The sequence below is a fragment of the Excalfactoria chinensis genome, chromosome 6 (assembly GCF_039878825.1).
Source record: "Excalfactoria chinensis isolate bCotChi1 chromosome 6, bCotChi1.hap2, whole genome shotgun sequence".
Lineage (NCBI taxonomy): Eukaryota > Metazoa > Chordata > Aves > Galliformes > Phasianidae > Excalfactoria > Excalfactoria chinensis.
In genome coordinates, this window is record NC_092830.1 from 14,482,021 (window position 1) to 14,542,968 (window position 60,948).

Here is a 60,948-nt window from a genome sequence, read left to right on the forward strand (position 1 = left end):
TCATTATTCAGCCAGGCTGCTGTGAACTGGAAATTAGTGTTTCTTAGTGATGATGCTTTCTCTCACACTGCTGTAAACATTGTGAAGGGGAAATGCCTTGAAGGTAAATGTGGGTTGATTGAGTACCTACAACAAGCAAACAACAGGCAACTCAATAAATACAACTACAACTTGATTGTTTTTATGACAAGAGAAAGAAGAATTTAGCTACTGAGCGCATCAAAAGTATGCAATGGGTGTGACTGATTATGAAATCCCTCCCCATCCTGGAGGATTTAAATCTGAACATGGACTAATATAGAACAGTATTTAATGAAGAAATAGGTAAGGAAGGGAAAACAAGCAGAGAACTTCCCAGGAGAGTTGGTGCTCTGAGTGACTTCAGACAGCACTGCTAGACCTGGGCAATGAGATTAGAGCACAACTGAAATAGCTGCAAGTCATCAGGTGTCTGCTGAGCCTCTGGTCATTTGTCTCAGGCACATTGGGCTGCAAAAATAGCCTGCAGGATGCCTGGCGGCACCCATTAGGGGCTGCTAATTAATTGGCTGCTGAATGGACCTCTTGTAGTAAAGCAGAAGGAGAGCACAGGGCTGTGTGGTGAGGAGGTGCAGGAGGCTGGTGGAGGCCCTGGCACACAGAGCTGCTGAAGGTTCTGCGTGGCTCCTGTGGGGTACCCAGCAGCAGCACCTGCATATCAGGCTGTGCAGAGGGCTGCCATGCATGTAGGCATGCTGAGCAGCCCTTCTAGCTGCCAGGTGGGAGGAAAGCTCCTTCATCCAGCAGTGCTTGCAGCATGAAATCTGGTCACACGCTGCAAGGAGCAGTGTGGAGATACAGAATATTTAAACAGAGCATTCGCTTTGCTTCTGATGGGCTGTTAATTTTTCTGTAACAGCTTCTGGGGTGCAGAGTTCTTGCTGAGTGCCATGCTCAGCAACTGAAGGCAATCCAAAGCCACCTGCTGCTTAAACATATTTACTGTACTTTGGGGTTTGTAGTATATATGCGTTTCACTGTCACTATGCAGAACTCAGAGATCTTTAGAGTAGTGAGGTTGTGAATTTATTTATTGCTTATGGTAAACATGAAGCAGCTGCACCCAGTGAGCGTTGAAATATGCTCCAGTACAAATGGTCAGCAGAGGCAAAAGATGATTTGTGAAAGCTGTGATTTCAGTTCGCTTTGGAGTCAGAATTTTGGCAGGTGAAGAAATTAAACAACAACTCCTTTTGGTCATTCAGACCATCGTTACACACAGCCAGTTTGGATACTGTGGGCTGCTTGGTGTGAGCTGGCTGGTTTAAGTTCCTTGTGGGGGAATCTCTGTGTCCCAGTTAACCCCAGAGCCTCAGGTGTTGTGCTCCCAGTTGGGAAGGGGTTGGTGCTGTATTTCCAGTTTGAGCCATGCATGTTGGCAGAGGGGCTTCAGCCCTTTCTGAAACAGCTCACCTTACTTCAGCTGGCATGTTTAATAGAAACAGATTTGGGTTGCAGCACACACGGGGAAAGGGCTGCTAATCCAGCTTGGTCTTTTCTTTCTGGCAAAGGAAATGAAAAAAGGGCCGGCTCTGTCATACTTAGTGCCAGTAAAGCTAAGGAGGGTCCAGTTACCTTCCTATGTATTTATAGCCAGTGAACAACAGGAGTTCAGAGAGTGAGCTGAGCTGAGAGGCCAAGGTTAGGAGATGACAGACAGACTGAAAGCAGGAGCAGGCCCAGGCTGAGAATTAAGGTACTTTCTAACCAGCAGCAAAGGAGAGGCCCAGCAGAGAGCTGCACCCAAGTGAGCTGGAGGGGGCTGAGGGGGTATCACTGGGCGTAGCTGGAAGCTGCTGCCCTGCTCCAGGCTGCTGTGTCTTTAGGCACCCGCAGCTCATGCTGGGAGTGTGGTGTGTTCACTTGTTGGCTCACCAAAACCAAGCACTGCATACAGAACAGCAGAACACTTGATGAGAATCTCAGGGAAAGAGCTGAAGCCAACTTGCTGAGGTAGAGGAAATCCTGCCTGCCCTGCTGCAGTGACTGGGGCAGCGTAGAGGAGGATGGCTGCCAAAGAACTTGTGGCGTTCACCGATGTGGCCATTTAATTGAAGTAGCACTGAAAAGGAAGCCGGAAACTCGAGAACCAGGTTTTTTATCACTTGGACTTCGGCAGACAATGCCTATGCAAATCATGCCTCCAAGCATCAGTGCTGTATGCATGGCTGTGCATTCCTGTTCTGGGAAAGAATAGGGTGTGGGTGCAACACGTGTCACCTCGGCATCTGCCTTCATTCTTCTGCTCCTAGGGGGAAGCTTCGTCCTTGCTTACGTGGATGTGGGCTTTGCAGTGGCTGGCACATTCTTTGGGGTGATGATAGGGAATGCAGCGACAGAGAGGTGGCAGCACGCTTTGGGATGGGGTAGCGTTGGTCTGGGGATTGCACTGGTGAAGGAAGGACCGACATGATGTCCGGGGTCAAGGCCGTGTCCTGCTCCTTCGGTGCCACCGCACATCGGGGAGAGGGGCGAGGGGGGATGCTCGGAGCTGCCCCAGCATCAGTGTGTAGCGGGGGGCCGTTCCCACCGCTGTTTTCTCCAGTGCTTCTGAATGGAGCGGCTCTTCTGAAAACAGCCACAGAGCAGAATTTCCGAAGTTTTTGTTTGTTTGTTTGCATTTGCTTTTCCCGTTCCACAGTAATGCAAGCCCCAGCAGCCTGCATTGTCCTTCCTATTGCTGGAAACGACCATTTCTGCAGCGCTCTTCCCCCTCCTCGTTCGCGCTGCCTCCTTCCCCCCGCGGGGCCGAGGGCTCCGTGCCGCACGAGCTCCGGGAGCGGGCGGGGCCGGGGCGACAGCAGAGGAGGAGGAGGACGAGGAGGAGGAGTGGAGGAAGGGGAGGCGCCGCGGCCATCCCGGGGCGCCGCATCGTTGCGTGCGCGGAGCCGCCCGCTGCAGCCGGCAGGATGATCGCCGCCCAGCTTCTGGCCTACTACTTCACCGAGCTCAAGGAGGACCAGGTCAAAAAGGTAGGGTTCAGCCTCGAGGAGGACGGGCTGCACCCCCGCAGCAGCCCAAGTGGCTGCTTTTATTTTTTGCTTTTTTTTTTTTTCTTTTTTTTTCCTAAATCATTTATTTTGCTGCCGTCTTTGCTTTGTCCCCATGGCCAACCCCCCGCTATGGGCGGCACAGCCGTGAGCCTCACCCAGCCCGAGCAAGGCACGACCGGGTTGCCCTGGTGCTGATGGGTGCAGGGGCCGTTCCGGGCACCAGCATCCTTGAGCAGGGGGCTGCTCCTCTCCTGGCCACCGTGGGCATCCATCGTTCAGCAGTCGCTTGTAGATCCTTTTTGACTTCTGAATGTATAGGCGGCGATGCTTGGAAGGGAGAAGTTGCTCTGTGGGTATTTTTGTTTCTCCTCCTGCGTTAAGCAGCATGGTTGGCGTAGCCCTGTGGTGTGATGCACAGCATAGGGTAGGTACAAACATGGCAGGGAGGTCCCGGCCGAGCACCCTGCAGGGCTGGGGGAGCAGGGAGCCCAGGGCTGGGGATGTGGGGATGCAAATCAGGAAAATAATTGCAAATGTCACCAGGCCCCGCTGTGCTACCGGGCTGACGTCACGGAGCGGAGGCTTCCCTTCCCTTCTCTTCTGCCACCTCCTCCAGCGCTGCTACGTGACCCGCTCGGCATGGCCCAGTGCCCGCCAAAGGCATCCATCCCTACAGTACTTTGGGGAATCCTTGGCCATGGCATCGGCAGGGCTGCTCCGTGGGGCTCACCCTGCAGCAGGGGGTACCTCCTTGCTTGGGCCCCTGCCTGTGCCCGGGGGGATTGCCCTGCCTGCTTGCCTTGCCTGCCTGCGGCCCCTTCTTCCCTTGCATCAACCCCAAGCACCACTTGTGCTCCCCGTCTCCTTCCGCCGTTTTGCTTTTCGGCTCTTCCGTTCTGCAGCTCTCGTAAGGAGCTGGAAGGCCTTCAGCCCCTGCAGTAGCAGCTCCTTGCTCCCAAGGGCTTTTCTTTCCCTTTCCCACAGGAATTGTGCACTCTGCAGCTGGTGCTGGGCTTGCGTGCCTGGGTGAGGCCTCTCCTGCCTGGCTGTGCTGTTATATTTAGCAACCCCAGATAAGCGTAGGGTTGCATGCTGCGGTGCTGCGTGGGGAAGGCCGAGAGAGGGGGTATGTAGGCCTCCACGGTGCTCCCTGGGGTTATTTGTTGCAGGCTGGTTTGGCACCATGAGCTGCTGTTGGCTGATGGCGTGGCAAATCATTTGGCTGGGGAGCTGTGAGGCATTCTTAGGTTCGAAAACTAAAATGAAATGCAGTGAGAGAAAAGCGGGCTGCCCATTCTAGAGGCCTTCAGACATCTGCTCTTGTCTACATCACTTGGGGCAGGTTTTGAGCCCCAGGCTGGTTCCAGGTTCTTGGCATGCCCTCAGCCTGAGGAGCAATGCCTGCTGTTTGTGTGTTGCTGGATGTTAGGCACTCTCTTATATTTGAGAGGAATTTTGGCCCCACCTTGCAGGTTTTGGAGCATTGTACTGGGCGAGTCACGGCAGGCAGGAGGAGCAAGGCAGTGTGTACAGTGCTGAAGGACACACAAAGCCATAAATCCTTGCACTTGCCCATGAGCCTGCTGCGCAGAAGCAAGCAGGTGACGTGCAATGCGATGTACTACCCAAATGGAGTGGTTTGACTGAGTAGCATCCTGCCCTTAGAGTGCTTTGGTCCCAGCAGGTTTGTGCCTGCTGAGCTGGCTCTGGAGTGGGGAGCACTAGGTGTTACCTGATTGCCCTGTCAGGGGAACAATGCCTTTTCATCGTGTTGCCTGACACGAGAAGAAAAATGAATCTTTTGAGAGTGACACCAAGATTATAAACCTTGAAAAGAACGTGATGGAACAGGGCATAACATGCAGGTATCAGGAAAATCCCTGGAGCTCTGTCCCATCGTGTAAAGGCTTTTCAGAAACCAATCCGATAAACAGTAAGGTTGGGATGGCCGAGCTGCCTGTTGTAACGTGCTGCAGCTTGTGGTGAATCTTCCCGATGCTGAAGAGCACAGATCTGCAGGAAGGTGTTGGCATGGTGAAGGGCTTTACATGAAGGCTGCGCTGGTACAAAAGGTGTTAATGATTTCTGAAGTTATGGGAGTGCCCTGCTCTAGGATGCTTCTGGCAGTGTCTGGGTAATTGGCTGTGTGTTTTATAGACTCATGGAGCCACAGAATGGTTCGGGTTGGAAGGAACCTCAAAGCCCACCCAGCCCCAAACTCTGCCATGGGCTGGCTGCCTCCCAGCAGCTCAGGCTGCCCAGGGCCCCATGCATGGCACTGGGCACCTCCGGAGATGGGACACCCACAGCTCTGGGCAGCAGTGCCAGTGCCTCGCCACCCTCTGCGTGAAGAATTTCCTTCTAACATCTAACCTCAATCTCAGGTCTTTTAGTTTACATCCTTTCCCCCTTGTAGGACACTGTCACTTTCGGTCCATGTAAAAGGTTGCTCCACTTCCTGCTTCTGAGTTCCTTCCAGGTACTGAGAGACTGCTATCAGGTGTCCATGGAGCCTTCCTTCTCTTCTGCAGTGTGTGAGGATGGGCCCTCAGTGCTGTCTGTTGCATTACCCACTCACGACAGTCCACACCTTCCCATGTTGCTCCTGCAATATTCTGAATTTCAAACAGCCCTTTTCCCCCAGTACAAATGGTCTTGTGTGAGCAAGAAAAATTACCTGTGTGTGATTTGGATGATGAAATCCTATTAAAAACAAACAAAAAAAAACACAAAGAAAAAACAAACAACTAAAAAAAACCCAAACATTTGCAAGGTTTGTCTGGCTATTAAAAAACATACAATAATAATAATAATAATTTAAAAAAAAAGGAAATGATGGAGCTCCCGGAGGCTTGTACAGCAGCACCCAGGGAGGATGCCCATCTTGGAGGCAGCTACATAAAGCAGTGTTTTCTGCTCCTTGCTGTGTGCACTGTGTGCAGGGCCATGCCTGGTCCCCAGGAGTCTCACTGTCCCTGCCTGCCACCCTGCTGCCGCATTCGTTTGGATAAGGCTGGGATTTGCTCTCTGATCAGCTTTGGCCACGGACAGAGTGAGGTGTTATTAAACATCCCTCCCATAATCCAGCCCCCATCTCCCCGCCTAGTTATTCACTGCTGTTTGCTGGGAGTTTTCCCTCAGAGGAGTGCTGCTTTTCCCTCCGACTGTCCTGCTGAAATGACTAACCCTTTTCTTGCCTGGGAGAGAACAGCTATTTTTTCCCCCTCAAACTTATACACAGGAGCTATTTTGTTTTGAAGTGTGGTTCTGTCCTCGCCTCCCCTCCTCCCTGCCCCATGAGTCTCAGCGGTGAAGATGGCCTCGGCGCGATGCTCCCAGCCCCATGAGGCCGATGGCTCTCACTGGCTTTTCAAGGGGAAAGCAGAGCCCTGCCTCCCATTTACCCCACTGCAGAAGGGCAGCTCTAGGAGCGTAGGCTTGCACAGTCCTGACTGTGCAAACACCAAAAGCTGCACTCACAGCTGGACGAGGTGGAACTCAGGGCCTCAGCTCTGTTTTCAGAAAGGTGGTATAGTGTTGTAAGGGGGTATTTTCATGGCGTGATGCATTAGTGTAGCTGTCACTGGGGGATTTGGGTGCTGGGACCTCTGAGCGGCAGCGTGGGCTGCTGACAGCCATGAGAGCTCCAGTCCCCTCCCTCCTTTAAAAGGGAATAACCTCGGGCTCTGACATCACTGCCGAGCAGGCTCAGCTAAAAAAAGCTCTGGCGGCATTTACAGTGGCAGAGAGAGACCTTCCTGCAGCCCGGCACCAGCCTCAGCACCCGTCTGTCTGCATGCTGCTTGGTGATGCGGAGGGTCTGCTCTGCCTGGGTTTGCAGCCCCACGTTTCAGCCCCCAGCCCTGCTGTTCAGGATCTGGCTGGTGCCATCTGTGCCCCCTTTCTTGGCTGCACGAGTGCTGCTCAGTGGAGCACATCTGGTTTGGAGTGATACACTATCTGGTACTGCAGAAGTGCTTTTTGCAGAGCAATCCAAATGGCACCGGGTTTATGACCAGCTTAGGGTCTAATCACATTTTGACTGTCTGTGTTTCCTTCATGTCTGGCGTCATCCATCGTTTCCTGTATCAAAGTCCCAGGTTTATGGAGTGTTTACATACACACACTTTTCAAGGGGTCTTTTGTTGTTACTCCTGCATCAGCAGGGAGATGAGTGCTCTTGAGTCTTCCACAGCAGCAGAGGAGGTACAGAGCCTGGGCACAGAGGTGTGGCTTTGGATCAGGTTGTTCTTCCAGTTTTGCTGAGGACAGAAAACATGAGCAGGGCTTTATTTCCTCGATCCTGCTAAGCTATGAGCAAAAGCAATCTCAAAGGTGTGGATCTGGTTTGAACCTTTTGTGCACTATTTGCAGAATCAAGTTTCTAAGGCAGATAATAAATGAAGGCATGAATAGACTGGCATCTGAGTTGTATGCAGTGGCACATATGTTTGGCAAGAACCCATTAGGCTGAATTGTACTTCTGAGGTGCAAAGCATCTCTTACTTTTCATGGTGTTGAAGATGGGTGTAACGTTATGGAAAGCAATGTTACTGGGAATCTGGAAGCATCTCCTTCTTCCAGGGTGATGAAGTTCCTGTCCTGGGAAGCCAGAAGGGAGAAGTCAACCACTTTTAATTTAACATTTCATGTTCATGAGGAAGACTCAACCTGCCCACAGCAAAGTTCTGCCTCTCCCCAGCCTCTGGATGAGATGGTTCTGCAGCAGGATAGGAAAGGTGCTCTGGTACTCGGGAATCATTTCTTAGCTGTTAACATAGTGCTGAAATTGCTGCAGCGGGTCCTTTGCAATGGAAGATTTCAACACAAGGACACCTTGGTGGGTTGCAGCATCTGCCCATGTAGCACAAGGTGCCTCAAGAGAAATGTTTAACTTTGATTTTTCAGCTTGTGGATGGTCAGGAGAGATGAGAGGTGGGGGAAGGCTGGCAGTAAAGGTGTGAGGCTGTGGGTAAGCTTTTTTTTGTGGAAAGGAGAGCACAGAGTGATGTGGGGCTGGGCATTGCCTTGGGAAGGCAGTAGTATGGGTTGGCTTCAACTTATGTAAGTCATGGCACTCATACTGCTTCCTTGATTTTGTATCAATAGACAGTGAAGTGCTCCACTGTCTTGCTGGCTTGAGCAGAGCACCAGTGCTAAGGACTATCCTTATATTTTCCTTGTAATTCAGAAGTAGTACATGGTATAGCTCTGCTTGGGCACTTTGGGACATCCATGCTCGTGTTCATCTCTCTCCCCAGATTGATAAATACCTTTACGCCATGCGGCTCTCCGATGAAACTCTGATAGACATCATGGCTCGCTTCCGGAGAGAAATGAAGAACGGCCTCTCCAGGGATTTCAACCCAACTGCTACAGTGAAAATGCTTCCTACCTTTGTGAGGTCCATTCCTGATGGCTCAGGTAAGGATCTGAGAATTTTCTCTATTGAAGATGGCGTGCTTCGTGAGAGACCTGTTAGAAATGGTCCAAAGCACTACTGAGAGCAGTAGTTGGAATTGTGTGGCAGGTGGAGGTCTTTGATAGCTCTGCTGTTGTGTTTCTGTCACCTTGTGCTTTTTTAATTTCAATGCAATTTTCTGTTGAAAAAATAAAGATAGAACCAGCTCAATTCCTGCTTCTCCCTTAATTTAGCACCGCTAGCTGTTATGTTGCAATGTTGTGTTGAAATCTGAAGCCTATTGAGAAAGGTAGCCATGAAGCTGCTGTATGCAGCTGGGTCACAGGCAGGGCTGACTCTGAGGGACTGCAGGAGAGGCAACCACATGTGAGTGCTGCCATAGTTTTGCATATTGTTGCATGGTGTGGACTGGGGATGTGATGTGATATGGGGAAAAGGGTCTGTGCCTGGTCCCTCCTGCTCCTCTGACTCTGGCGTCTTTGTGGTATGAAGTGTAGATTCAATGCTGCTAGTTGAGTTTCTTTTCCTGAAATAGTCCGAGACAAAACTGTCACTTAGCATACAGAAAGCTTTAGGTTTTGTTCAGAGCAGTTCTATCTTTTTAATGCGGAAGGATAGTTCTTACCAAATGCTACCTTGCTATGAGCCTGGCTGGAAATCAGCAGCACTGATCTGTCAGTTTGCTGCCAGGGAAGCTGTTTCTGAAGTGCAGGATTTGTTTGAAGTATGTACTGAGGTGCATTTAGGCTTGAAATAGGGCCATCTGGCCCAGTGTTGATTTTTCATTTATTTATTGAAGGTAATGGTTTACATTCAAGAAATGATACCCTGTTACAATAAAGCTTATTCAGGTATTTGGTTTAATGAGATGCTTGTGGTAAATGTTTCCTTCCAGTCTTGTCCTGATGAAGGTGAGGGACTGAATTTGTGATGCAAACCCCAACAGGAGAACTGAGCGTGCAATTTGGTTGTGTTCACATTTTCAATGACATCTTCAGTGGTGCAAAGCAATATTCAAAGCCTCGGTGTTCAGAAACGGGCAAGGAGGCACTGCATGGACTTTATCTCAGCAAACTCTGAGTTTGCCCATGTCTTAAGCAGCGTGAAGGGAAGGCTGCATTCCAGTGCAGTGCAATTCTAAGGGCTGGTAAGAGTCATGGGCTCCCACTGTCTTTTTATTACATATTCTAAAAGCAGACTCTTTGTAATTTTTCTTATGGTGGAGCTTTGTTTGCTTCAGTAGACCACAATATTGCAAAACCATAAAGGCTTCTGCAGTGTGTTTGCCTCTTTTGGCTGTTGGAGGGCTTTGCTGAGCAGAGCAGGGCTCCTGGGGTGTGTGGGGCAATGAGGAGGAGCTGTGAGACTTGAGGGGCTGTGGTCTGAAGTTGGACAGTTATCTCAGAAGTGAATCTGAGTCTGCTAATCCTCACGGTGCATTGCATGCCCTGTGTTTTGGCAGCAGTGTGGAGTCAGAAGGCTCTGAGAGCAGAGCTGAGGTTTGGAGTGACACGGCACATCAGTAGATATTGATCTTCCCAGCTGCTAGAGCTCTTTCCATGTAGAATTTAGTTAAAAGTAGAGAAATGATGATGTTGGGAATGGCCTTCCAATAGGCATAGGATAAAGTTGGACAGCCTTAGGTGCAAGCCTGAAGAGTGCCATGGGATGGAACTGGCAATATGGAAGGCAGCTGGCGGATGCAGCTCATCCCACTTGCAGTTCAGAGTACTTCTGGAACTGTCAAAAAGTACAAACCAATAAAAAAACAAGGGTGAGAAAGCACTGCGTGCCTGTTATGCTTCCCTCTGAGCAGCGTGGGTAAGCCTGTGTACACATGCAGGTGCTTGCAAGTAACCTCAGTGATTAGCTGCAGCCTGGGCACACATGGCTGTTTGTTAAGGTGTGCTCGCTGCTTCCCAAATGCTATCTTTTCACAGACTTCAGTGATAGCTGTCTTTGTTTGCTCCCTCTTTGATAAGACAAGATAGCAGGAGCGGTTCAGTCAGATGTATTTGCTTTGCTCTCCAGGGGCTACTGACAGTGTCATTTCCCAGATAGCTAGAACTCGGTCGTGTATTTGGCTTCAGACCTCTGAAATCCTTCCCAGTGCAGAGTGGGGGATGGTGGCACCCTCACTTCTGCCCTGGCTCCTGGTGAGGTGCTTAGGAGCTCTGTGCAAGGGATTGCAGGTTCTGAGTAACTCCTGCGGCAGCACTGGGCTCTGCATGGTGTTTCAGGTTGTTGTTTCTCTGACTTTTGTAACCTGACTGCAGATTGCAGTGAATCTCCGCTTCTAGGGGTGAAACAAGTGGCTCCTGCTTAACTACATTTCCCTGTAATCTATTGATTTCAGAGCACAGCACAAACCAGCCACTATTTGCTGCTACTTGCCAAAGCGACACAGGCTTGCTTACAACACGAGGCGGCTCATCAGTGCTCTGGCATCCCTTCATTTCCTCTCCTTTTTCCAACATCCTTTCAGATTTCTCCTGAGATCCTTGTTGTGCCAGCTTAGTCATGAGATCTGGATACAAACTGCCTGCTCTTGGTTCATTCTTTCTGGATAAGCTCTCATTGCAGTTACCCATGCATCAATGGCAGCCGTCCTTGCCTTTGCACCATTTTTATCTTCAGCTGGAGGGAACTGAGCTGATGCTTTGCATGGATGCCCTACAGCTTAAGACTCGCTTGCCATAAGCACTGTGCATTTCTCTGTGCATTATAATTAATAGAGCTTATTTTTACCCAAATGCATGTTGCATGCAGCTTTTAATCACCCATGTCTTGTTTTCCACGTAGAGAAAGGAGATTTCATCGCTCTGGATCTCGGCGGTTCTTACTTTCGAATTCTGCGAGTGAAAGTATCGCATGAAAAAAAGCAGACAGTACAAATGGAAAGTGAAATTTATAATACACCTGAAGATATCATTCATGGCAGTGGGACACGGGTAAGTGCCTCTTCCTTATGACTATTCCCTAAAGATTTGCTGCTTTCACCCCGTGCTTTTTGGAAAAGAGCTTAAGAATGACCGCAGCATCTTAATAGTTCCACCTATGGAACACATAGATGCCCTACAGCTCTTTGTCTATACTGAGAATAAGTAAGATGTAGTGAGTAACAGAGAATTCGTGCCTGCTACTGCTCTGCTGTCATTGCGTGGGAGACTTTTGGCTGAATTAAGGAGAAAATTGTCCCAGAAATAAGAATTCCTGCATTTGTAGTAAACTTAACTTCCAGAGATAGGAATGGAGAGCAGGAAGATGACTTAGTATTGTAGGCAAATGACAAGACCAACCCTGCAATTGTAACACAGTTGAGACTGGATGGAGGAGCAAGAGGGACACTAAGGAGAAGCTGGGAGATGTCAGCTCTGCGTCCTTTCCTGGGCTTTGTTGTGTTTGTGTTTTGGTTTTTAAATATCCCAAGGCCGTTGAGCTGTTGGGAGCCAGCAGCATAGAGTTCAGGCTGATAGGTTCTCTCATGGCTTTTTAATTGGGAGGGGGAGCAAGAATGGCTTCCAGTGACTCATGGTGGGCAGTCCTCCTGGTATTTAAGTAATAGGAAAAAGAGGGGTGACCATCACAGTAATTGCATCCAGGTTGGAATTGTCTCGTGACAGTATGCGACCACGACTGAAATGGTTGTTGTGAGACTTGACAGGAAAACATGGCAGATGCCTGGGAGGCACAGAGGCAGGAGATGATTTGGAACTTACGAGTGTTGCACGTGGCTGAGGTTTGTGAGATCTCTGAGCCAGATTAGTGGACTACTCTGACTGAAATGCCTGCGCAGGGTAGGCTATGAGTATGTTTTTTAGCAGACTGTGTCATTAACTTTGGTGAGTTATACTCTTTAAGCCTAATATGTAATCACCTTATTGAAGGGATTGCAATTTATGGCTTCGTGCCTTGCTGGCAGCACAGTTTGTTTTGATATTTCCTACTTCATTGCATTTGAAGTTCTACTTTTCCCCATCTGTCAGGTGCAGCCTGACTGCTTTGACAGTTGGAGACAGTTCCCTATCAAAGTCAAGGGCAAAACTCTCATTGACTCCTACAATGTAATAGCAGGTCTAAAATTTGCAAGAAGTCTGTGTTCTGTGTCAGCACTACAAATGGGAGCACCTGTGATGCTTGATTTTAGTGTTGCGTTCTGTGTTGGAGGTAGGTTTTGGGCTTGTGGCTGTTCTCCAGGTGTGAAGGGTTCCTTGCTCTTTTGAAGTCCTCCCTGTTCAGGAGTCTGAGCCTGAGCTCAGGTCTGCATCTGCCTGCCAAAGCCTGCTGGCTGCCCGCTGACTGCATCCTTGAGGAAACCTCTCAGGGCTCAACTGGAGGAGGCAATATCATGGCCAGAGTCGTGGCCTGGTTGCTTGATTGTGGTGAGGTGTGGGGGTCAGCTTCTGCTCCCAGAGGTGATGGCCTCACATTGTGCCAGGGGGAGGTTCAGGTTGGGTATTAGGACACATTTATCCTCAGAAAGAGCAGTGATGCAGTGGCACAGGCTGATCAGGGAGGTGATGGGGTCACCTGGAGGTGTTGCCGAGTCGTGAAGATGTGGCACTGACACACTGGCCATATATATGGGTGGGTGGGGGTGGACTGGGGTCAGACTGGGTAGGCTGAGAGGGCTTTTCCAACCTGAATAATTCTGTGATCCTATCTATGATACTGCTGGGCTTCCAGCACTGCATACCTGTGCATGAGCAGTGATTTGGACTTTTCCTCCATCTGCCTGTCTCACTTGTATAAAATCCTCAGGAATTCACGATGTTGCCTCTATCATCCTGGCAGAGCAGGTTATTTTAAGATGTGGATGTTAGTGTGGATATGGGAGCACACAGATGCATCCTTGAGTCTTCTTAGGAAACAATGTACTGCGTTTAATGGCAGAAAAATCAATAAATACCTCCCTTTTTTCCCCTTCTTTTGAGCAATGCCTTTATTCTGTGCTTTACTGAAAACAGTAGCACACCTAGAGCATGCATTATTGAGCAGACACAGCTACTGTAACGTGAAGAATGTAGCTAATAGTTAACTGGATTTGCCCATGCATGTTTTGGGTCAGAGTGGTGCGCGTGCCTTGCTGTGTGCCTCCCTGAGTCACGGTGTGCTGCCTGCAGCCTGCTCGCCTGCTGACCTGCAGAAGGGCATCACAGTGGGCTGCTAGGACCTGCATGGCCAGCTGCACTGGGAGCGCTGAGGGATCTTGTGTGGTCAGACTTATGAAGCATGCCCTGTCTCCTCTTGATGTGGTCGTGATTTGTTGCATAAGAGGGGGATTTTACAGCAATGTCATCAGTCAATCTCTCTATTTCCTGCTCTCAAAACTCCTGTGGGTTTACACTTGGCCCCTGGCTGTTGTCTGTAATCCTGCTAGCAGCTGGAGCTTTTGAGTATGTAGCAAGATACTTTCAGATGAAAAACATAATAGAGATGTAGGCTGGTGTTATTACTGTGTGCCTACCGGAGTAGCCATCATGTTTTATTACTTCACTGTAGTTGTTCTTTTCATGTTCCTTTCTCCCTCATCTGGACAGGAGTGCAGTGTGCCCCGTGCCGTATCACTGTTCACCCAGCAAAGTGTCTTTGATCTGCCCCAGACAGCAAAGGGCAGCCTCCTCCCTCGGAAACCACCATCTCTGGGCTTAATCATATTAGATCTCATTTTAGGAACGAGTTAAAGGTGTTCTGTTAAATCGTAACGTTGCACACACCACTCATTGACCCACTTCAAACAGTCAGACATTCCTCTTGGTGTTCATGATCGTCTGTAGTGCTCTGCTGTCTCTCTGAGACTGTGAATTGTTCTCAGCGAAGCTGTGAGAGCTAATTGCACCCAGCAGATAGACTTCTGTACTCCCTTCCAGTTATCCCCCTCAGCATTTTAAGTAACACAGGATATGCAGACGGCTGGGGAGTATTTCTGTAGTTCTGTCAATAACATCTCTAAAAATCTGGAGTAGATCTGTTCCCCTTCTCCTCGCATGCGGTTGGAAGTGTGCTCTCCCTCAACCTGTACCTCTAATCCTGGTGCTTTTCTGGTCTTCTTGCAGCTTTTTGATCATGTTGCTGAATGCCTGGGAGACTTTATGGAGAAACAACAAATCAAAGACAAGAAATTACCTGTTGGGTTTACCTTTTCTTTCCCATGCCGACAATCGAAGCTGGATGAGGTAAGAAGATTGCACGCCTTTCTTAACATGCAGAAGAGCATGTTATTCGAACAATGCTATGAAAGCAGAATCCCAGACAGGTCATATGTTTTTGGAGTAAGTGAGTGCTGTGCTTCACAAACAGATTGGTATTTGTACTTCTGTGTGAAGGAGCCGGTTAGCAGATGACAAAGAAGTATCTGATGTTTTATACTGCCTCTGCAGGAGCTCCTCAGGGTTGTGGTTTGCTGTGTAAACACAGCGCTGGTTTGAAGCCTTTCACCTCTGTGTGGGGGAGAACTGGGAAGGGCCCATCCCACTGCATTCTCTCAGTCTGCTGAACTTCCCAAGCGCACACACTGATCCAGCTGAGGGTCTTCCTCACAAACAGTGGTGCTGAGCCATGTCCCCCTTGAGTGCAGTTGGATATGCCACCTGGGAGCAACGTGCTTTTGCATGCAAAAAAAACAGCCTTGCACAGAGTTTCTGGTGTGATTCCCATGACAAGCGTGCTATAATATTTTCCTTCTTTTGCTCTTTATAGCACAAGTGACTCAGCAGCCTCCTGGTGCAGTGTTGCTATGGCAATGGTGTAGCAAATAAATATAGGGAAGTCAACCCCATGCTGCACCTTTAGTAAGAGGTTATGCTGTTAGAGGCTGACCTGTTTGCTAGCTTGCAGGGCTGCAGGCAGCCTTGTGCACAGCTCCCAGTGTTGGCACTGAGCAGGGCCAGGTAAGGCAGTGCTGCTTATATTTCACACTGCTTGAGCAGTGCAATGTATTTGAACCATGATGTACATCAGGATTTTTAATGGAATTTATCATATTATATATGCTTTTTGCTGAGGTTCGTCTTTGTTTAACTTTTAAATCTTGTTCTCTCGCCTCATTTGTACTTATTTTCATCCTTTTCATCATAGAAATTATTTTCATGCTTAGACTTTGTGTTTAAGCCTTGGCTGTGATGACTTTTTATATGTGTACATATGTTAAGTATACACCTAATCCCAGTACTTACCTTGGAGCACAGGTACATACACAGGTGTTTAAGCATTTTAACCCTTGCTACATTTCCAATATTTTCAGTTAGGAACAGAGACCTGAAGATGCTGTTGAAGAACAAAATCTTGTTCTTAAAGGGAAAAAGATAAAATTGACTTTCTTTTCTGGTTGCACTGTCCTGAGGACTGCTGTCTTGTTTTATCAGGGCATTCTGATAACCTGGACAAAGCGCTTCAAAGCGAGCGGAGTGGAGGGAGCAGACGTTGTGAAGTTGCTTAACAAGGCCATCAAGAAACGTGGGGTAAATTGGGCTTCGTTTTCTTTTTTTTCATTTTAAACTCTGCATCAAAGCAAACTGGTGTTTCTGTGTCAGAGACGTCTGTTCACACCACTGACTTGAGCATGTGGTGTGAGTGATGGTGCACTTGCATGTAGATGAGCTGTTTGCTGGGAAAAAGGAGTGATCTCACAATTACTGTGTGGAAGCTGTGATGCTCCTCATAGCACAAAACTCAGCTACTATGTTATGGCTTGTTGCTGGCAATCTTCAGCAATTCTATCACCCTCTAAAAACTGAGGAAGCGCTGCCCTTTGGTGCCGCAGTATTTCAGCAATACCCACACATTCCATTCCTGAGAAACTGCATGTCATGCCTGGGGCTCCTCTGCAGCAGCTCAGCAAAGTTGTGCAGTGGGCTGACAAGGGTGAGGAGCAGAAGAGAAGGGGATTTTTATGCTCGGGTTGCTGATTTTAGACAAAAAGGCCTTAAACATGAGATGGGATGAATTTGGGCTCATATAGTGAGATGGGGGTCAGCCTCTGCTCCCAGGTAATAGCAATAGGGCAAGAGGTGTTGGCCTCAGGTTGTGCCAGGGGGATGTCAGGTTGGGCATTAGGACATATTTCTTCTCAGAAAGCGTGGTAATGCATTGGCACAAGCTGCCCAGGGAGGTGGAGGAGTCACTGTCTCTGGAGGTACTGCCAAGCTGTGGAGATGTGGCATTGAAGGACATGGGCACTGGTGGTGGGCTGGGTGAGCTGACAGGGCTTTTCCAATGCTAATGATTCTGTGATTATATGATTTTCCCCTCTTCCTGGTGGTGTTACTTATGAGCAAACCAGTGACAAACACAAGCAATGTTTTCCAGAGAAACCATATGGTACAAGTACTGTTTTTCCTCCATCAGGACTACGATGCAGACATCATGGCTGTTGTGAACGATACCGTTGGGACTATGATGACCTGTGGTTTTGATGACCAGCGTTGTGAAGTTGGCTTGATCATTGGTGAGGCACATTTCTGCTGCAGAATTTATGTGGCTTTTTTTCCCTTTGCCTGGCCTGTTTAGTTAGTACTTTCATGTCCTTTCCCTAAAGGCACTGGCACCAATGCCTGCTACATGGAGGAGATGCGGCACATTGACCTGGTGGAAGGGGATGAGGGAAGGATGTGCATAAACACAGAGTGGGGGGCCTTTGGAGATGACGGCTCACTAGAAGACATCAGGACTGAGTTTGATAGAGAGATCGACCGTGGATCCCTAAATCCTGGCAAGCAACTGTGAGTGGGGAGGTTACTTATGAACTTTTTGGCTTTATTTAACATGTGGTATGATTCTGGAAAAATATTTGCTCTCACCAGCAACAGGAGAAGGTGGCATGGGCCAGGCATGATCACATTTTGCCTGCAGTGCCTCATTTTGTCTTTGCTTCAAAATTACTCCTTTAGCAGCCCTGATGCAGACAGGACCGTTCCAGGAGGAAGGATATGATCAGAGTTACCAAAGTCTTGATTAGGGCTATTGATTTTTACTGTGTTAGCTTCAGTTCACAGCTTATCAGCACAGCCCTTCCTGGAGCCAGACAATTAAAGTTAACTCTTGCTGCTTTTGTTTGCTGCATGACACTCTCTTTTCCACTCATGTTGTGAATTCAGCAGTTTAATAAAGCTTGACTGCCTGTGCCAGTGCAAACCACTGGCTGGTGCATGTGGTGCAGGTGCACAGCTGGTCTGTGCCTCTTGGTGTTGTCTGTGAACCCATGGGTGATTGCTGCTGCCTTCTCCTGCAGGTTTGAGAAGATGGTCAGTGGGATGTACATGGGGGAACTGGTGAGGCTTATCCTGGTGAAGATGGCCAAGGAGGGACTGCTCTTTGAAGGGAGAATCACCCCTGAGCTTCTCACCAAAGGGAAGTTTGAGACAAAGCATGTTTCTGCCATTGAAAAGTGAGTGCTCCCTTCTGCTCTGGTTTCCAAATGACTCTAAATATTAATTTTCTGATCTCTCTTTTATCTTTGTTGGGGAATGAGCTGCACTGGAGATGGCAGCCATCCTCCAACATGGGTGCATATTGAACATGTGAGGATCCACAGGAAGCAGTCAGCATCCTTTTCCCAAAGCCACCAGCCCCTCTGACCTGAGAGGTGGCAGATTTCTCCCTCCATATAGTTTGGGAGGCATGATGAAAGCCTGACCATCCACACTGCTACAGCGTATGTGCTGTGCTCTACCACTCACCCAGCTTGCCAAGACCTAAAAGTTGCTACCCTGCAGCTAAATGTGGGAATAAATTGGCTTAGTGCCTCCTCCCAAATACTTGTGTTGCTTCTTGCTGTATCCACGGGATCGCTGGGCAGCAAGAAAGCAAGTGTGACAAGGCAGAGCATTCAGTCCCGTAGGCAGTGCTGGGTGACCTCTCAGCTATGTGCCAGTTGGTTTCTTATAGTGTCATCACCCTTTCGGTCAGTGCTTACTGGCTCTGATCCCTGCTTTCTTAAAATTCACATCACTGGGGTAATTGTGCTGTAGTGACTGGGCCAGCTTTTCTCTTTGAAAAGCTTCCGATTTTGGTGCCCATGTACGAAGGTACTGTTGATTGTGAGTGCAGTGCCAAGGGGACAGGCTATGACTTCAATCCCTGCAGACTGTCTTATCTGAATAGCTTTCCACTGAATGTGTGGGTCCATTTGTCCTGGCCTCAGACCCAGGTGGAGCCAGTGTAGTGATGAACAACAGTGAGAAAAAACAGTAGGTATTGAGGAACTTAGTTATCTAGAGCAAAATTAGACCTGAAATTCCACCTCACCTCCCAAAGAGCACTTTGGTTATAAGTGGGAGGCACATTCCTGTGCAGCTTCAAATTTCTAGCTGGTGCCTAGCTATGTGCAAGAGTCCTTAAAAAGATGTATGGCAGTGCAGTGATGGCAGCAAGATATACAGCTCCTGTTTTTGTTGTGGAAGTGACTGAGTTGCACATGGGTGAGTTTTGCCAGAAACTTTGCTTTCAGGCTGGGTTCTAGCATGGGAAAATTGAGTGTGGGAGGCAGAAATTCAGTGAGGTTGTAAAAGTCTGAAAAGAGAGCCTTTAGGATGGAATCACTTAGGCAACCTTCGCTCAGGGTTTTGTTTTCCATGCTGAGCTTGATTTACTGAGACATAGGAGTGAATGGATGCTGTATTAGCTGTACACTCAGACCTGTGCTGAGTGGTGGGACTGGTGCTTCCAGCTCCAGAGAAGCTGGTTTGCGTCTAAAGAGTTGGACTTTCCCATCCCCTTTCTCATATGCTGTGCAGCAAGACATGTAGTTGAATGTGTCTCAGTCCTGTATTTTATAGTCTAACTAAGGAATACCCATTACTACCCTTTCTTTGTAGGAGCAAAGAAGGTTTGAACAAAGCCAAAGAAATCTTAACCCGCCTGGGGGTGGAGCCGTCCCACGAGGACTGCATCGCGGTCCAGCATGTCTGCACCATTGTGTCCTTCCGCTCAGCCAACCTGGTGGCCTCCACGCTGGGTGCCATCCTCAACCAGCTGCGGGACAACAAAGGGGTTGGCCGCCTCCGCACCACCGTGGGGGTTGATGGCTCTCTCTACAAGATGCATCCACAGTGAGTTCCCCTGCTCGGCTCCAGCCACATCTTCTGTTTTGCAAAGAGTTGGGTGTGTAACCCCAAGATGTCACTCAGATTGGATCTGAGATGACAAGGTGCCCATAACATGGGTGTGGGGTGTTCAGTCTGAGATGGGGAGCTTGGTGGGAAGGAAAGATGTCTTTAACTGAAGAGTGAGGTTAAAAACACAAACCAAACAAATAATAATAATAAAAAAACAACAAAAAACAGCACCCAAAGACAACAGAGCAGCTAAAATCCAGAAGTAATTGGATACTCTGGTATCAATGAAAGCTATGGTAGTCTCCAAGTACATATTCTCTCAGCGGGTCTCAGTAGATGTCTTGGAAGGAGACTTCCTTTACACAGAGTATAAAACTGTGCATATGGGTATGGCTCTGAGGAGGACCTATGTTAATGCACTCAGGAATTCAGGAGAAAAGGGGCAGGGAGGAAGAGCTGCTCTTCCCTGGCCATTTACCTACTTAAAAGACTGTAGCTCAGGATTCTGGGGCCCGCTGGGGAGGCAGCACAGAGTATGAACTCACAGCCTCTCCCCACAGGTACGCTCGGCGCTTGCACAAAACCACCCGGCGCCTGGTGCCTGACTCGGATGTGCGGTTCCTGCTGTCGGAGAGTGGCAGTGGGAAAGGGGCAGCGATGGTGACGGCGGTGGCGTACCGGCTGTCGGAGCAGCACCGGCTCATTGACGAGACGCTGGCTGAGTTCAAGCTCACCCATGAGCAGCTGCTGCAGGTGAAGAAGAGGATGAGAACAGAGATGGAAGCAGGCCTGAAGAAGAAGAGTCACGAGACTGCCAAAGTGAAAATGCTGCCCACCTTTGTCCGCAGCACGCCAGATGGCACAGGTATGGGAGCACCCTAGCTGGAGGGGGGGATGCAGCTTGGCTGTGGGGCATCCAATGTGAACTCCCTGCAATGAGATTTGAGTTTGGTCAAGCAGATCTGTTGTAATGAAACAAGACTCAAAAGAGAAAATCCCTGTGTTACTCTTGTACTGCAGGCAGCCCAACCCCATGTCTTTGCTTCTTGAAATGCACACACGCACATATTCTTTTACAGAGAATGGAGACTTTCTGGCACTTGACCTTGGAGGGACAAACTTCAGAGTGTTGCTGGTGAAAATTCGCAGTGGTAAGAGGAGAACGGTTGAAATGCACAACAAGATCTATGCAATTCCTATAGAGGTGATGCAGGGAACGGGAGAAGAGGTGAGTATCTGTGTTTCTCTCCCACAGTACTGCTGCTTTTTAAATAGCTTTTTGGAGAGCAGTAGTGTGATGTACAACTTCAAACGCTTGACTGTTCTCTTTAAAGCTATTTGACCACATTGTTACCTGCATTTCGGACTTCCTGGATTATATGGGAATAAAAGGTGCACGACTTCCTCTTGGCTTCACATTCTCCTTCCCTTGCAAGCAGACCAGTCTGGATGCTGTAAGTTCCTTAATTTTTTTGAATCTGCTTTTGTGCTTATGCTAGGCCTCATTTCTCTGTTGCATCACCCATTGGGCACTTACAGGGAGGTCGTAAGAGGGGGAGGGTTCATGCTCTGACTGTGACCAGTGTACTGGTCTTCTCCTATAAGTAGTTTTTTTTTAAGGCAGTTTTGCAAATGCTGGTTAGCCCATGGCTGTGACAGATGAACGTGTTTATATTTTCCATGGTAGCAGTATGCCTTTTTTTAATACAACATGTTCTTTTCCAACCATATAAACGCACTGAACTGTGGTACCTCCCTGGTTGTGTGTGCGGTAAGCAGTGCTGGCTCTGTCCCTCCCTGCTGCCAGAGCCCTTCCCAGGCTGAGCTGGTTCTGCCAGATGAGCCAGAGACTGCTGCAGCCTACAGCTTGTGTTTAACCCCTCTGCTGCCACATATCACCACCAATTCCACCTATGCAGCTGTTAATAACTTTGTCTGCTTGGTACTTTTGTGGGTTTTTTTTGGAAGGAAGATACGTCTTCTGTTGCGTTCTTTATTTTTTGAGTTTGTTGCATTGCTGCAGGTTGGGCAATAGCTCTGTCCCCTGCTGTGATGCTTTGTAGCAAGCTGTGTTTTCAAAAATAAGTAGTTTCTGTCTCAAACCGAGATGTCTGATGTTTTGCTTTTTCATTTTAACTGTCATCTTCTGTCTTTGGGCATGATGCAGAATGATTCACTCATTAGCAAATGTTTCTGTCCTGGAAATCTTGAGACCGAGCATGGTCAGTAGTGTTAGATGCAAATTCCAGACATAACAGAGCCTTCTGTATAACCACACACTAAAGCACTTCAAATTTTGAGTTTACATGCAGGGAAATTATTAGATAGAAGTACTCAGTGATGTTCCCTTAGAGGTATACAGGATTTGGGGCACTCCACAATGCATCAGGAAAAGCGATAACCTGTTTGCTTTCTTTGTAGGGTATCCTTCTCAACTGGACAAAAGGATTCAAAGCTACAGACTGTGAGGGAGAAGACGTGGTGTATTTGCTAAGAGAAGGAATTAAAAGAAGAGAGGTGATTTTTACTTTTCCTTCCTCCTAACTCTCCCTCCCCTGCAGGGCCTACAGAGCTCCTGGTTAGGGTGGCTCCCTCTGGTGGGGTTAGTGTGCCTCGAGGAAACAGGCTGTGCCTCCTGCCATGCATGGAAGGTCCAGACGCAGCAGCTTTGGTGGCTTGTGGCTCTGCTGGCCACACGTCTGGGTCACCATATAGGGCAGTGTAGGGAAAATGTGAGAGTTCAGCCAGCAAAGTGCAACTGCTGCTCAAAATAAGCCATGCTGGGGAATTTCTTTGCTTAGTTGATGGGGTTTTTTTGTTGTTGTTATTTTTTTTTTCCACAGAGGCTTCTGACTTTGCTAAATTGAACAGAATTTTCAAATCAGTTTTCATACCCTGTGGTGATTGACACTGCATCAGAGCATTGAGAAAGCAGGAATGTTCAATGTAGTGGCTGCAGGAATGGTTCTCAATGCACCCTAAATGACAGGTTTTGCCCCCGTAACACTTGTTCTTTAAAAAAGTCTTGAGCGGCTTAACTGATGTTTTCTAGTAGGGGAAGACAATAACCAGAGGACAGCATGGAATTTAACAGAGTTTTATCAGCAAGTGCTGCTGGATTTGCTACTGCACTGCTGAAATACAGAATGCCAGTAGGTCTCTGCCGTGTGCCTGTATACAAGATCTGTACTCAACTATGCATAAGCCAAAGGGAACAGCTGGGAAAATACTTCCTTCAATTGCTATAGTCTTTAGTAGGTAGAGCATGCAAGGTGCCATGGCTGCTTGCTGGTACATTAACTTCTGACTTCTGCACATGTGTATAGTACTCCCAGTTGTTTCTTTTGGTAGTGTCCACTTTGGTGTAACCTTTGGTGTGAGGGGTTTTTCCAAACCCAGAGTTCTTACTGCGATTTTTTTCTTTTCCCAAGGAGTTTGACTTGGATGTGGTAGCTGTAGTGAATGATACGGTGGGCACGATGATGACTTGTGCTTATGAAGACCCAAACTGTGAAATTGGACTCATTGTGGGTATGTGTTTGAGATACTTCTGTCTATATTCTCATGGGGACATCCCTGTGCTTTCCTGAAAATGTTCCATCGGTGCGCATGAAGGAAGGTTTTGATTGACAAAGTGCATTGACTACCAGCTCCCTTCCTAGCAGCGGAACAGCTGGAATAACTTCACATGTGACTGCCGATGCCTTTGCACATGTCATGCCTCAGCTTTGGCAATCCCTGTGGCACGGATGGTGTGAATTCCCAAAGTTCTCCAGAGAAATAAGTTCTCTGGGCCTTGCCTAGTGAGAGAAAGGGAAGGAAAGGATCAAAGCATCTGTGAGCTTAAACAGTGCTTTCAAAGTGGCTTGGAGGAAGATAAAATATTACCAATTACTCCTTCAGACAGCTGGAGAATGTCCAGGATGAGTCAGCACAGAGCAGTGGGGGTAGGAAGCCTTGTCTCTGCTGTTCCATTGCTGACACGTTTACAGGGGGAGTTCCCTGCAGGAAGGGCAGCACGTCCTTGGGATGCTGTGAGCATCCTCTGTCTGTGCTGCAGCCCTTCCAGACATGCTCTGCAACTGCTGTCTGTGTGCGGAGCAGGGACTTCGTAGGTGGCCTGGGTGCCTCTGGGATAATGAGACCAAAAGCCACAGGGCTTTAACAGCCCCCTGTCCCCTGCTTGGATTGCTTTGACTACTGAATACTTTGGAAACTGCCACATGTGAGACTGGGTCTCTGCTTCTGCTGGCAACAAGAGATCACCTATATCACCTGCGTCAGAAAAAGAAACATCCAACAAAAGAAGCAAAAACCTAAACAATACCCTGCCACTAGCCACTAAAATCCCTGGGGCTTTCTTTGCCTGATGCCTCAGAACTTCCTGAGGTTTTCCCTTTGCCATATTTTCCCCCAGATTTCATAGGTCCGTAGGCTTTGTGGAAGGTGACTGCCAGGAGTTTCAATATTCTTTCAATGTTTTCTCTCCTCAGGAACTGGCAGCAATGCCTGCTACATGGAGGAGATGAGAAACATAGAGATGGTGGATGGTGAGCAAGGACGGATGTGTGTGAACATGGAGTGGGGAGCGTTCGGGGATAATGGATGCCTGGACGATATCAGGACAATATATGACAAAGCAGTTGATGACTATTCACTAAATGCTGGAAAGCAAAGGTACTGTGGGATAAATGCTGTGCTGAGAATAAGCCAGGCTGCCTCAAATGCTTTTAAGAGAGAACTGGATTTCTCCCAGGTCTCAGAAAGGAGAGGTTAAGAATAGAGAATAACTGCAGCTCATCTGTCCTGTGTGATTTCCCCCTTCTCTGCTTCTCTTTTTCTAGCCTCCAAGAGGGCAAACGTCCCTCATCTTCTCTTCCTACTGTCTTCTATATTGGCAGTCGAGGTCCTAATCATTGCCACACTGTTCTGCAGCAGCATCTCTGTGTTTTCTTTACAAAATCCTAAGTTCATTTAACTACTATCAAATTCCTTCGGGTGGATGGAGCCATTATGTCCACTGAGCATCTTCACAGAGCTTGTTTGCTGCCATGGAACTGTGGTGTGGGGTTTTTGGTGAGAGCCTCAGGAGTCTTCTGATTACTGAGACACCCTATTTCTCATCCCATGTTGTATGCAGGGGTTTAGGATGGCTTGTTATTCTGGTGCTCTTGGTCTCAGTTTAATCTCTTTTAGCTGAACTCTCCCTGTAGAGAGCTCCGTCTCTTGGAATTGATTCCAAAAAGAGTTGGGCACTCAGGAGGAGGACGCTTACTGGGTACGAGCCTGGGAGAGCTACTGGTATTAAATGGACTACATGGCCTGCTTCCAGGTGGCTGCTCTGCTGGGCTCAGTATCCTCCAGGGCAGGAACCCTGCTTAGAGCTTCGGGAGATGAAATAAAGGATGCATCACTGAAAGCACTTTTCACTAAATGAAAAAGTGTTCAGTTCTCATTGCTAAGGGCACAGCTCGGTTACAGAGCACAGAATGCTCCTTTCACACCAGAATGATGCTGGAAAGGAAGGAGAGCCAAGCAGTCTCCCGTCCTCATCACAGGGCTGTCCATGGCTGCACAGAGCACTGCTACTTGGTGTGTGCCAGGAGGAAGTCTGTGGGTGGAAAACATTCCCTCTCTGCAGCCTGGGGCAGGCCTGCTGCTGGGAAACTTGGGTTCTGTGTGCTGAGTGAGAGGTTTGGGACAGCTTGGTTCCTCCCACTGGCTTTTGAACTACTGGTTCCCTACTGGAAATCAGGTGCTGGAATTAATTGAAAAGCCCAAACCATCCCTGGTCCCCTGGCTTGCTAGCATACAGGTCAGCAACCCTGGGAATGTGCTGCCCATACCTCTTCACATTTTTATTTTTAACTTTCAAGGGGTGTTTTGCAGCACTCCCTTAAAAATGCTGCACTCAGAGAGCCCATACGATGTAACTTTGCCGTGCTTTTCTGCACGGAGCCTCTGAGCTTTTTCTATTCAAGGTCCCATCCATGCTTTGAGAGGACTCCCCAAACTCTGGACAGTGGCTATAGGCTTTCCCTGGGTTCTGCTCAAGGCTTTGCTAAGGAATGCACAGCAAACATGGCTTCCATCCAGGCACCATTTGGCTCTCTGGCAATAATTTTTCATTTCTTCTGTCTGGGAGAAACATTAGCTGTCATTAACAACTGTCTGGCTGGGGGAAAATGCACATGAAGAATATGTGTGGTACTTTTAGATGGACTCACAAGGTTTCCAACTGAGCTTTTGTGCTTTTTCTTGCCATAATAAATGACTGCTCTTTTTCAATTGGTTTGCATGTTTCATGCCCTGCCTGCACGTGTCCCTCTATCAGGTGTCCCCCTGAGCTGTGCTGTTGTCTTTCCTTGCAGGTATGAGAAGATGATCAGTGGGATGTACCTGGGAGAAATAGTCCGCAATATTTTGATTGACTTCACCAAACGAGGGTTCCTGTTCAGAGGGCAGATCTCAGAGACGCTGAAGACCAGGCATATCTTTGAAACCAAGTTCCTTTCACAGATTGAGAGGTAAGGGGATCACGTGGGAGGCTGTGTGGAGTGAAGCAGTGTGGTAACACTTTGTGGTGCTGCTGGTGGGGCCTGACAGCTGGAGAGTTGGGCTTAGTTTCCCAGGGATGATTTTGGTTTCACCAAGAACCTGTACGTGTGCAGAAGGGCTCCTTGAGACATCTGCACTTCTAGCAGTGCCCACAGCTACGTCATAGGAATGGCTGTCAAAGGTTCCCTTACTGTATCACTGGACATCATTTTTCTGTGCCTGTTTGTGCATAGCTCTAAGTGTTGAACTGAACGTACATCAGCTGAAGAATACTTCTTTAGTGGATGTTTTCATGTCTTTATTGCTCAGACACCGTATCTGAAATTCTGTTGGCCTTCAATGCTGTGTTCTTCTGCTCCCACAGTGACAGGCTAGCCTTGCTTCAGGTGCGAACCATTCTCCAGCAGCTGGGGCTCAACAGCACGTGCGACGACAGTATCATTGTCAAGACAGTGTGCGGAGCGGTGTCAAAGCGAGCAGCTCAGTTGTGTGGTGCTGGAATGGCTGCAGTTGTAGATAAAATTAGGGAGAACAGAGGCTTAGAGCACCTGGAGATAACGGTTGGTGTGGATGGGACTCTGTACAAACTACACCCACAGTGAGTATTCTCCTCTGTGTTTGTTTGCCTGTGACCTGTAGCATGTTGCTGTGTGTCCTTTCCCCAAGTGGTTTCACTTGTTTGCTAAGACGAGAGCCAGGGAAAACAGATCTTAGTCAGGGCTGGCTGGAGCCTTCTAGAGGGTAATGAGAGGATCAAGAAGGACTTGTGAAGGACTCAGGGGGCTGTGCCAAGCTGAAGGCGAGACAGCTTGCTGAACAAGTTTGAGGCCACATAGCAAGGGAATGATCTGTTGGCTATGTACAGGCAATGACAGAGCAACTTGAGGGCCTGATGCCTCTCTGGGAAATGGTTCTCCTCAGCAGGCAAAGGGGATGGACCACTAGGAGGCAGCAACAGGTGAAGGCAGGGGTCTAGCACAGCTAAGCCCACTGGGAGGACAGGAGTAGTGCCTGTCTCCTGTGTAAGGAGGTAGGTGAGAAGAAGAGCATGCAATATTGTTTTTTCCACTTTGCTGTGGTTCTAGTGATCCAAGTAGCTCCAACTGAAGAGAGAGAGAGAGAAAAGACCTCTGCTCCCGGTCTTCTCACCCACTATAGTTTCCAGCATTCATTTCCCTCTGCTGTGATGTGGGGAGCACTGCAAAAGCCTGCAGCAGTGCTGTGCTCTGCAGGTGCTGCAAGACCTCCCTTGCCCATTGCCATTCTTTCCCTTTGCAGCTTTTCGAGGATTATGCACCAAACAGTCAAAGATCTGGCACCCAAGTGTGATGTGACCTTCCTGCTCTCGGAGGACGGCAGCGGGAAAGGGGCAGCGCTCATCACAGCAGTGGGATGCAGGCTTCGCGATGCTGAGCAGAACTGAACTCCACAACCCTGGCCCCAAGTCTGTCTTGTGAGCACCTTCTCCTAAAGCAGCCGACTGCGTAGTCTGAACTGGTTAAAAATAAAAAGAAAAGAAAGAAAAGAAAGGAAACAACAGAACTCACTGCTTTATCGGGAAAAAGAAATACAACTAATGACATAAAAAGAATAGGATACGAGATAGAATGTGTGCTGTTAATAATATCTCCTGTTTATGGACCCCAATCTGCATGTTTCTTATTCACCTTGTTGATACCTTCCCCATCTGTAGGTCATGGAAAAAAACGGTCTATAATTTCTGCAGTTACAAATCAATTGGTTGTTGTCCAAGATGAAACTTCCCCCAGTTGATGTGTGTTGAGACCTGCCATTGCGTCGTACCGAGTGTGACCTTTGCAGCATCCCTGTGAAGTGCACCGCCAGCAAGCTGATCACCACGCCTGGGCCCCAGTGCTTTTGGTGAAAGGGAAACAGTTCCCTCCCACAGATCTACCTGCTGTTGTTTTGTTTAAGGCCACTGTGGAAGAATTGCAGTGTGTTGGCGCTATGCACGCAAGTAACTCTATAGTGGGATTTGACAACGTGATTTACTTGCTTTCTTGATGCCTGTTTTGTCATGGTAAAATTAAAGTAAACACCCTTGTCCCACTGATCTGGTTCCACTGGTATTTCCCCTTGCTTTTGTGAACAATGTTGTGTTACTGAGCAAAATCTGTAACATTTCAGCACGAAATCCCTACGGAGTCCAACAAAGTGGCTGGTGATTGGGGTAATCCAAATCTTCAGACCTGGGAAATTGGCAGACCTGTGGTCCCTGGGCTCTGCTGCATTCATCTGTTTAAAGAGTTCTTAGGAAAGTTACTTCTTATCTCTTCTCTTTAGTTTAGCTCAGGGCATGTGGCTGCCCTCCTAGGAATCTGCAGCTCAGTAATATTGCTCGGATGTGTACTTCTGTCTCTCGCCTTAAATGGGTATTTGCTTCCACACAAAGCTTTAATCCATAGTACTGTTAAGCAGGCACTCAGAACATGAGCACTCAGCTAGAGTTAATGACCAGAAAGGGCTTCATTTTGAGCTTGACATGGAGGACCTGGCTGCATAACCTAAATAAACCACAAAGACAACATCAGGCCCAGCTTATTCCAAGGACTAAAGCAACAACTACGACCGCGTACACTTGGTGCATCCTGCCCTCTGTCGAGTCAATGCCATTATTGTATTTGCACAGCAGTTGCATTACTTGCATCAAGAAGCAGTTAGGAAAGTAAAAGCTAAATAACACTTGCCAGTCGCTCTGCTTTCTGCAAAGAGGGAGACCACGCAGCAGTGCTGGATTCCCACTCTTCCACCAAAATACATGTGAGGACTCTGCATGGTTCTCCCCACTCTTTTCTCCTGCAGAAAGTAACTGTCAGCGTGCGAGCTGCTCCTCTTCGTCCTCTTTCCACCCCTAAGATTTGGATTGCCCTACCTATCGATAACATTTCAATATGCGTTATGGTGCACTGTGAGTGAATGTTGTAAAGTAACATGTGAGTCACAAACAGTCATTGCAGCTTTAAGTGTGTGTCTACCTGAAAAATTGCATGCCTGACTGGTTTTGCAAAGGTAGAGAGTCTTTTTACTTTGCACACTAGTAGCTCCGATACTAGTGTTACGTGGTATTTGTGACAATATTAAACTTTTTGATGTGTGTTACCTGGTGTTTAGTGGTTCTTTCTGGAAGAGGTGCTGTTGGCTGCCAGCTTTGGGAAGAGTTATTGTGCAGGGAGAGCCTAATCCTGGTGGTGCCTGGGTTTTGTGCATGTGTGTTTATTCCAACAGGGTGCTTGTGCAGGCCTCTGTGCCTGGTGCTCCCTCTTGTAGCTGAGCAGAGGCACAGAGCTGACAGCAACCTGATCTTAGGGTGACTGAGTTTTGGAGGTGTGGGCACCGGTTTGTTGTTCATTGGATGCAGCTCATAGCAAGCAGAGAGGGAGTCTGTGTTTCTGACCATGTGACTTTCTACCTTAGTGGACTATAGGCGATTTACTCCATGAGAAGCATGGATTCTGGTGGGGATTCCCTTTCCAAACTGCTTCTTACCCCTAGAGAATAGAAGTCCTCAGGGACTGCTGCATGTGAGAGAGGTTTGGCTTTTGTGAATAAAATAGTGAGCTCATTGTGGAGGTGTTCTTTGCTTCTCTGCAGCGAGAGTCTGCGCAACCTCTAGACCCTGCATTTGAAATAATTGGATCTTGTTGAATTGTAGGATCTTCCTGCATGCCAAGGTATGGCACTGTAATGCTACATGCAAACCTGTCATGAAAGGTGAAGGGGATTGCAAGGTGCTACTTATCAATCTGGTATAAAATACTGTGTTACAGGATGTATCACTTTTGTATTTCAGATTCTCCTGTTTTGCATACGTGCGCGTGTCTCAGGCTTTGAAGATGACACATTTCAGCCTTTATTTTAGTATCTGAGGAGGGAAGAATGGTGATGACAGAAACAGGTAAGTCTAGAAGGGGACAACAAAGGGGCTACTGTGATGGGGACCTTGCAGGGCTGCTGAGGTTGTGGTACAGGCAGCTTCAGAGTACAAAGCTCAGAAATGCCATGGCTATTGCACACCCATGTGTCACACCATGTGCTGCAAACCTGGCTGCTCAGAGTGGGGGCTAAGGAGCTGCCTGTGACTCTTCAGAGTGTCCCCAGCTGGATGCCACAAGGAAGGAGGTGAAGGTGGAGGAGTCACCTGAGCACAGTTTAACAGGAAAATTACGTCATATTTTGGTACAAGCATATAAAAATCCATGCAAAGATAACTCTTTAGGGAACCATTTCTCACTTCTAAGTGGTGAGGGAGGAAGTGGCAGGCCTGAGAACCTCAGAATTCGGCACAGTTTCAGGGCAGGCTTTTCAGAAGAAATCAAAGGGTTTGCTGGGCGAGGGTAAGTGATGTCTTCTCTTTCTCGTTGAATTGAGTTTCTGTGTTGGAATTTGATCTTTTTGCCTTTCTGCGGGTTGACTGACAGAGAGATGGGGCTGTGAGTTTAAGCTTGTCTATCTCAGTTGCTTTTATGCATGGACACCACCGGAAGGCTAATTTGAAACCAGAACGAAACCTGTAGGCATAAGAGAAGAAAATAAATACAGAGATCTTCAATCGCACAAAGAAAGAGCAAATGTGCATCTTGATTCCACCCCTGAATCACCATGGAAATATAGGGTGCCACTTCATGGTCAGGCATTTTGTTGGTGGTGTCCCAGTGAAACTGGGGTGATACTGCTGGAGGTGTGCAGACCCACATGAGCTTCATGCCCATGCTGGGGGTTCAGAGAGGAGCAAGCAGCTGAATCAGCCTGGTGCTGGGCCAGCAGATGCATTGAGGGGACTGCGGATTCTTCCCTCCTTCCTTGTATTAAAGCATGTTACTCACCTTTGGTTGAGACAACAGTAGATGATGGGATTGTACATTGTTGAGCTCATGGCAAGAAGAAAGATGGTGAGATAAACCTGCTGAATGTACTTCTGCTGATAGATGTCTTCCTTGAAGCTCCCCAGGATGAAGTATATGTGATAGGGCAGCCAGCAGACAGCAAAAATGATCACGACCACCACCATGGTCTTCACAAACTGGGGAAAACAAACAAGAAGTGTGCATTATACCTGGGCCTCTGGCTGAGCCTGCTGAGATATACAGAACTCTGCTACTGTTCTGGGCCTCTTTTGTCCCCCTGAAGTGCTGTGTGTGGGCTGTTCGGGCAAGGAAACCAGTCCTGGTGGTGGAAATGAGGGGCAGGAGGGCATGTGGCTTCACCAGGCATGATGTTCTGCTCTCAGGACTTCCAGGCAGCCCAGCCTGATGCCACTGATGTGAGCTGTCTTCCTTGGAGCCTGGCTGGGATGTGGAGAACACCGCTTTTTATTGTGCTCACTGGGTGATGCCCTTTGTCCCTTGGCCTAAGATACAGTCCATCAACCTTTGATGCCCAAACCTACAGGATCTGATATTCAATGCAGGTTCTAACTGGAACAGGAGCTAGAGGGGATGACTGTGCTGAGGTTGCTCATTTTTTATTCACACTTCTGACCTTTTTTTTGGCGTTAACTTGATGTTTGTAGCGGACTCGATTAACGTGGTTGCCTGGAACCGTGCTGCTCCACAGAGTAATTCCTATAATGCTGTATGTAACAAACATCACCATTAAAGGCAGTAAATAAATCAACACGATCACGGCAATGTGATACCTGAAAAAGAAAAACAAGCACATTTCCATATCAGTGTGTCTCCTGAAGGGATCTCCAGAAATTGTCTGGCTCCCATCAACTTCAGCTCCAAAGCATCATCTAGAAATTTTGCCTACCAACATCATTACAGGGGCTTCTGTGAACAGAATCATGGCATCACGAGGTTGGAAAAGCCCTCTCTGCTCACCCAGACCAATTCCACCTGCCTGCTGCCCACGTCCCTCAGTGCCACATCTCCATGGCTCTGCAACACCTCCAGGGATGGTGACTCCAGCAAAGACTCATCTCTCTTGTGGTGGGATGGTTGACTGCTGCTGGGCTATAGCAGGTGAGTGGTATATTGCGGCTGTTCTTGTTTGAGAGCACACACACTGTGAAAGCATTTGTCACCACCATGCAACTTTGCTTCTGCTCCAGATGGAAGTGCTGCCATGGGCCTCGGCTGCATGAGAGCTCTGGCCTTCCCTGTTACCCCACAGCTCCTCTGCTTGGGTTTGACTATTTTAAGCAAGCACCATTTATGGGGTGGGAACAACCTGCTCACTCAATTACAGTGGCTGTCAAATTAGCATAAACAGTGTGAAAACTAGGATTAGGCAGGAAGGCCCTGGCACACGCTGCTGGCACTGCCCACACAAGGCTGGGTACGCATGCTTTTTCTCTGCATGACAACGCTGTATAGCTCCTCATTGCATTAGGAACCAGGCTCAGCTGTTCTGCAGAGCACCACAGGGATCGGTGTCAGGCTGCTTGCTGTTGTTTGCTCCTTGGGGTGGCTGCTCTCTTGCCTTCCCAGCACAGATCCCAGCCTACCTCCTATAGCTCTGCCTCCCCATCCTGCAGGTCTGAGGCTGCGCAGGGGCAGTGAGCTGGTGAACACACAGAGATTTATGATGCTGGACTGTCTGCATATCAGCCAGGCTCACACAGAGCTCCTGGCACTTGGCACATAGTTGTGTGACAACCAGTTACAGCAGCAGCAAGCAACCACAGGAGGAGCCTAGAGTTCCTAGCTCCTACAGCCACTTTGCAAAGCAGGGTAGGATGGTGTTTCACCCTTCCTTACTATGAACGTGATCACGTGGTAGCTGTTCCCCCAGCTGACTAAAAGTGAGCTTGGATGAGCTGCCCCAAACCTATTTTCCCCTGCTATGTGGTTCTCCCAAATCTCCCCCTTCCTCAGCCCTCTCCCCCAGTATTGTCTTCAGCCAACAGCTCAGACATGAAATTAGTTTGGTAACTTTTTGCGGAAATGGTGAGTTTCCTCCCCTCTCTCACGTGAGCTGGTGCTTCGACCCAATGTCATCTGGCCAGACAACGATGCACTTTGTTGTCCCGTTGTCCATCATGATCTCAGCATAGAAGCACTGCGGGAAGGCAAGCCCAAAAGCCACCAACCAGATTATTCCAATGATGACCCTGGTGTTTCCAGCAGAAAGCCTGGGCTTGAAGGGATGAATTATCGCCACATACCTGCAAGAAAAGTGAGTAATACATTTATGGTCGTGTTGGTAAACTGTGCAACAAATACAGCAAATGTAAAAACTCACCCAACAATACGGTGGGCCTTATTTTCAGAGCTATTCTATATGTAAGTCCATTCTGAAGGGGTTGACTACAAGTCTTAAAGTAGGGTATGCTAGTCCCATGTGGGTGGATGGATGGATGAATGGATCTCTGATGCAAGGAGGAAGCACCACCTATGCTGCCTGCACACAGTCCTCCACAAGTGTTTCCCTTGCTTTGAATTCTGGGGTTGTTGGGTTTTTTTTTTTGCTTCTTTTTAAAATGCTTTGCACTTTTAGTCTAAAATTTGGTTCCTGTAATCTGTTTGTGTTTGTTTGGAGTTACGTGCTGCTTTTCTTCCCTCCTTGCTGTGTCAATCTCATTTGATACTTGGTATTACGAAGGCAGCAGATTGGAGCCACAATACTCAATATCCTTTAATTTTTCCCTGTTGATTCTTAGCAGTGGGAAACTGTTGTGCTACCCACCTCTGTCTGCCAAAGCCAGAGCCCTTGTGATTTAAGGGATGGGCTGTCTGTTCCACCCCACACCTGCTCAGAGCCCTCACGCCACATCTGACTATTGGGTTACTTCTCTGCCTGGTTTTAAGTTCCCTGAGCAGAAATGCCTGGGATCATAATGAGTACATAATCAATTATGCATTTCTTGTCGTGCTGTCCATGGTCTTTGTCATAGCTGTTACAAAGGCAAAATAGAGTGGAAAATGCCAATGGCCTCTGGCCAGAAATCTGTGGATCCTGTGCTGTCTGCTGGCTGAGCTGCTGGGAGGGAGCTCTGCCGACATTGCTGCGGGACGGAAAGTGGCTGCCCACACGGGCAGTGCAGTCAGTAAGTCAGAGCTGCACACGGCAGAGCCTTTTTTAGCTATAAAGTTCTCCTGTCACCTTGCATTTCCTTAGCTCATTGCAGGTGGTATTACACAATGCTTGAACCTGCTCAGGAAAGCATCACGTGGCAAATATTCTCCCGAGTGCTTCCCAAACCCATGATCTGCAGCTCTAGTGACCAGTGGGTGCCAGGTATGGCCGCTGGAGCAGCCTGACTAGCAGCCTGTACAGCAGGAACCTGAAGTATCACCATGCTGTGAGGTGATTTCCTTCCTCCTCTTACTGTGCAGATCTGCCTTTGCCCCCTGCTTGTACCCCTGCTCCACCCTGGAGCATCCCAGGATGTGGGATGTGAGCAATTGAGGCCACGACTGTCCATGCAGGCAGCGATGATGAATGGATTGATCACTTCTTGTCCCCCTTCCTTACAATAAACAGGTTCAAAAGACAGTGTTTTGTTAAACCTAAACAATGGAGCCAAAGAGGACGTGAGTTCTCATAACAATAAATGGAAGCTGTGAGTTTCCAGGAGACCGTGTCAGGATCTATTTTAAGGGTAAGCGAGAATAGCTAAATATGGTTTGTGGGGAGATGCAAAGTTTTCTCTGATCCTTGCCATGTGACTGGGGAGATTTTGGCTGTATAGGTACTTCCAGTGAATGTCCCTAGGGAATGAGAGCAGGGAGTCATAGGGACAGGCTGAAATGGGATTATTTCAAAGATCTTTGGCAGACTGCATGTATGAAACAGCTGTTACCAACAGCCCTTGATTTCTAGCCAGGAAAAGCAAAAGTGTATCGGAGTCTCAGATGGAGCTGCTGTTGCATCTAAATACAGCCTTGCTTTCATTTGCAGGGCGATCAACACATCACTCATCCCTGCACTTATTACCAACCCTTCCAGCCATGGCAGCGGCCCCTGCCCCATACTTGGCAAGCTGCAGGGCCAGTTTCTGGGTGTCACGCATGCAGGGCAGAGCCTTCTCTCGTCAGCTGGTTTGTTTATCTGCTGCGATGCGCCCGTCTCCTGCTTCCTGCTACTGGGTGCGTAGGGTGAGCCCAGCCCCAAGTGGGGCGGGAGTGGTGGACTCACCCCAATGAGTCACTGTGCAAGGCTTCCTGGGGGGGCTCCAGAGGGACTGTCTCCCTGGAAGAGCCCTTTGCAGATATGCACGCTTGATAAGAAACAGGAAATTGGAGGGAAACTGAGGAGTCAACAGGAGGGCTCAATAAGGAAGCAGCAGTATTTCTGGATGCACAAGGGAAGGCCTCTGCCGGAAAGGTTCCCAGAGTCAGGCAAACAGCAGAATGAACAGAGGGAGGGCAGAAGGATGGGAGGAAGGAGCGCAGAGTCCCAAAGGTCACTCAGCTCCTCCGTGCCCTCACTCACTGCCTGCAGGGCAGGAAATTCCCATGGACTTCTGACCACTTAATAGTAAAAAGAAAAACAGCATCACGCTGCTTACCAATGAGGTGTAAACACAGTGAGTGCCCGAAGTTAAGCTCGAGTAAAGAGGCTTGGAAGATGTAAAGAGTATTGCGAAAATGCTGATTACCTCAGAAGTCAAACAAAATCGCTGTGATTACTTCCCTCTCTTGGAACGTGTCATTCTTGTGAACCACTGCAACCGACTGCTGTTCCTGATCCACTTCCCACTGTTGCTGGGGGTTTTCCAGCACACCGGGCTCTCAAGTGGGACTGTGGTTTATAATGCTTTCAGCATCCCAGAGTGTGTGCCTATTGCTGCAGCTCCATCCCAAGGATGGCTTGGGATGGCTCCTCATGGTTTGAAAAGAAAGAATGAGATAGTATGATGGAAGGGGAACATTCTATGGTAAGTAACACAGGAACAATGAAATTTCAGCTGATTCTACTTGTTATAGATTCAGGGTGGAGATAAGCAGATAAGCCAGAAGAGCACACTTTCCTGCCAGGACTAGCCTGTAACCCATAGCCTACTTGCCTAGTGCTCACCCCACTCTTCTGACATGGTAGGTGGGGGCCAATCACACAAAGCATTACAGTCATGGTTTATAACCCAGGGAAGGCTTTTCAGATCTTATCTTCCCCCTTCACCTCTTACCTCTCCGCCGCCACGGCTGTCATGGAGTAAATGCTCACGAACATTGCGGTGATGGGGAACCAGTTCTGAAACCTGCAGAATTCCTCACCGAAATACCAGACGTTGTGGCTGGCATAGATAAAATTGAAGATGGTATTGAAAGCAGACATCAATAAATCCGAAAGGGCCAAATTAACGATGAAGTAGTTGGTGGCGGTCCTCATTCTCCTGTGAGCCAGGATAATCCAGATGACAGTGACATTGCCAACGATGGAGGCGATAACGATGAAAGAATAGGTGATGGCCCACAGAGCGATCTGCCATCCCGGCTGGGTGAACTGGGTGACCGCCGTCCAGTTGTCGTCCTCGAGGTAGTCAGCCTGTGAAATGTTGCTTGTGTTTGAAATGGGAAAGGTGCTCATTTTTCTCTCCGGCTAGGCACAGAACAAAATCATCTGGCATCTGCGTGCTTTCTTGCAGTCAGTACTGATGTTATGAATCCTCAATCCAGTGGTTCAACGGCCGTTAAAAACACGCTGGGATGAAGTGTCTTGTGTCCTTTCCTCCTCTTGTTTTCCAAGTGAAGCAGCGAAGTGCCAGGAGGAGATGATCGATAGTGAGGGCCTCCTCCCTGCCTGGCATTGTAAGCTGTGTGTGGAGAGAGTGGAACCAAGAGAAGAACTCTTCCCACTCGTGTTCCTTTTTCCCTTAAAAAAGAACAAGATAGGAAGAGGGATATTTCCCAAATCGGTGCCAGGCAATCGCTTCCTTTAGTTTACTCGGAGAGCCAAGAAGATGTTGGTAGAGGAATCAAGCCACAAATCCTTCCAATCCAATGGGAATCTCGTTGTGTGGTGGTGGTTTGTGGAGGCATCAGGTGCCCAACCTCTCCTCAGCACTGTGGGGACGCGGCTCTCTGCTGGTGTGCTGGGCAGGAGCCGCGCTGGGATAGATGTTGTACGTGGTTTAAGGGGACTCAGAAAGGAGGTGGAGTCTCACAGGCAAAAGCTAAACAACCAAGTTGGCATCAAATGAAAAGCAGCAAAGTGGTGCTTAAAGCTCTTTTCCTCCCCCCGTTTGTTTGGGAATAATCTCTGAAATGGACGTGCTGCTGTATCAGCATTTGGAGGCTGAGACCAAGGGTGGCTGCATTGCTGTGGTCCCTGTGTATCCAGGGCCTTCATGGGAGCTCCTGCAGCAAAAAGGAAATGATACTCAAGGAGATTTGAGCAAGTTGCCCTCTGCAGCTATCTGTCAGCTTATCAGCATTTTGATACGTTTCACTGAATGGTGACTGTGCAGCACAACGTGACTCAGCCGTCAATGTTTAATAGAGGGAGTATGATTTAATTTATGCAAATAGAAGCAGCAAGTCCTGTTGGTGCATGAAGGATTGCCAGTGCCTATTGCCACAGCCAGACCTGAGCAGTGACTTCTGGTACGACTTCGGAGGGATGCTGGCAACCAGGGTCCATCTGGAGCCCCAGAAATCCCCCTTCAGCTACTGGAAATTCAGCCCTACCTCCAGCTGGTGCAGAAAAGTGTGTGAGCAGCCTGGTCTGAGTGAGCACAGGTCTGTTCACTGTCAGAGCTGGAGCAAACTACATAAATACAAGCAGCACAGCAAGGCTGAGGTTTAAAAGGCTGTTTGGCAGCAGCTTATGCCTGCTCTGTTGGAAGCAGGATGTGTTTCGCGTGTGCCATGCCGTCACCAGGGATTTGCACTCACTTCCACCCACTGCCTTAACCTTCTGGCTGGTATTGCTGTGACAAGGCTATCGACCTGGCACCTGGCCAGCTGGGAGCGTGCACTCTTGGCCTTTTTGCTTCCAAACTGGAGTGATTTTTGCAAAGGCAGCTCCAAGTTCCTCGAGAATTCATACTTGCCTGTGGCCGTGAGCAAAATCTGTTCCTGCAGTGTTCCTGGGGACATAGCAGGGAAAGGGACAACCTAAGGCAGGGACTGGGTTTGGCTGCTGTCATTGTTGCTTTTACTACCGGCACGATAGAGGCCTGAGCAAAGGGTGAGAGATGCAAACAAAAGATGTGGGGCTGGAAGGTCGAGGAGCATGAACAAGGTACATTCTGTCATTTGGAGTGATAGCACAGAGTGGTAGTGGAGGCTTTCACCGTATTGCATGTTGGCCTCAGCTTTGAGCGGAAGGCCATTCACTGCTGTCCTCTATTAGTTGTGTTCAGAAGGGTGTTTTGGTATCGAGTCAAAGCCTGGGATTTAGACAAAAGAGGGTTATTCAACTATTTTCATATGGCTTCCTTATAGAAATCCCAGAGCAGTGCCAGTGGGCAAATGGATGATGCTATCACGCAGTGTCCCCATCCAGCATGTCCTGCTCTGAGGTCATGTTTGCTAAAATTGGAGCATGAAAACAAGGGAATGTGTTGGGAAAGGACAACCGAAGCCACAAGTTGTTAACCAGGGGTGATGCTCAGGGACATCACCTGTGGGTGACACCAAAGGGACGAGGTGTTAGATGTCAGAGGCATTCGAAATTGGCGACAACTTTGGTAAGGAGTTCTCGGAATGATTGCTCTGTATTTACTGGTGTTACACAGGCTGCTCCGCCGCTGCCTGCACCCAGCAGCCGGGCTGACCGCTAAACCAAGCAGCACCGCACCGCCACTTTCCGCAGCGCCCCGCGGCTCTGTGACGGTGTCGCCGCTCCCGGCCGAGCCCTTTCCCCGCAGCGCGCAGCCGCGGCGCTCGGCTTCGGGGACGCGCTCAGCGCCGGGGACGCGTCCCCGCTGCCCTCGCCCTCCGCGGGCGGAAGCGGCGGAGCGGAGCGGAGCGGCAGGTGCTACCGGGAGGCGGCGGCGGGATGGCGACGGGGGACGCGGAGCAGGCGCGGTACTGCGCGCGGCTCTCCTACCTCTGCCTTAAGTTCAGCCTCATCACCTACTGCACCGCCTTCTGGGTGAGCTGAGCGGCCGGGGGCAGCGGTGGGGCGGGGGCTGCTTTGTCCCTGCGCGGTTGCGGAGATGAAGCCCGCCTGCTTTTTCTAGCTGCGGTGTTTGGGAAAGGAGGACTGGCCGCTAGGTTGCTCCTGAGACCCGCTTTATCGCGGCATCGGGGGCGCGGGGTCCCTCCGGCCGCACGGTGCTGCCCGGGGCGGGGCTCCTTGCGGGACCCGGGCACCTGCAGCCGCGCCTGGGCCGCCTCCTGCGAGCGGCACCGCCTGTGTCCGTCGCCCTATGGAACCCTACGGAGCCGAACCCCCGCGCTGTGATCGGGAGGCGCTGCGGCGAGCGAGCGCTTTAAGAAGCGCTACCCGTGCGGGGCTGAGCGGGTTGTGCTGCAAAGTCGCTCCTCTTCTCCGTGGGAAAGCCCCAGAGGAAGCCTCCGGGGTTTACTAGGAGAAGCGAGCCGAGGCCGGCTGCTGGCTTCCCTGCGGGCCGGAGGGATGCGGGATGTAAGCGGGCGTGTGCCTGCGGAAAGGCTGCGTTTCCCCTCCGCTCGCAGGGACGAGATCATCCTCACAGCGGTGTGCGGTGCCGAGCTGCTGCCGCCTGGTGAACGGGCGGAGGGTCTGTAAGAGAGCCGGAGCGCAGCGGGCGGTGACGGCTGGGATTCTGCTGGTTGCGCTTGGAGAAGGGCGGAGGAAAGGTGCGCGTCTCCCCCTATCCCTCCCGGGTTGCAGCCTGGTCTCGAGGTTGGCAGCGCTGCCCGCGGCACAGAATGGGGACTGGGTGGTCTCGAGGGTCCCCTCCGCCCTGAGCCGACCTGTTATGCTCTGGGCCGACTGCTCCCTGCCGTCGGCGTGGTACGGGTTGTCCTGGGGGTGCGCATACAGTCCCGCAGCCTCGAGGCGCTCACGTTTCCCAGAACACTGCTAAGGCTGCGCTGTGCTTTAAAACGAAGAGAATTCACGTGGGTTTATCCGGGTGGCAGCAGGACGCAGGTCCACCTGACCGTGGATCTGGTACAGTGGGAGTAGAAAAGAAGCATTATTTCCACGTTTTGTTTTTGTTCCAGGTGATTGGGGGCCTTGTTCTTGCTGTCGGGATCTATGCAGAAGTCGAAAGACAGAAGTACAAGACTCTGGAAAGTGCCTTCCTAGCCCCAGCCATCATTTTAATCCTTCTGGGCATTATCATGTTCTTTGTGTCTTTTATGGGCGTGCTGGCTTCATTGAGGGACAACCTCCGCCTTCTTCAAGCAGTAAGTTCTGTTTGTTTCTTCTTCACGATAGTTAGAGCTTATTGCTTTGTAGCATTGCATGCGTTCAGAGCTGGAGCCCTTTCTAGGTCTATACTGAAAAATATATATCATGTGCTCTGTGACTTTGTGGCGGGTGGCTTGCTGCACCATGGGCATGGAGATGCTGATGAGAAATGGAAGTCTGGAACTGGCTGTGCTCCAGAGAGCTGGGGAGCAGCTGTGCTATGGAAACATCTCCTGTGTGTCCTGTTGGGTGGTAAAACCCAAATCCTGAGGTCATCTGTTTTGCATGGAGGGAGCCAGGCTGCTTTTTTTAGGAAAGCTGCTGTCAAAAATGCGAAAATTGACCTAAAAACTTGATGTATTCAGAAGGAGTAGATTCCAGGTGATGGCAGCTGCTTCCCTGCTACCCTGAGGGGTTGGCCTGGCACTGTGGCATGTGCCCATTTCCCTGTACTGTGGTTATGTTCAGGGAGATGAATGATTGGAGTGCTGCCCCTGAAGTATGGCTGCAGCTTCTCAGGGGGTTCTTGCAGGCTGCTGGCTGAGGGACTGAGGAACAGGGGTTAGTTCTGGGCATGGTGGTTCCTCTAACAAGTTCTTGTTTCAACCAGAGGCAGTTGTGAGAGCAAGAACCAGCCTTGATCATGTTGTGTGGAGATGGCTGGGGCCCAGCTACCCCCAGCTTGGGGAAGAGGTAGGGGAGGATTTTACATAGACCAAAGCAAGAGGTCATTGTGAACTTTGAAACTATTTGCTGGAACTTGACTGAAAAGTGGTGTGCTCTCCTCATCAAATGGCTGAGAACCCATCCAGTGGTTGTGCTTCCCTATCTGGCACAGAGCATGCTTTCTGCTCATGCTGTGGGGGTGAGCCTGGAAGTCCCTCAGTCTATTTCTTGGACTGATTCCCCATTTAGTAGCAGCAAAGACATCTGTCTGTCCAGCAACTTGCAACACTGGTATTGGTGTGGGTGACACAGAGTTGAAAGCAGCACGGCATGGGAGGAGCTGAAGGGAGAAGTCCAGGGTGAATGCAGAAGAAATCTGCCTTGGTTAAAGCACTCATTAATGATGGAAGAGCAGGGACACCTGAGGTGGTGCTGCATGTACCCCATCCATCCAAAACAGATGAACTCAGAGTCTGGGTTTTGTCACCCAGCGGGTTGTGTCCAAATTACACTGATTGGAAAAAGCCTCCTCCAGAAATCAGCCCTGGGTTTGTTCTGAGACTGCTGGAGATTGTGAAGCTTCCATGGTGAATTTTGTTGTAATGAAGGAACCAGACATACACAAGTAGATGGATTGAGAGCTACACGCTAAAATGTACCAAGGCCAGAGCTTGGCTCCGATTTAACACTGGCAAACTGATAGAAAACGGCTTGGGTTAACTTAAAGCACCACTTAACCAAAGAAATGAAAGCTAACAGGTATTTTGCTGTCTTTGGAACATAAAAGTGTAACGTTCTGCATGTAGCTGAGTATTTATGTGCTTCGCTATGAAGTGGGATGCTCTTGTAGGTAAAAATATCTCAGCATGTTAAATGCACCTCTTAGTTTTGTTTCCATTCAAAGCAGAAGGTTATAGATTTGCTGACTGGGGGAAAAAATATCAAAGCGAGGGAAGAAATCTTGCCTGTGGCATGAGCAATTTTTACAAGACCAAAACAAAGTCTATTTTTTCTTTGAACATATCTCATATTCGGAATGTTGGCAGTGTTACAGACTTGATCACAGTCATTGAAGGAGCAATTCTGGTTTTGTTGTAAGGTCTCACTTGTTGTTTCTTTCCAGTTCATGTACGTTCTGGGTCTGTGCCTGATGATCGAGCTGGCCGGTGCTGTCGTGGCCTTGATCTTCAGAAACCAGGTGAGCTGGGGTTGTGAGTGTGGAGTTATGGCTGTGCTGCTGAGCAAAGAAAGGTGTTCAGTTTGTCAGCGGAGCTGAAGGAAGCCTGAAGATGAGCACAGGCTCCTCAAGGCTGTTCGGGTTAGGGAAGAGTGGAACTGGTCATCAGTTCTGGAAATGGACTCCAGGATGGAGAATTTGGGGAATATCTGTCTGTGGTTTGGTACCAGCAAAACAGGTTTTCAGCTCTTAATGTATTGCATGTTCTTATTTTCCTTCTGTCTCTCAGGTTGCTGGTTCAGATTTGCATTTGGGGACCAAGTTATTGTTTACTGGCCAACATGCTTGACCTGAGTGGCATCTCATCCCTGCCCACATCCATAAGCAAAAGAGCTCAGTTCTATAGCAGACATCAACATTTACAAGTTTACTGCACCTTCATTAAAAAAAAACAAAAACAAAAACCTCAGATATATTCTTCCAGGTGAAAAACAATAGATTATTTCTTTGAGTTTAATAGTAAGAACGTGCACCCTGTGCACGGTGCTCTCATGAGCCATGGTGGGAGCACTGCAGCCCATTCAGTGTAGGAGGGGACACCGTGGGTCAGAAAGTGAAGTAAACACGGAATGGTATTTGCTGAGAGGGTGAGGAGCAGTAGTGATTGGGTTTTGTACATAGAAAGCACATTGTTGGATTTGCTTGCACTAAGCAGTTTCCCTACATGTTCGTTGGCGGCAGCGCCCTGGGCCAGGGCTTTGTGTTTGTGCTGTGAGATGAATGGATGTGTTGGGGTGAGGATGGGGAGGAGAAGGAAGCATTTAATAGAAGCGCAGGCTAAGAGACTCTGTGTAAATGCTGATTGTTGTACATGTCCCAGAGCTTTTTTTTTCCCCTTCCATTTCTTTCCCTGTTCCCTTCTCAGATATGAAGCATTCTATTCCTTTTCTTCGTGCTGCGCTTATTGTAAGAAATACCTTTCAGTGGTGTGTACTTACAAAGAGAGCATTGCCTGTATCTGTGAGCGCATGTCCATCATGCCTGTTTGCCCTGCTGTAGGACAACTGGTTGTCATGGGCTCCTGCTTGTCCTTATTGCTCATATCTGTTTGGTGCTCTTGAAAGACAGAGCGTGTCCCAGCATCCCAAGGGCAAGTATCGAGCCTCAGGGCATCTTAAACGGAGGTGGCATTTCTAATTGCATTTTAATTGCCACATTCTAATTTCTAAGAATGTGATAACTGTTCTTGTTTTAAGAAAATAAATAATAAAATGGGCTGTCCTTTTGTGCTCACCACCCACAGCTGGCACTTACCAAATCACAGAATCCTTAGTGTTGGAGGAGACCCTTGAAGGCCATTTGTTCCAGCTCCCCTGCTACGAACAGGGATGCCTACAGCTCAGAGCCTGACAACTTTGACCTTTAACTTTCAGCTTTTGTAACTGATGAGTCTTTTTGCTTTTGCCTTCTAGACGATCAAGTTTCTGAATGATAACATTAGAAGAGGAATTGAGAATTACTATGATGATTTAGACTTCAAGAACATCATGGATTCTGTTCAAAAGCGGGTTAGTTCATTATTTCCTTATCTGAAGACTAGTTCAGTTCCAAGCAATGCTAAGATGTAGTGGGTCCTTGGTGATCTAGGGATGTGGTAATCAGATTCTCAATGGACCCTCAAATGTTTGATTTTTCTATGGGCCCCACAGCCAGGTTTGGACAAACTCAGCTTCAATTTCATCCAAGTTCCTCTTTTTGTTTCTATTGGTTTGTCCAAGACATCCAAAACCAATGGTTAACCATCAGAAGTGCTGGAAGTGAAGAAGAGGGGTGGCAGTGGGGCTTTTTGAACCTGGCTGGTTGCATTTACATTCAAAGGCGTGTAGCAAACCCTTTAATAGGGTGGTTATTCAAATGAAATCCCTGTGGAGGTGTATATACCTGCAATTAAAATTCAGAAATTGCGGTGAGCACAGCTGAGCATTACTTAATAGCACGTGCAGTTGACTCACAGCCCTATATTTTTTTTAACACTGCCGTGTTGAGATGTTTCTTGGCTCGGGGATGAGTACTGCCATGCATTTCGGGGATGACAGGAAAAGCAGAAAGCGTTCAGAAATGTGCTTGCAGAGCCCACGTGGTGGCTGCGGCCGTGCCAAATAAAAAACACTGAAAAAGTTAGCTTAGTAAATGCTATGGATGTTTTATGACCTTGCTATGGTAAGGGCAGCCTGCTTTGAAAAACAGAGTCAGCACGGAAAGTCTGTCAAAACCAAACTGTCCTGAGGAAGTTTTGTCATAATACTTCATAATGCTTTAAAGTTTCCATGCACTGCCCCACATTTTGTATATATGCAGTAAGATAAATGGTAGCGATGAAGTAAACTGCTGCTTCTCCCTTCCTATAAAACAGAGGGAATATTTGTATTAAGTGAGCGTAACCTTACAGTATTTTATTTTTGCCAGATCTCAGTTCTACCAACTCAATCACACCTGGAATATTTTGATGGATTTTTTTTTATTGCCTTAGATCAACACTGTTTTCTTTTAGATGTGGTCAGAAATACTGTCAGTTGAATTGATATCCCATTGCTGATCTATGCTGGCTTAGCTATGCCACTCTCAAATATTTGAAATGCCAGTTGGGTCTCTTTCTGCACTTTCTGTTTGTCCTGAGCATGAAAGCATTCCGTTGTTGATCCTTCACACGTTGGATATGACTTTATATAAGATATATTATTAAACAACTTTTCTACTTGCAATCAGAGAGTCTTTTTTTTCCCAATTTTTGTACTGATCTTCATAGCTTGGCTAATTCTGAAAGCATTCAGGAGGTGTAAATATTTGTCGCTCCATCTAACCAGAATTTTTTCCCCTTTTTAATGTATTTTGCTTGTGTATATAACTGTACTTCTCTAATACATTTGTCTTCCTGGGGAGCTGCCCAGTCCCTCAGTGCTCTTAAAACTGCTTTACTCCTACTTTTCTCTCCAGTTGTTAGAAGAGTTTTCGCAACAATCTGCCATTTGCCTTTACCTTCTGTGTTGTGTTTGCAGTTTAAGTGTTGTGGTGGGGAAGACTATACAGATTGGTCAAAGAATGTGTACCACGACTGTGCTGCTCCGGGACCGCTGGCCTGCGGAGTGCCTTACACGTGTTGTGTCCGGAACAAGGTGAGCCTGCTGTCTCATTAGCTGAGCCACCCTCTGTCCTCACAGATGGAGAAATCCTAGAATCATTAGGGTTGGAAAAGGCCTCCAAGTTCATCAAGTCCAACCATCAGCCTATCACCACTCAGTCATAGAAAGATAGAAGCGTGAACATTGGAAAAGCCCTCTCATATCCACCCCCTGCTGCCCATGTCCCTCAGTGCCACATCTTCACACCTCCAGGGATGGTGACTTCCCCACCTCCCTGGGTAGCCTGTGCCACTGCATCACTGCTCTTTCATAGGATAAATGTGTCATAATACCCAGCCTGAACCTCCCCTGGCACAACCTGAGGCCATCACTTCTCATCCTATCTCTGTGCCAGTGGAGGTGAGCCACTGCCACCACTGCTGAAACACGGCACCCACCACCTCGCTGTGCTCACATCCCTTGGGCCAGTGGTGGGCGATGATGCCCACTTGGTGCTAGCCCTGCCACTTGTGTCAGCACCTCGAGGCTTCTTTCCTGAAGCCCTTCCAACAGACACCTGTGATGGATAGCCCACCGGTGCCTGCAAGACGCTGCCCTTTCCTTGTCAGACGTGGGTGTTTGATTAATGAAGGGAAGAGAAACGCAATAGTAATCTCAGTAATCCAGCTGGATATTGCTGAGAAGTGTGTATAGTACAAAGGTGCCTACTGCTTACACTTACACATTCTTGTGTGTCAGAAGTGTGTTTAGATCTGTGCAGAGCTGAGATTTACTCTCAGAAACCAAAGCTAAACAGCTATGTTTTAAGCCTGAGGTGTTTGAGAAGTCGTGTATCTGAAAGTGATGTATGCTGATCCACAACTGTGTGGAGCTGGCAGAAGAGCCCGGGCTTCTGCCTTCAGCTGGTGATGAAGGGAGGCAGAGGTGGCTCAGAGAGAGCAGTTTGGCTGCTCAGAGTGGTTTCAATGGAGTGCTTGTTTCTCTGAGTCTCGCCCTACTCAATCAGAGCCTTATTTTAAAAGCTTAGTTCATGTGTGTAGAAATGCAACAGCACTGTGAGGGGAAACGCTGTAACAAGCAGTGGCTGTTGGTGCTATGCAGACGTTTCCTTTAGAATTATTAGGTCCTGTGTTTGGTGCGTGTTCCTTATTTTACATAGAGTTTGCAGTGATGGATTTTGTAACTGAGCGAGTGTTTGGGATTCATCTGTGACAAATGGGCTGTTTCTGTGAGGAAATGAGATAATGCCACATGCCATGGGACAGGTAATCACATAGACTGTGTATTTCAAGAGCAACCCAAAGTCAGGAAAGTATTAAAACCAAGGAATTCTCTGAGGAATGCAAGGAGTTCCATATTCCTGGGTTTTGCTGACATCTGGGGAGGAGGGATAGGGTTTCCTGCAGAGGAGATGGTTTGAGCACGTGGTTTGTTAATTCAGTGTAGTTAGTTGAGAAGTATGGAGAAACCCCCAGATGATGGATACCCTGTTATTTAAGGCTGGAGTGCTCAGCAAGATGCTGCAAAGCATAAGGGCTGGTATCTGTGCTGTGGTTGCAGAGCTGTGTATTGGGCAGGGCAGTGTTAGCAGTGCGTCTGTACAGCCCGCTGCCTTTGGAAAACACTGGAAGATGCATCAATCTTGGCTGTCTGACAAATGCTTCCAAATACAGGCTGGTTTCTGTCCTGGAAAGCCACAGATACAGTTTGCAATTACTCAGTGACTCTGTAGTCATGGAAAACTTCTGTTCGTGTAGGAGGGTCGGCTTCAGATCTGTTTTGAAAGCCTTGTGCAGGGTGAGCCAGGCCCTGGTTGTGCTGCTGTTGGGGCAATCTGAAGGAATTATTGTCTGGTCAAAGTCTTTATTAAAGACTTACACAAATGTAACAGAGATAACAATCCATCCCCAGAAATATGCAAACTTTGGTTCTGAATGCATTTATCTCCATTGAGCACAGTTTCTTGTGCCATGATGTCTTGTTAGCAAATGTTGTGTTTAAAATTCAGCGGTGATGTCATGAAGTTCCCTGGTGTCCAATATTTTGCTGGTGGCCTTGTGTTTATATCAGGCTCAAGTGCTGTGAGAATGGTGGTCCCCTTGCAATTGTGCCCCAGTACTGCAGCTGGGACCTCCCCTTGTGCCTTCAGCACAGACTGGGAGAGCTTCTAAGGACTGCCCCAAACCTGGTTTGTCTATGTATGTCACATGGTCAAGGGAGAGCCCAGCTTCTGGGGTGCTTAAAAAATGTGCTCCTGGCCACCAGCACTTAGAAATCTCAGTTCTGTGTCTTTCTGTGCCAGAGTAGAGTTTGCTTTGCTTTATTTTCCTCTTTTGCTTCTTCTCATTTTTCTCTGTCACCGGCTTTGTGCATTACTTTGATCCCAATGTGCTTTATGTTTGCTTTGTAAGTCGAGGGCAGTACTTTCCTATAAGTCTTGTCAGGCTAGTTGAGCTTCACAGCTTGAGCAAAGCATGAAATGGCTGCAGAAAGTGTTTTGGTAATCCTCTGTGAATGCAAACACTCAGGCTTTGGGCTTGTAATGTATTCATGTAAGCGTTTGTAGTATTGGAAATTATTTAGGTTTCAGGTATTTCCAAGTTGAAAGTTGTCATCATGATGGAACGACGGCCATAATCCCTGGCTTTCTTAATGTGATGAGTTAAGCCATTAAAGCCTTAAAATTAGAACTGGCTGTTGTATGGAAACAGCCATAGCTTAGAGGACTGTCATGGCCAGCTTCGGTTTGTGGCACCGCACTCCTTGCTGGATGGATAGGGGTCAGCTGCCTTGTGGAGGTCTGACTGTGGGGGTCCTGGGAGAAGCTCTTGGTTCTCCCTGCTGAAATCATCATTCTGCTTTCCCTGGGGCTGAGCTGGGCACAGGTATCACTGCTGTGGGCTGTCCCTCCTTACTTCCTGGCTGTGTAGTGACCGGGAGAAGCAGTGTGGTGTGGCTGTCCCTGGCCCATGACCCGGGGTAGTGGCACCTCTTGGTTTGTGCTTGACTCTACATTTTATTTCTCTTTTTCTTTTTAGACAGACATTATCAACACCATGTGTGGATACAAGACCATTGACAAAGAGGTAAAGTAGTCAGCACCCACCTTGTGATGGTAAAAGGTTCTGACTCTGGGAGCTTATCCTTGTCAGTAACAAAAGGTCTTCTACATGCTCAAATCTACTGAAAAGTTAAAGCAACCATTAAACTGATTGTAGTTGATTGTGCATCTTCTGTTTTTCCGTGTTTGACACATGTGCGAAACGTTTCCTTCCAGAAATAACCTCCCACTTACAGTAACTGCACAGCAAAGAAGGACACGTTAATATTCAGAGTAGTGGCTTGACTACAGTCAGTTTCTGTATGGCCAGTTTAGGACATCAGAATGAAATACCCACCACCGGGATCTGAAATACTTGGAAAGAGCTCTTTCCTGGAAGAGGAGCAGGGCTGCTGGGCTGTGCTGTGCTCGCCTCTTGGGGTGGCACCTTTTTGTAGGCTATCGCAAAGCATTTTGTCAGCAATTAATGCTTTTCCACTGCTGCACTTTAAACTTGGAAGTGCTGATAAAAGCGGCTGAGACTCTTCTGTCCTTCCTGTGTGGTCTACAATTAGAATGAGATGCACTTCTTTGGGGGAGGTGGCTTAGAAGAAGGTGGCTTTTAGTTTTTTAATGATGTCTGCTCTGTTGCTTTGCAGCGCTTGAGTATCCAAGACGTCATCTATGTCCGTGGGTGCACCAATGCAGTGCTCATTTGGTTTCTGGACAACTACAGCATCATGGCTGGTGTTCTGCTGGGCATCCTGCTCCCCCAGGTAAAAGGGCCATGGCTCCACAGGGAGTGCTTCTTTGTGCTGTGGGAAATCTTTTGTCATATCAGCTGTTCACAAGCACTACTCGTTTCTTATAGAATGGGTTGGCTTGGAAGGGATGTCAAGAAGGGATGTCAAGCCCTCAGTATCTTGTATTTTCCCTTCTATGCAAAATCCCCATCATAAATTTCAGTATGAGATATCCCACTTCTTGCTGTGGTCAGCTGGGATGGGAGCTGTTTGGGCTTGCTCTCCGTGACCCTTATGGGTCCTTTCCAATTTGGGATACTGTACGATTCTATGCTGTCAGTATGAATGCTACGTTGTGCCCCTCTGCCTGCGCTGTGTACCTGCTTTGTGCAAGCAGTGCAGTGAGGCACAATGAGCAGCAGGCAATGCCCTTGTTTTGCAGTTCCTGGGGGTGCTGCTGTCCTTGCTGTACATCACACGGGTGGAAGACATCATAGCTGAGCACAAGCTCGGTGAGAGCCTGTTTGGGGAGATGCGGCAGCGCCCTGATCCTGAGCATTCCAATGGAGGCTGCTGCATGTGCTACCCAGGCTGAGAGCAGGAACCTCCAGAGCCCGTCAGCCTGCGTGCTGGTTTGTGCTTCTGTGGCCATTACGGACATTGGGTGTGACTGATCAACTCTAACTCTTCTTTGGTGTTTATTTTGAAGCAGAATACCAAAAGCAGAGTCTCTTCTTTACCCCGTGGTCTTAGTATTTCTAACATTTCCGCTGCCTCTGAGTGCGTGTTGAGCTGGTGTGAGACCCCTGGGCACCGTGTTCAGGTTGCTCCTAGCACTTTGGGAAGCAGACCAGGTAACCACCGTGTCTACACAGCTGTGGAATCACCATGTGTGCCCCATTCCATGTCGCCCTCCTCCCTCTGGAGGGGCTAAAACCAAGCAGAATGCTGGGGGCTGTCCGCTGACCCCAAAGTGGGGTGCTGCTGGTGTCATGGAATCACAGCATGGCTTGGGTTGGAAGGGAACTTCTAAGTCCCTGTGCACCCTTGGGGCCTGACTGCAAGCAGGACAGCCTTGCCATCAAATAAAACTGTTGGCTGTATGCTGGAAGGTGAGGCTGGGGCTCTGTGTCCTGGGCAGCCTCTCTGTGCCTTTCCCAATTTCATTTCCTTACTGGTTGCAAATCAGAAGAGAGATTTCTTGCTGACCTAAAGGGTGAATATTAAACAAGTGTTTAATGACTTTTTTGTGCTAATCTCGATGGATTTACTGACAGTAATGGATGTGGCACTGAACACTTCATTGCTCGGTCCTTTGTGCCTTTTAATGATGGGGCAAATGCCAATGTTGGATTAATCAGGTAATGCTTGATAGACTTTTAATGCGATTTGTTACTGTCTGGCTTTTGTATCAGTTTATGAGATGTTTGAGCCTTGTACGTACTGTATTTTTCCTCATTAGTAAATTAAATGTTAGAGGGATTTGGGGGGAATTATCTATGTTGAAATGTTTCTGAATTTGATTCTTGTCAAAATAAATATATATATATATTTTTTTTTCAAAACCATTTGGACCCTCAATGCTGAGAAAGCAGGAGCTGCTTCCCATACCAAGGATTTCTAAGGAAGTTCAGTGCTTTTCCAGCTACTAGAAAAGAATCAGAGAAGTATTCAGGTTGGAAAAGCCCTCTTGGGTCACCCAGCCTGCCCCCACCTGCACACTGAGCCATGTCCCTCAGTGCCATATCTCTTGGAAAGACTTGGCTCAATCCTTCACTGTTGACAGCATGGCTGATGGTTAGAAAGAGGTCAAACATCTCTTATACCATCAGCAGTGTCTGGTTGTCTCCTCTACGGCACACTTTGGTGTTTGCTCTGGGAATTTGGGTAAGCAGGGGGCAAAAAAAGTAAGGCTAGATTTTGGGTGGTTATAAAATCATGGGAGAATCTTTGGGGCTGCTGGGGAGCACAGCAGGTGGTGGGGCACAAAGGGTTTGGGGGCACCTGCAATTCTTGGCAGGGTGTTTGGGAGTGGGGCTTACTGATTCCTTCCTGCTGTTGCTCAGCAGGAACTGGGGACCCATTTCCAGCACCTCATTCAGTGCGCCCATGGCTGTGCTTGTCCCAGCAGTGGTCACCTCTATGAGAAACAACTGCAACCCTGCTCATGGTGCATGGGTGGGCCCTTCCCAGAGAGCTCCTGCCCTTCTGATGGGATGGATATCGGCATGGAATGATTCTCTGGTTCAGGTGGGTCGGATTCAGCAGCACTTCCTTCCTTCTGAGGTTGCTAAATAGTGCAGAATATTGCTTACCCCCGAGCTGCGTTCCCACCACCCCACCACCCCAAGCGCTCTGTGGAGCTGCTGCTTCTGTGCTGCTGCGCGATGGAAACCTGCGGGACCGTGACAAACAGCCCCCCTCTAGCGGTGTGGGTTTGACAGGGCACAAAAAAACCCCTTTCTTTATTTTTTCTTTATTTTTTCTTTATTTTTTCTTTATTTTTTCTTTATTTTTTCTTTATTTTTTCTTTATTTTTTCTTTATTTTTTCTTTATTATTTTTTCTTTATTATTTTTTCTTTATTATTTTTTCTTTATTATTTTTTCTTTATTATTTTTTCTTTATTATTTTTTCTTTATTATTTTTTCTTTATTATTTTTTCTTTATTATTTTTTCTTTATTATTTTTTCTTTATTTTTTCATTTTATTTTTTCTTTATTTTTTCAATTTTATCTCAGCTGCCCAAGATCTGTCTGCTGAGCATCCTTTGGTGCTCTGAGAGTTGGTGTCTGCTTTGTTCGTGCCCTTCCACGAGCAGCTCTCAGCCACGGGTGGGGAGGAGGGGTGTGCGTGGCTCTGCAGCGAGATGGGAGCGGGTTGAAGTAGAGATGGGCTTCGTGGGATGGGTGCTGTGCGACCCGAAACCGTCTGCAGCCCGCGGGTGGTTGAGCATCGCTGCTCAGAATACAAGGGCTCAGTGGGGCTGTCAATGGGGCTCTGTGCCCACGTCCGGCAGCAGGAGGCAGCCGCACGCTTTGTGCGTCACGGCAGAATTGAGGAAACTGAGAGCAGAGAGAGATTTGCTGCCGTCTGCAGATGCGTCGAGCCGATGTTTTCATGGCTCATCGCTGCTGGCGGCATCGCTGCGTCCTGCTGCTGGACGGCAGGGTTACAAGCAGGCACGGAGCTACTGGAGGACATTGGAGAATCTGTGCCAGGCTTGGGAGCTTTTATTGAAAAACAAACAAACAAAACAAAAACACCCCAAAACAGAAAACAAAATGAATTCAAGTGGTGTTGTTGTGTTTTTTGTTTTTTTTTTTGTTTTTTTCTTCCCATCTGTCCCACCACAGGTGTCAGTGCTCTTCAGCCTGTGCCAGGCTCTTGTGCTGGAGTTTGGTAGGAGCAGGTTCCAGGGCTTCATGCTGCTGCTCAGAACCACGGAGGAGCAGTGCAAGGCTGTGCTGAGCTATGCAAACACATCACTGCTTGGGGAGAGCGGCGAATGGATGTGGGGGGGAAATGCACTGAGCAGGGAATGTGGAACCAAACCTCACTGTCTGTGCCCACGCTCTCCACAGCCAAGGGGATGAAGGGCTGGGGATGCGCAGACCCCTTTTGCAGAAGGGAAGGGCAAGGTTGATGTCACACCATGTGCTGCCCCTGAACCCCTGTGCCCACAAGCAGGGCAGGATGCGGCCCTCGGTCCCCAGCCCGCAGCACGCCGGCCCCGAATTATTGTTGGGTGTCGAAAAAGACATTGAAAAGAAAGGAGGAGAGCTGTGAAGAGGGTCACTTTAGTGGCTCTTTCATTTATTTTTTTTTTTCTCCCCCGAGAAGGAAGTTAGAAAAGCAGAGCCCTCAAAGCCGCATTGAAAGGGTGACAGAGACGGGATAATGCGTAAGACCAAGGGAAGGAATCTCAGAGCACTCGCCACGGTGTTTTAATGATCTGTTAACAATTACCCCTTTCAGGGGAGAACATATGGTAGATGGTTTGCTTTAAAAAAAAAAAAAAAAAAAGAGAGAGAGAGAGAAAAAGAAAAAAAGGGACAAAAAAAGAAAAAAAAAAAAGATGCTCCAGAAAGTGAAATGATGTTGGAAAAATGGTGGGGATCTCTGTGAGAACTGTGGAAGGGAGAGGCATCCCTGCATGGGGTATTGGGGTTGTGTTGGGATGGGGACCCCAAAGCTGGAGATGGCTGGGAGCATTCTGTAGGGTGTGATGGGGTCACGCTGCTCCTGCTGCTCCGCAAGTCCAGGCAATGCTGCCCTGCACGTCTGTAACACCTGGAAGCAGGTGTTGGGTGATGGGACCCCTGAGTGTGGGTATTAGGAGGAAGGCAGCCTCAAGCCCCCTGGTCTCTATCAGGGATGGGGACCGGCAGTGAGCTGGGGAGCACTAGAACCCAATGTGAGGCACGGCAGCAACTCCAGCCAGTGTGGATGAACCCACACTCCCTCCAATGTTTCCTGATGATGGCCAAGCTCAGCTATGGCATGGGCTCAACAGATGGTGCCATGGGGCTGCTGGTGGCAGCCTCCATCCTGGATAGGTTTGCAGGACCCCGTCCTCGGTCTCTGCATCCTCCAGTCCAGGCATGGCCAGCAGGGAACCATCAGTCCCCCCCTACAGTTGGGGGTCACCCAGCCCCCTAGATAATGCAGGCCTGGGGAGGTGGTTATCTGTGAGGTTTCATGCTGAAATCACCAACTTTCACAGACTTTTGGTACAAGGTTGGAGCATGACTCATTGCAACTGCAGTGCTCGGGGCTGCTTTGGGCTTGGTGCAGCTCCTCTTTCAGGGCTGGGTGGTGGTAGAGTTACATGCTATGGACTGCAAAGTGCTTTGGCTGAAAATACCTAGATTCCTTTATATTGAAAATACATCTTCTCTCCAGAGCTGCCCATTCCCCTTGATGCCTCCCATCCCTGCACACCCCATTGACTCAGCACAGCCAGACTGGGGATGGGCACCTCCTACACAAGAGACTCCTGGGCTCACTTCATCCATTGGACACTTTGTCCCATAGCAGAACACATTTCCTTTTCTCTGGGAATAGCCTTGGCCTGGCCTGGCCTGGGCAGTAGGATGGGAAGGACTGGAAGGAGATGGGGAGGATCAGGGCTGGTTCTTGGCATCTCTTTGTTACCTTCCTGGCATCCTAAAGTGTGACCAGGGGAGGCTCCAAATCAGGACCAAGTACAGCTCAATTCTTTGGTGCTTGATGGGCAGCTGCTGAGAGCATCCTGGGTTGCAGCAGTCATAAATCCACTGTGCACCTGCAAGGCAGGAGCTGGGCTTTGTCCGACAGCTGGGAGTGCTCAGAGATGGCAGCCTGAGACCGCTTCACTGGTGGCAGAGATCTGTGCACCCCATGGAGCTGTCATGGGGCGTGGGGTTAAGCCTCGGGGGTGCCTGTGAGACCTTTCCAGGAGCTTGTGGAGCTCAGGCGCAGCCAGAGAGCCCTAAGGAGAGCAGCTCTCCTGGTGATGGTAAATCAGTGTGGGGCCAAAGTGCTCTCCACGAAGGGAGCAAACCTTGAGGGTCTGGGTCAGGTGGGAGGTGGTGACAGAGGACCCTGCAATTCCACATCATGCATGCCCCGCATCGCTGTGGAATGCCTCAGCAGAACAGTTTCACAGCACCCACCTGTGTGCACCACATACCCCGCCTAACGCTGAGCAATCTGTGCTCGGCACCTGCCGCTTCTCTTTCCCCCCCGGGCCATTTGGTTTCCCCACCGGGCCATTTGGTTCCCCCACTCCCTTCAGACCTTCTCCTTGGACACAGCCACAGCACAGCTGCTGGCTGTGCCCCGCGGGACCCGGGTGGCGAATGGGGCCGGAGGACGTCCCGGGGACCCTCCCGTGGGGGCGGCTCGCCTTCTCCCCTCAAGTCCCGAGCGCTGCGCGGCAGTCCCCGTGCGCCCGGCGGGGCAGGACGCGCTCCCACGGCCGCTTTTCTCTTTCTCCTATTTTCTCTCTTTAATTCTTTATTTCCTCCCTCGTCCCTTCCCCTCTCCCCGCCGTGGGGGGAGGAAAGGAGAAATTTTGTTCTCAGCGGTCGTTCACAAAGCGGCATCTGCGCACCCCGCGCCTGGCATCTGCGCTCCGTGCGCCCGCACCGGGCCGGGGCAGCGCGCATCTGTCGGGCGCCTCCGCAGAGTGACAAAGCGCAGCGCGGGGCTCCGAGGGGACGAGAGGATTGGAGGGAGCCCGGGCGGGGGCGCGGAGCCGCGCTGTGCGGGGTGGGGGCGGCTGAGGACCCCGAGAGGCTCGGGGGGAGGAGAGCATCTTGTCCACCCCCCCCCGTCCGGTGCTCAAACAGCGACCGGGAGACCGCGGCTTGCGAAACGTCTCCAGCGCCTGGCAGGCGGGGGCCGCGCTGGTTACCATATGTTTTCAATAAAATAAGACAAATAGGGCTGGGAGATAGGGCTTGCAGTAAACCTGTTGTAAAGGAGCATAAAATGGGGCAATGTAAACGCGGCCGAGAGCCGCTCGGTGCCACCCCGCGTCGCTGGACCCGGCCAGGTGCGAGCGGCAGCGCGACGCGGAGCCCCCGCGGGTTTTTATCACGTCCGCGGCGATATTGTGCCGGTTCTGCCCCCGTGGGTAAACACACCGGGCGGCTTTGTGCGGCGCGGGGCAGTTATCGGGAGGCGGCGGGGGAAGGTGATGTCACAATGCCGCTGTCCCGTCCGCCAGCAGGTGATGTCTGCCCCCGGCCCCGTGATTAATGCTTCCCAAAGCACTCCACTTTACAATCTCTTGTAATTATTTATTAAACGAAATCTATTTATTATTATTTTAGCAAACAGCGGTACCAGGTGGGGCTTTCTTTCCCTCTCCAGCTTTTGTTTGAAGGACGTTTGAAGTGGGCAGTCTGAGCCTTGCAAACTCGCTCGCCAGATTTTTTTGTCATCCAATTGCACAGGCACAAAAAAAAAAAAGAAAAAAGAAAAAAAAAAGGCCCCTCCGGGCCCTCCCTATTCATCCCTTGCCGCCCTCTCCTCAGCCCCTACGCGAGGGCCGCCCGGGGCCGCACCCCCCACCTCTCGGCCCCGCTCCGCCGCTCCCCGACCGCCGCCCGCGGGGGAGCGCCGCCGCCACGCGCCCCTGGAGAGCCCCAGCGCCCCGCGCCGCATCCCCCGCGGGCACGAACCGCGGCCGGGGACTGCGGGCGGGCGGAGGGGAGAAGAAGGCGGGGCCCGGCCCTGGGCAGCGCCCCCCGCCCCGCCGCCGTCCGGCACGACCGCTGGCGGAGCCGTCGTCCCCGTGCGGGCGGCGCCGCGCCGTTTTGGTGATGGAGCGGGGGGCTCCCGCCCCACCCGGACTGCGCCCCGAGGCCCGACCCGCCCGCCACACCCGAGGGCCCCGTGCTGCGAGGGGGGCTCCGGTCCCGCCGTCCGTGGTCCCCCGCTCCGCGCCGGGCGAACGAGGGCAGGGAGGGAACAGCTCCCCGCCGCTCGCCGTCGTCCGTGCGCAAAGCTCCGGAAGCATTTTGCGCACCGAGCCCCGGCGGTGGGGCTGCCCTCCCCGGGCCAAGTGCGGGGCCGGCGGGACGCGGGGGGCCGGGGACACTTCGGGGGGACCCTTTCCCGGCGGGAGGCATGCCTTGTTTCCCGGGGTGCGGCGGAAGGGCGGCGGGAGCGGGCAGCAGAGAGGGCTCCCCCTCCCTCGGCCTGATGCTGGCGATCGGAGCCTGGGGGGCGCGGGGCGGGAGGGGCTGCGGGGGCTCTCGCTCGGCCGGGTCGGGGCTGCGGGCGGTGCCGGGCCGGCACGCTCCCGGCGGGCTGATAAGATAAAAGCGTGCCAAGGGGTGGGTGCGGGCGGGGGGGCGCGCACGCCGCCCGACCGGGAAATCCCCATTGTCTGCCAGCCTTATATATAGGGGCTTAACGGCAGTCGTGTGCCGGCCGCGCAACCCGTGCTGCCCGCGCTCAAGGGACTGCGCGGGGCGGTCACGGAGCTTTCCCCGAGGGAGTGCAGGTGCAGTCGGCGGCGGCGGGGCGCAGCGAGGCCTCGGGGCCGGCTCCCCGGGGGCCGACGCCGCTCGGCTTCGCACGATGGCCCCTCAGAGCGACCGCACGCCTGGCGCCGGCCAACCCTACTTCGGCGGCCCCGACGCCTCCACATCCCCGGCCGCGGGCGGCTCCGCGGGCGCGGGCAGCCGGGGCGCGTCACCCGCCCGCAGCGCGCTGCCCCCGCGGGAGGTAGCCCGCAGGAAGGGGTTGGGGAAGGCGCGGCGCGGCCGCGGGAAGGCGCGCGGCGAGGGGCCGCTCAGCAAGCAAAAGCGAAGCCGGCGCATGAAAGCCAACGACCGGGAGAGGAACCGCATGCACCACCTCAACTCCGCCCTGGACGCGCTCCGCAGCGTCCTGCCCACCTTCCCCGACGACGCCAAGCTCACCAAGATCGAGACGCTCCGCTTCGCGCACAACTACATCTGGGCGCTCACGCAGAGCCTACTGTTGGCCGAGCAGGGTTTACCCGAACCTTCCCCGCCGCCGCCCCCTGCCACCGTCGCCGCCGCCACCTCCCCCGGGCCCTGGGGCTCGCCCTGCCCCGCCGCCCCACCGCCCGCCGCCCCGCGCCGCTGCCCCGCCGCCTTCCCCGCCTTTCTCTGAGCCCCGCCGGGTCGCGCTCCGGCGCTGAACAGCGCCCGAGGGTCTCTTCGCGCACCTTGCGCCGGGGGCGACGGCTGGGCTCCCCGTCCATCCCCGTCCCGCCTGGCGAAGAAGGACCTGGGTCGGGCGGGCAGGCACAAATCACGGTTTTGTACTCAGAAACGGTAAATTATATTAATTTGTCGCTATCTGTATTTATTGATTATATTTCGTAACAAATATATATTTTGTATATAAGAGTATTTTTGGTAGCGGTGGTCCGTATGTTTGCTGAAGGGGCCGCGGATGTATTCTTTTTCTTATTTTTTAGTTACTGTTGGAAGAAGAGGAGAATAAAGTGTGTCGCGGTCAGACCTGTTCAACCCGCTGCTTTCCTTTCCAACAAGATCTTTCAAAATCGCGCGCAGTACGCGCCTGGGAAGACAGCGCCGGCCGCGAGGAGGCCTGCGCGCTGTGTGTGCTCAGGGCAGCTCAGCGGGGTCCTGCGCTCTTAGCCAACCCTCCGTGCGCCCTCCACCACCCTGCGCGCATTTCGCACCGTGCGTCCCCCGATTTTCAGAACCGGGTTCATGCCCCAAAGCATTTTTGGGACGTCCTCAGGACACAGCGCTCCTGGAACCGAGTGCCCGCAGCTGAGTGGCCTCGGCGCGACCCCGGCCTCCCCAGGAGGGCTCAGCCTCACTCAGGGCGCCGGGCTCGGGGCACCTCCGCAGAGCCGGTGGGAAAAGGAACAGCGCCCACTCAGCGGCCCCGGGAGGAGGGGATCCCGCGAGTCCTCCCTGGCCCTCTCCTTCCGCGACTCAATTTGTAGCTGGAGATTTATGGCCGGCCGCCCTCCCCGCTCGGTGCTCCCCAGCGGAATGGTCGTCGCTAGACAAAGCGCCCTGCGAGGCCGAAAGCCCATTGTGATGCTAATTGTTCTCAGCTGAGCCCATTTGCCGGCAGCAAAGAGTCGCTTTTGAGGCAATTTGTAGAACAAAAGAAATTTGGTTACTGGAAACAAAGGCGCGCGCACAAACAGCCCCCCGGCCCCGCAACGAGAGGAAAAAAAAAGTAAAAGAGGCTCGAGCGAGGGTGCGGGATTCCCGGCGCCTCGTCCCGGCTCCGGCTGCGCTGTGCGGGGTCTGCGCGGAATCTGCGCGAACGGCCCCGCTGCCGTCCCGCGGCGGCGCACCGGGCCCTGGCCATGGTGCTGAAGGCGCCTCCGTGCGCTCCGTCCCCGGCCCGCTGAGTGGGGAGAGGACCGCGAGGAGCTGATGCTCTCGGAAACTCCTGCCGCGTTATTTTGGGATGTGTATGTGTTTTTTTAAAGGGATCGGCTATTCCTGCCCCTCGGGGAACGCAGGCGGTGGGAGAAGTTAAGGCCGGGAGCGGGCAGCGTGCGCCCATCTGTGTGCGCTGCTCCCGAACGTGATCTATCTGCACCGCAGGTCAGACAGGCAGAATGAAAGACCTAACAGTATTCCTCCCCTTCCCCCCTTGCTGCTTGAATTGCTTTTTGTTTTCATACCCTAACAGTCTGCAAAGTGCTCCAAGGCCTCTGTGTGTGGCCACAGGCAAGAACCCGTGGTTATTTGGGTGATAAAATCATTTAATGCTTTCCCAGCTCTTCTGTGTGTTGGAGAACATCACTCTACTGTGTCTGCATGTTCCACGGGACGGGGAGGATAACTGGACGGGTGCTGCAAAAGCAGCCATTTGGCAAAGCAGGCGAAAGTAACTCAGGGTACGTATGGGCAGGAGAAGGGGCAAGGAAACGAAGGCTGGTGGGCAGCAGGTGTTACAGGAAGTCTCGAAAGGGGATGGCACAGCTGGATTTCCAGAATGTGACTGCTGCAGTGGACTTTGTGGCATTGTAGATTCTTTTTTTCTGGGAGTTTGGGATGCCGTTGGTCCTCTGTGGGGCTTTGTGTTGGAGGGGGGGGTCGGATTTACTACCTCAGGAGAACTAGTGACTTCTTTAGGGGCTTGAATGCTTTTTTCCCCCCCTTTGCCTCCACATTATTAAGTTAATCATTGCTTGAACTGGTTGCTATGGTTTTGGCAAACCCATGGAAACTTGATAATGAAGAATGAAAGACTCCTTTTCCATTTATCTTTTTTCTATGTTCAGTGCATGATGGTCTCATTTCTCCCCACGGGGCTGTCCCAGCGCCAGCGCCTGCCTTTATGCTACCACACTTTGTGGTGGGAAGGGACAGGTGGCCGTGGGGACCCACACCAGCCCAGGGTGCAGGGTTGTGCCAGGTCTGCACATGGAAATACTGTGCAGAGCACTCACCCTTTTAGTTTTGCAGACAGAGGGGGGGACCACATCACTACAACATTTGGATTTAGATAGGAAATTTGGAATATGTAATATTATGCTTACTACTGCCACACCTGTGCAGAATTTTGCTGGAGGTTAAACCAGATTTTGGACAGTGAGTAGCTGAGACCAGCACCTGTCCATCAGTACATGATGTGCATGGCTTGGAAAGGTCAGGCTCATGGCCAGGGATGGCCAAGGGGAAGCTGTGTGTCCCTTCCTCAGGGCAACAGACATGTCACCACTCCTCCTTATTCCCTTGTCTCCAAAAAGCGACCAAGTGCAGGGGATACTGATGGTCTGGGGCACTCCCCAACCCCATAGCCTCTCAGCAGCTGTAAGCACAAGATACACCCGTGGGCATGGGATGCTCCATGGGCATGGGATGCTCCCACGTGCTGACCCAGAGCTCCTGCACTGCTGCACACTGCGGCGGAGCCACGCTCGCCGGCAAAGAAAAGGCGAAGAATTGGGATTCTTTCACATGGCCAGCGCTCAAAAGTTTTCCTTACCCCCCGCTCCCCCCACAGCTATAATGACAATCCAAAGAGTTCCTGATAGGGTTTTAAAAGATGCTTATTCATTCACCGTCCACCAAGCATGAAAATCCAGCTCATTTGTTCGTTTGTTTCCATTCTTCGTGCAAACGACCCCACAGGGGCTGGAGCCTGTTGCCGCAAACTTGTCACTCACACTTTTAACTTCTTTTTGTTGGACTCCTCTTTATTTCATTCTTCTGGGTCCCCACCTCCGCCACCACTCCACCCTCTCCTCCGGTCACAAAGGCAAGTCTGGGAATCTCTTTAAAGCCGCAGTGCCCCCTTTTAAAATCAATACAAAAAGCGGTAGCTGAAAGGGGATCCCGAGCGGTGCGAGCGGGAACGCCGCCTGTCTGGGCCAGGGCCGAACTCGATGGGGA

At 50.0% G+C, this 60,948-nt stretch overlaps 4 protein-coding genes across 4 annotated transcripts; 3 read left to right on the forward strand and 1 right to left on the reverse strand.

The window, feature by feature from the left end:
- Positions 1-2,852: 2,852 nt before the first annotated feature.
- HK1 (hexokinase 1) lies at positions 2,853-29,186 on the forward strand. Its single transcript, XM_072340973.1, has 18 exons — positions 2,853-3,011; positions 8,294-8,456; positions 11,257-11,405; positions 14,511-14,630; positions 15,819-15,914; positions 16,801-16,900; positions 16,991-17,174; positions 17,684-17,839; positions 19,269-19,502; positions 20,069-20,373; positions 20,588-20,736; positions 20,843-20,962; positions 21,930-22,025; positions 22,940-23,039; positions 24,002-24,185; positions 25,880-26,035; positions 26,431-26,664; positions 27,345-29,186. The coding sequence occupies exons 1-18, from the start codon at positions 2,949-2,951 to the stop codon at positions 27,487-27,489; spliced, it is 2,754 nt and encodes a 917-aa protein (XP_072197074.1). The 5' UTR covers positions 2,853-2,948; the 3' UTR covers positions 27,490-29,186.
- Positions 29,187-30,399: 1,213 nt separating this feature from the next.
- TACR2 (tachykinin receptor 2) lies at positions 30,400-36,560 on the reverse strand. Its single transcript, XM_072340542.1, has 5 exons — positions 36,160-36,560; positions 33,001-33,195; positions 31,566-31,722; positions 30,911-31,107; positions 30,400-30,595 (listed from the first exon to the last, which is right to left on the reverse strand). Exons 1-5 carry the CDS (start codon positions 36,558-36,560, stop codon positions 30,400-30,402), a joined length of 1,146 nt encoding a protein of 381 aa, XP_072196643.1.
- Positions 36,561-38,890: 2,330 nt separating this feature from the next.
- Positions 38,891-50,646, forward strand: TSPAN15 (tetraspanin 15). Its single transcript, XM_072340227.1, has 8 exons — positions 38,891-39,071; positions 40,130-40,315; positions 42,109-42,183; positions 43,635-43,730; positions 45,219-45,335; positions 48,341-48,388; positions 49,002-49,118; positions 49,528-50,646. Exons 1-8 carry the CDS (start codon positions 38,976-38,978, stop codon positions 49,678-49,680), a joined length of 888 nt encoding a protein of 295 aa, XP_072196328.1. The 5' UTR covers positions 38,891-38,975; the 3' UTR covers positions 49,681-50,646.
- A 6,514-nt stretch (positions 50,647-57,160) lies between these two features.
- NEUROG3 (neurogenin 3) lies at positions 57,161-57,721 on the forward strand. The gene has a single exon (XM_072340958.1). The coding sequence runs from the start codon at positions 57,161-57,163 to the stop codon at positions 57,719-57,721; it is 561 nt and encodes a 186-aa protein (XP_072197059.1).
- Positions 57,722-60,948: the final 3,227 nt, after the last annotated feature.

Excerpts from the sequence above, each read along its gene's own strand:
- NEUROG3 (XM_072340958.1), top strand. The coding sequence starts at position 57,161 with ATGGCCCCTCAGAGCGACCGCACGCCTGGCGCCGGCCAACCCTACTTC.
- TACR2 (XM_072340542.1), bottom strand. The coding sequence starts at position 36,560 with ATGAGCACCTTTCCCATTTCAAACACAAGCAACATTTCACAGGCTGAC. Across the intron at positions 33,196-36,159 it reads ACAGCCGTGGCGGCGGAGAG|GTATGTGGCGATAATTCATC; the intron begins GTAAGAGGTGAA and ends CTTTTCTTGCAG. Across the intron at positions 31,108-31,565 it reads AAGTTAACGCCAAAAAAAAG|TTTGTGAAGACCATGGTGGT; the intron begins GTCAGAAGTGTG and ends TGTTTTCCCCAG.
- TSPAN15 (XM_072340227.1), top strand. The coding sequence starts at position 38,976 with ATGGCGACGGGGGACGCGGAGCAGGCGCGGTACTGCGCGCGGCTCTCC. Across the intron at positions 42,184-43,634 it reads CCTTGATCTTCAGAAACCAG|ACGATCAAGTTTCTGAATGA; the intron begins GTGAGCTGGGGT and ends TTTGCCTTCTAG. Across the intron at positions 48,389-49,001 it reads ACAAGACCATTGACAAAGAG|CGCTTGAGTATCCAAGACGT; the intron begins GTAAAGTAGTCA and ends GTTGCTTTGCAG.
- HK1 (XM_072340973.1), top strand. The coding sequence starts at position 2,949 with ATGATCGCCGCCCAGCTTCTGGCCTACTACTTCACCGAGCTCAAGGAG. Across the intron at positions 17,840-19,268 it reads CATGTTTCTGCCATTGAAAA|GAGCAAAGAAGGTTTGAACA; the intron begins GTGAGTGCTCCC and ends CTTTCTTTGTAG. Across the intron at positions 23,040-24,001 it reads TGAAATTGGACTCATTGTGG|GAACTGGCAGCAATGCCTGC; the intron begins GTATGTGTTTGA and ends TTCTCTCCTCAG.